The 60,948-nt window shown below is 41.9% G+C and overlaps 4 protein-coding genes across 4 annotated transcripts; 2 read left to right on the top strand and 2 right to left on the bottom strand.

Moving 5' to 3' along the window:
* Nucleotides 1–276: 276 nt before the first annotated feature.
* Nucleotides 277–31,881, top strand: LOC108110933 (protein cappuccino). Its single transcript, XM_017220217.2, is given in 11 exon segments — nucleotides 277–514; nucleotides 10,230–10,593; nucleotides 16,256–17,053; nucleotides 19,678–20,181; nucleotides 25,233–25,405; nucleotides 29,230–30,079; nucleotides 30,140–30,312; nucleotides 30,314–30,440; nucleotides 30,443–31,147; nucleotides 31,208–31,511; nucleotides 31,575–31,881. Coding segments are annotated over 11 exon segments (4,293 nt in total). The 5' UTR covers nucleotides 277–337; the 3' UTR covers nucleotides 31,693–31,881.
* Nucleotides 31,882–32,113: 232 nt separating this feature from the next.
* On the top strand, nucleotides 32,114–32,885 carry LOC108110553 (probable RNA-binding protein EIF1AD). Its single transcript, XM_017219642.2, has 2 exons — nucleotides 32,114–32,401; nucleotides 32,464–32,885. Exons 1-2 carry the CDS (start codon nucleotides 32,233–32,235, stop codon nucleotides 32,778–32,780), a joined length of 486 nt encoding a protein of 161 aa, XP_017075131.1. The 5' UTR covers nucleotides 32,114–32,232; the 3' UTR covers nucleotides 32,781–32,885.
* A 77-nt stretch (nucleotides 32,886–32,962) lies between these two features.
* LOC108110925 (centrosomal protein of 97 kDa) lies at nucleotides 32,963–36,782 on the bottom strand. The gene is made up of 8 exons (XM_017220204.2): nucleotides 36,470–36,782; nucleotides 35,830–35,990; nucleotides 35,309–35,766; nucleotides 34,882–35,240; nucleotides 34,554–34,814; nucleotides 34,324–34,500; nucleotides 33,809–34,235; nucleotides 32,963–33,744 (listed from the first exon to the last, which is right to left on the bottom strand). The coding sequence occupies exons 1-8, from the start codon at nucleotides 36,474–36,476 to the stop codon at nucleotides 33,183–33,185; spliced, it is 2,412 nt and encodes an 803-aa protein (XP_017075693.1). The 5' UTR covers nucleotides 36,477–36,782; the 3' UTR covers nucleotides 32,963–33,182.
* Nucleotides 36,783–36,924: 142 nt separating this feature from the next.
* LOC108110923 (tubulin polyglutamylase ttll-4) lies at nucleotides 36,925–41,953 on the bottom strand. Its single transcript, XM_017220201.2, is given in 9 exon segments — nucleotides 36,925–37,336; nucleotides 37,413–38,421; nucleotides 38,477–38,647; nucleotides 38,712–38,898; nucleotides 38,954–39,050; nucleotides 39,052–39,326; nucleotides 39,388–39,835; nucleotides 40,323–40,963; nucleotides 41,803–41,953. Coding segments are annotated over 8 exon segments (2,961 nt in total). The 5' UTR covers nucleotides 40,938–40,963; nucleotides 41,803–41,953; the 3' UTR covers nucleotides 36,925–37,177.
* Between the last annotated feature and the right edge of the window lie 18,995 nt (nucleotides 41,954–60,948).

Genomic DNA, 60,948 nt, shown 5'->3' with positions numbered 1-60,948 from the left:
TGTCCGTTTTATAGTTTCCACTCAAACTAAATGTAAACTATTAAAAAGCGTTCTGCGGAGAGAAACTGATACAGCAGGAAAATGTTCACGCCAGGCGTTTGTAAAATTTTACTGACATTTTTATTGCGAAACCAAAACCCTAAACTAATTTTAACTGTAAACCTAGCCGTAACGATATACGATATTATACAATGTAAAACAGAATATACGATAATTATAAAATAAATAAAATGAAAACCAAACCAGTCTACACACGTCACTTGCGATAGGCATACAAAATTCTGTCAAAATTTGTGTTTTTTCGTTTTGTTTTTCGTCACAATTTTTTTTGGTCAAAATGTTCAGATGCACCTTGGAGGAGTTCATGGCTCTTCTGGTCATGGCTATCGCGTTATTAGCCCTACTGCACTGGGGCATTCGTGTTGCATTTGAGTCCAAAATATCGGGGACTACGAAAAACGAAATAAAAATGGGAGTAAACATCCGAAGGAGAGAAGGCGTGTCTGCCATGCAGGTAAATTGAAAAATGTTTGCAATTGTTTTTACCATTCGCCCTTTTTTTCGGGGTTGCCCAATTAAGGTGGGAAAACATCTGCTCGAAAGGGGAATGCTCTTACTACAGACTTGAAAATATAACATTTTTTAGCTTTATAAATTATTAATATACACTGCAATATAATGCTAGAAAAGTGCTGTGAACCTGTTTGAACTTAATTTTTAAATTTAAGTTTTTTTCATACCAGCTATATAGAAACCCATTCCAAGAGCAAATATTAACCGAATGAAATCTTAAATTTTATGTTCGAAGCTGTCCCCCTCTTAATTTCATAGAATTCTATTAAATAAATTGCATTTTCTCCTTTAAAGAACCCATTTGGCTTAAATTTATTTTTAATTTTATTTTTTCGCCTGCCTGGCAACTCTGACCAGCAGCGCGGTCCTGTGTGCGTGTGTTGGCGTGTCAGTCTGCGCGTGTGTGTGTGTGAGCTTGCGCTGCTGGCAAACCGCAAAATGGTGACATTGTGCAAATAAAAAACAATTTACGATAAACATCAAATTTCCACAAATTACCTTATATTTTACGTGAGTTGCGAAACAGATTGTAAAACACAAAAACACACAGACCGAGGGAAAAGGGAAAAAGAAAACCGCGATTCGCAGATTTTACACTGCGCTGAGCATTTTTTGTTTTTGCCCATTGTTTGGCAAATGGGGGCTTGGGGGCGTGGCTAAGGGAGTTGAGGCGCCACTTTAAACGTTACTCACGCCTACACTTAAATTTCGAAATTTGCAATTATTTTTATTGCCCGCCATTTTGCTGGCCTCGTCTGATGCTTTTTCAAGTTTTCCCCCAAGGTGCAAAGGGGGTTTTCCAGGGAGAGTCAGGTCGTAGGCCATTTCGAGGGCCCTTCATAAATTTCCACAACACAGAAGGAGAAAAAAATTTTTTATACAAGGAAATAAATATAAACGCTTGTTAGGCCGGTGGCGCTCTATGTTCGCGCATGAAATGCATAATAATATTTCCTTAAGCTGAGAGCATCTTGAACATATGCACTTTTGTATAGAAACTAAAATGATTAAGAGTATTGCGGATCACAAGTAATTCGAAATTTAAATTAGTTTTTACTGCCCATGGAGACCAACCTTATTATCAAATAGAATATACAACGAAGACAGCAAGAACTTTCCATTCGCACCCCTAAGAAACCCTCCTTCACGATTTCCAGGGAAAATAAAAGTGCAGCCATCTTTTGACTTTTTGTCGGTCAGACGAACTTCGCCCCCTTGCCCCATTTCCCATCGCAGTAAAAAGCCTCTCCAGAATCCCCTGGCTGTCCCCCTAATTGATGTCGCCAGGTGTCGTCGCACCCTCATAAACACGGCTCAGCAGCAAAAACAAAGTATCCAGAAAGCCAGTTCAATGGACGCATTCTTGGCCAGAGGGCCAATAATTAGGAGTGTCTTTAAGCCAGGGCTAAAAAATGATAAGCGGGCTGAAAAGTAGACAGCGGACATGGCCAACTCAAATAGACAGAGGGGAAAACTTGGCCTTGGCTATGTTGACTTGCTGGCCAATGTAATTAGAAAGCATTAGGATTAGCCCAACTGTTCACAAGGAGCAGATAACGAAGTGCTGCATAGGGAGAAAAAACTTAGTGAGTTAGGTCAGTTTCAGGTCAAACCCTGTGCCAAAAATAGTTTTTTGGTTGTACCTTTCGATGCACTTAAAGGTAAAATAGGAAGAAATATAGTTAATGATAAAATATTGGTTCCCTTTATACCTGCAAAATTGTTTTCTGTGCAGAAGAAACACAGGAATAAGCCAACTAAAATTGGCCGAAGGCAAAGGAGGGGGCGGGCAGAAGATGTGGTAAACTTTTTGCTGTTTTGGCGTAAACAAAATAAATCAATTTCTCGGTGCGTACAATTGTTGAGATGGTAGATAGGACAGCGTCCATAACGACAGGACCAACAGGATAAATCCAGAGACCGGAGAGTCATGTCAATGGCCCGCGGCTTCCGAGAATGGAAATTTCGGTAGACAGCCCGCATTTTTCCTTAAGTTTCCTTTTCAAATATTCAAAAAAAAATACAGAGCACAGCTGAAAGTGGGATAAAATTTACACGGCGTATGTATGTAGAGCTGCTTATCCCAGGGACCTTGTTGATTGCATTCAGAACTCTGGATGTTTTTATGTTGGTCCTGCCGAAGGCCATCCTTAATGTGTAAGCTGGTCTTGGAAAAACAGAGAATGTGTAGGAAGAATAGTAAATTTAATATGTAAAGGAACCACAGTATGGCAACCCAAATCCAAATGATCTAAAGATATCTGTAATTTGATAAGTTTAAACTATTGAAAAGAAGTCTTGTAAATAATGTTACCCACGTAAAATGTCACAGAATGAAATTTCTAAAACTGCAATCCAATTACACGTATGCATGTCTTGAACAGAAACCTAATTTGAATGGCAGTGAAGAGCGGGTGAAATGTAGTTAACTTTCGGTTGAAGTAGGGTTTTAGCTCCCTTCTATGACGCTTGCTTAACCCTATGCAGCCCCATCCCTTACCATTAATTCTTATTCCCCGGGTTCTTGTCGCTCTTTCTGCTATTCAGCTGATGCTGCTGCCTGGCATTCTCATTGACAAGTTTAATTGATGGGCGTCAGCGTCAGCTTTTGGCTTCCGTCGGACGGAGTTAGGGGAAAGGCCATGGCCAAGACACCTCCCGACAACCCCCGGTACAGTGCACCCTCGATTACCGGAATGGCGACGCGACAAAACCGCAGAATCTAATTTGGCACAAACCACCAAAGCAATTAAAGTTGCAGCACTGCAAGCGGTGCCCGCTGCGAGTGTGCCCGATCTGTCTGTCTCTCTTCCCCAATTGGGTGTGGGTGTGTGTGTTTGAGGGAGGGTGTAAGGGTGTTGCCCTGTGTCGGTACTGTCATTACAAGCTATCCAGGAAAAACTCATTTAAGTAAGCACGCTTTTAAAAGCTTGAATGTCCAGGAAAGGAGGTATTCTAATTTTAAGAGATCTTCAAGAAGAAATTTTAATCAAACCAAATTATAAAGTTATTTTATATCGTTAATATTTAAATATTAACTAAAGGTAACAACATTGCTGGCACAACGATTGTATTATTTACACTCCACCCAACCACCAATTTGGAATTAGTTTTCACAGTTGGAATCAACTCAACACAAATAAAAAATGAGAACTGGACCAACTTGCAATACAAAATGTCCAAAATGTGTTTTCTCTCCAACCAGGATACATTTTCGTAACCTGTCTCTGGCATTTTTGGGCTAACATGTGGTTGTGGTGGCCGGTGGATGGGGCGGCAGGGCTATAATTTAAAATAATTTTCATTTCGACGCAACACGGACAGTTTTTTCTGGTCAAACTTGTGCGATGATTTTCGGAGAGCCCTAAAAGTGGTTTCTGCAAAATTGCGGTTGCATTTCTGCTGATTTTTCGGGGCAAACGCAATTTCAGGTTTGCAAGTCAATTTTGTAGTGTCGAGGGACCAAGTTCCGTTCGCTTATTCAAGGTCTGCTTTAACGGTTTTAAACGAATCACTGGATAACACCCTTGGGCTAACTGGATTGATTAGGCGGGCGTTGATTTTGAAGAGAGTTGCCTTTCCTAAAAGAGAACTAATTGCGTAAGTAAGTCTTTAAGCATAAATTTCAACTTGAAAGGACTTTATCTTAGTACTTACTAAATGTGATTGGTATGGTGACATTTAAGAAGCTTTATTTCAATGCATTACTCATTCGTACGAGAGGTACCTATTCATCCTGCTTATACCCGCAAAACACGGCGTCATTAGGCTCCCAATCCGGCGGGCATTTTGCTTCACCGCCCACGTTTTTGACCCCTTTTAGCCAATTCCGTACAATTTCACGCTATCATCTTTAGGGCAACGGCCACCGGTGCAATCGAGCGCCATCTGCTGTCCGCAAAACCAAAACTGCCGTCGTATCTTCCATTTGCCAAACCCAAAAATCGCTACACAGGAACTTAAAAAGGTCTGAAATTAGGTAATACAAGTTGATTCTAAGACTAAAACTACTTTTTTCTGTTCAATGAACTTTCCTACAACATATTTCTTCAGGTAATGTGAGCATTTGAAAGTGATAAAGCGAATTAACAACTCATTTCTCAGTGCACCCACATCGCAGCAATATCCCAATAGCTGGCGTTTTCTCATTGTCGCATTGCTTTTTATTGACCATAACTGACTTTGTCATTGCATCGAACGGGGTTAAAACGGGGCAAAACTGGGTTCAAAAACTGAGTGAAAAGCAGTCCCAAAAAGTGGGTGGTGGGCGGTTGTTTTAGGTGCCCCTGGAGCGTATTGGATGCTCCGGCCAGATGATGATTGTTGTTGCCATTGTTGCTATTTGTGCTTGGCTCAGGCGTTGCTCATACGCCTTGTTGCGGCGACATTTTGCGCTCTGCCAGAAAGCGCAGTTAGTGCAACATAGTTGTGTTCACTGCACCTGCGTATGGATGACAGGGGCGCACGACATAAGGGATAAAATTTGAATAAGTCAAGTTCTTTGTCTGAACTTCAAGCTCAACGTTTGCTTTTCATAAAATCAGGCTAATTTAAGAAAGCTAAGAGATAAATGGATACTAATGGGTCACAGACTTAGTATTCTATCTCAGACCCCCCTTCAGACACCGCCCTTGAATCATTCCATTTTGTAGTCCGCTTCGCCGGCAGCTTTGCGTTGCCTTTTGGCATTAAACTTGTGCGTCAACGGCACAAGTTGCCGTCAAGTTTAGCTTTGATGATTCTGTTACCTGCAACTCCTGTCTTTGCCGACTTTTTCCGGATCCTTCGGGGTGTATCTTTTGTTGGCGGTGTGTGCGAGTGTATCTGTGTATCCCCAGCGACTGGAAATTTGTCAAACAATGTGTCAAAATGCATTCCCAAGGCCTCGGCACACCGACGATGTCGTGTAAAATTAATTAAAATCCAAGCCAGTCCCAAAACCCCAGATCCAAGTTGCAACATTTCGTGGAGCGAACTTTGCGTGGCACAGTGCCCCCTCTTCCATTACCACTCCCACATCCCTCTCCATTCCCCAGCATGCATTAAGTCCAATTAAATTGGGAAATCTTTCATGAGCTAATTAAAAAGGCTTTGCCGTCGAGCGACTCTCCCTTCGTTAGTCGGGCAAATCGCATCTGAGTCGGCTAATGAGTTACGAAATGCATAAATCTAATCCGATTCCGGGAACGTGACCCTGGCAAAGTATGTCCAGTTGTCCGACTGTCAGTCTGTCCATCCGACCATTTGCCCATCCGTAAGTCCGTTTCTTATCAGAGTGCCCGGCAGCAATAAACGGCTTATCAGCTGAGCAGCAGCAGCTACAACTGCGATATACACTGCACAGAGAAAAAAGCATATCCATTTCGATTTCCTCAGGTGAAACAAGTTTGAAACACATTCCTCCATCTTTTAACTTCTTCCTTTCCTTTGTATAACAACAAGTTGGAATTCTTCATAACAGCTCCTTTGAAATATTATATTAACATAGCATAAATCATATACAACTTTTTTCAGGTGCACCCACTCCAGCAACAACAATCACTCAATTCACACACATGCTCATGACCCACAAAAGCAAATAAGAAATGTGCGAAAAGTCGCAAAAATTAACGCCCCAACAAAACAAAAAAAGAAACAATAAAAACAAAAGTAAAGATAAAGAATAATACGATTTTAATGCCCTAACCGAGAGTGGGTATAAAGTATTCTTTTCGGTGTGGTTTCGGGTATCAACTTTTTAGATATTTCTGTCACAAAGTAAAGTGTTAACTTAAAAATAAAAAACATTTATTATTTCTAAACAGTCCAACAATCAGGGTATTTCCCCCATTACTTCTACAATCGATAAATGCGTATTTTTATCATTTTATTTCCATTGGGAAAACATAAGAAAATCACAATAAAGCTGACCAGCAGGAAAACAAGAAGAACAATCCATTAAACGAGTTCCATTCGGCATGTTACATCATCGTCCGAGAAGTGGAAACTCCTCCTCGTTCAAATTTAAACCCCTCCTTAATCATCCATTCAGGCCGAGCTAAACATTTTATTGTCGCATTTATAAATGAGTAAATAGAATTGTATTTTTATGCATGCAAAGTCCGTTTATTCACACTGCCCAAAGGTTGAGGAGAGAAAGGCGAGTTGAAAATGGGAGAGGTGGGCTTGATAAGCATGTCTACACTCGAAGAAAGTCTTATCTCAAATCGATTTGAATTTCTTTTTCTACTTAGGTTGTCGTTTCTGTTGGTCAATGCACACTTTCATTTACAAATTCTTAGAAATAAGTATAAATCTTAAATAGTATACAGATTTTCTTCAGTGCAGACTACGAATAAAGCGCAACGGCAGAGCCCAGGCTATCGATGCTCAAAGCCCCACACTGAAGCTTGTCCGGAAAAGCTCATAAAATCACAATTGCAATTGCCTGGGGGACCAGTGGCATTTGTGTTTGTGCGGCTCCGCCGTTGAATATCCGTGTGTGAGTACGATTTGTGAGTCCGCTGATTGGGCCCGGACAATGACTCATGCCGAGTGCCCCGATACCGTAACCCCGACATTAAATCCCCGATTCCCGGCAATGCTAATGAGCCATCGGATTCGATTTGCCTGACCGAGATGGGAGCTACTTTTAAAGGGGATCTTCGAGCAACTCGTGACTAATGAAGATCTTCTGATGCGGCTACTAAAAATACATTCTTAAAAGGGAATAGCATTTAGAAATTAGCAAAACAAATTACTCAGAGCTTTATGAATAATTTTTGTATTTCATAATGAAAAAAAATGCAGAGTTATATAGGGAAATATTCCTGATTTTTCACATTATTATTTCATAAAAACCTTTTAATAGTAGATTATGATACATTTATTCTTCTTTTATTATATATTCTTATTTTCTTTTGAAATCAAATCTTCTTATAACTTTGATAAATATCTTACATCTTCAATATCCTTTTAATATGCTCTTTTTGTAGAGTATTTGAAAAGTCCAAAAAGCAACAACCTTTGCCAAAAACCGAAAAGTAATAAACAAAGCATAACACAGGCGCTCAGCTGTTATCAGGCTGCGTTCTCTCTTTCTCTCTCCGGAATACTAAGGGTTTCTCTGCCTTCTCTCTCTCGGGGAGACAGGTTCTCCGATTACGCCAGAGCTCCAGTCAGTGTGCCATCGATTTTTCCCGCTGGTGGCTCGTGTTTCTCGTGGTTTTTGTTGTCCTAGGACCGTGAGTCAGCTGATTTGCACTCGGGTTTTCCTTCGGCGTCCGATTTGTTGTGACACTTCATCTGACAGCTGCAGTTGCATTTCGAGCCCTTCCTGCACTTTGCAATTAAATAGTGAATATAATAGTTATAGTTTGTTGTGCGCGCTGGCCATGAGCCAAAGAAAAGCCAGAAATGCCAGGCGGAAACGGATATTGCCGAATCGCAGAACTAATCAGCGGTATTCCAAGTGAAACCGAAGTGCGGAAATAGGAAAACTCACGAACTTGACGCATTAGCAAGCACACACAGAAAACACAAAAAGGAAAAATCCCCTCAACACAATCAAAATAAAAAAGAACAAGCGAGTGAAAGAGAGAAATTTAAGTTTGCCGCGCCCGTAAAGAGGAAAAAAACGAAGGCAGATTTGTCCAACAAATTGCACCGGAAGAAAGAGAGGGAGAGTCGCTGGCACTGCCCTCCCTTTTCAACTGGTGGGTGTGAGTTTCAGATGCGTAAGCTTTCGCCTTACCTTTGTATATGTATATATGTGTTTTGTGGGCCTTACTTTCGCTTTCATTTCACACAAATTGCACAAAATTGCGCTTTTGACACAATTAAGAAAATGTGTTTCGCGTGGCTTTCCTTTGAAATGGCCTCTTTTCCCTCCCCCGTACCACTTTTCCCCTCATTACACTTCAGGTTTTTATTTTCCTCATAATTGAAAACTGATTTGTGCGAAGGACAGCAAACAGCTGAGAGTTGGGGAGAATAAACTTATTGGAATACCCTAACTCTGTAATACATGTTAGGCAGATTAGAAGAGTTTAAAATGTCCTTCAAAATATGAATGAACTTGTTTATAATTTAATAAGTCCGTAATTTAAATTTAAAATTCATTAAAAAAGGGTGTTAAAACTCCTGTCCTGCTACTTATTATTGCCAAGCAAAAAAGGAACAACAAATAAGGGAAGAAAAGCTGAAAATGAGTCACGTGGGCGGACAACAGCCAACAATTTATTGCTGCCAATTAATTTTGGCGAACAATTTTTAGCACCCCTCCCCCTCACCATCCCCTTCGAGTATTTCAATTAGTCGCCCATTTTCCGAGGCCTAATAAAAACAAGGTGGCTTCTTAAGCCCCGTCCGATAAAAAAATTCCCTAATTTGTTTTTATTGTGATTTATGATAGAGCCGTGAGTTTCAAGAATACTTCTCGCCTCTGCTCTTTAAATTTCTCACATTTTCTCTCTTTGTGATTAATAAAATTTGAAAGTTTGTATGGTAGTGCGAAATATTAAGTCATTGAACTTGATTGATATGATGGCCAAGGTGATTTTATCGGGTGTGAGATAGCCAAACGCGTCAACAAAAACACAAACTTGGGTTCAGTTAAAGATAAGAAAGTGTCGCGGGTGGAAACCAAACAACTTTTAGGGATATAGATAAGGAAATGGGTGAAAGGTAAACAAATGAAAAATAGGTAGTGCCATTTATGGCAGCAAATCACGCCTTTAAACAGGTTTCTTACACCGACTGCTGAATGATATCCAAATATATAAGCAAATATAAGTAAGATACAATTTATAATTGTTAAATAATTCCGCAAACCTTGAATTCGTAAACTTCTGTGAAAATGCAAATGGATTTCAATATAGGTAGCAAACTTACGAGCAGCGGACAGATGTCCAACAAAGGTTGTCCCCCAACCTTTTGTGGAATACCCCAAATCTCTCTTTAATGATCATTGTCGATGGAAAATCCGTCGTCCAAAGTTGCTAAAAAGTAAAAGTTCAATTTGCAGTTGGGAGCAGGACCGGAGGAGAACAACGATTTCTCATTCAGATGCAGCTGCAATTTCGATGGCCTCGGGATCTCGACTATTGACACACAGCAACAGAATCGGCCGCAGAAGAACCCCTACCCTTCTTATTTTCCAGCATCCCCAGCAAATGAACTTGCCTTTAGAAATCAAACAACTAAAGTAGCAACTTTTTGTCAACCATGGCAGACCCCTTCAGCTACCTGGCAACTAATTCATTTCATATTTCTGCAACATTTTCCCAACAAAAAAGTTTTTACCTCTGATAAAAAGACAAAAAATAGTCGGAAATTAGTTGTTCGTTTAAGCGAATAATGAATGCTCTTAAAGGGGTTTATAAAATTAACTAATTAGATTACTGACTGACGGAAGTTCCTCAAGAACTCCTGAGAACCTACACCAACAGCCCAATCACAAGTCGAATTATTTAAGATTTTATTTGCAGTAAACGCAGCTTAAATTATATATTTGGCCACCCAGCTCAGAAATTCCAACTCCCACTTCAGAAAACCTCCACAAATTCATAGAGTAAACCTGGTAAAAATGTAGGAAGAAAAAATGGTTGAAAGCCCGAGGCAAACAATGCGACTGATTGAAAAGTTTTTTAATTGATTTTTGTAAACTTCTTTTGCAGCACGACCACAACAACGGTAGCAACAACATCATCATGGGAAATTCGCAAAATCGGGCGGCGAGCGGCGATGAGAAGTCACCGCCAGGTGGCGCCAGTCTGGTGCGGATGGGAATGCCAGGTGGCGGTAGCGCTGGCGGTGTGGGCGGAGCCCTTGCGGATAGGAGGAACAGCCGAGTTCGCGTCCTCAGCCGTTTGATGGGTCAGAAACGCATTCGCGAGGCATTCCTACACTCGCCAAAAATGGGATCGAGTCTGGAGGTCAATTTGGAGGGCGGCGGCGGAGACGGAAGTGGCGATTGGACCGCAGCGGAAACGGAAGTGGAGCATGGACAAATGGATGCCAGCGCCGAACAAATAGATTTTCGTAAGTCAATTCCAAAGTTTCCCATAGCTATGCACAGAGAAAAATAACTAATCCCAAAATCATTACGCACTTTACTAAAGTATTTTTAAACATAATTATTTCTGTGAAATTCCTAAAATCTTAATTTTAAATGATAACATTTCCTGAAAATCTTATAAATACAAAACCACTTAAGTTTTTTCTCTGTGTAGCCACCACTCTTTGTTGTTGCTATTTATATTGTTGATTCCTTGCTGAGGACTTAACTTTATTTCTTGTTGTAATTCTGGATGTTATTGTTGGTGTGCATCAAATTCAGTTTGTCAGCTTTTTTTCTATTTCTAAAACCCCCTCGCCCCACCCCTTTTCCCTCCTTGCATTTTTCAATATGCCAACTTTATTTTTTACCTCTTTTGTTGCCTTGGATTTCCTCTACTCTTATTTTCAACTTTTTGTGGGGGACTTTTGTTTTAATATACAACTCTACAGCTCCAGAGTACAGTGCGTCTCGGAGCTGTAAGCTCCATTGTCAACTAACTGCAGCTGACAATCGGTTAACAACGAAATTGACAACTTTTTTACTTAATGGGAAACCCAATGCGGCAGCAATTAAATATGTCACAGAAGGGAGGAGGCAATAATTGACATTTAAATGGATAATTTTTGCTATCGTTAGGTATTTAGGAATTGAAAATATAATCCTGCCTATTCTTGGTTAACATATTCAACATAAATATAATATTGCTATTATTTTGATTATAAAATCCTATATCGGAACCTTAACCTATTGAGACAGACTGTCCATCAAACTCTCTTCAACTCGACTTTATTGCAATTTAAGCAGAGTTTAAATAAGAATTTTTGGAAAACTTTTACAACAACAATGGAGAGCGAACAAAAAATAAACTTTTTTATGAAATTTTCTTCACCCTTCCTTACTTTTACCCCCTTTTCATCACTCTTGACTTTTCCGAATTTTGCAGCTTCCTTCTGTTGTTATATTTGTTGTTGTTGTTGTTGTTGTGGCACCTTCGTCTGTTACGAAAAATCCCCTTCTTCCCCCTCTTATATATCATCCATCCCTCATCGAAGCCGAAAACTTTGGGCTCCTTGTAACTTATTGGCATTTCGCCTTGGCAAAATAATATTTTTTACTTAGTGTGCTCCTGTTTTTCTTCCTTTTTTCGGCAAAGTGAAATCAAAAATTTATAGATTTTAGTTATTCATGTGAAATCTTTAAGATGCCCCCTTTAAAAATATTAAGCCAAGCAGAACACACACACACACCGAAACACAAACAGAAGCTCAAAAGCACGTTCGCCATCATAACTCAGCAACTGGGAAACTGAAAAGCGAAAAAATAACAAAAAAAAAGCATCAGAAACACAAAACAGAACCCAAAAACAGGACCGAGGAACTGAGACCCACTTCAAAAACTCACGACTGTCTATTAACAGCCATAAGAAAAACGCGTCGAGTTCAAAAGCTGCAGGCGTCTCGTTCAACCCAGAAAAAAGATTAAAAAGAAAAGCGCCAAAAAAATCACTCAAAGCTGGGAAAATATTTCGATGGTGGGAAAGGGTTTCGACCAACGAAACTGAACTCCTAATGCTCTTGTTAGCGAAGGAAATAGTTTTGAACGGCAGGGGGATGTTTTACTGGCATATGCTTTTCAATTTACAAAATAACTTCTTGGAATTAAAGGGGGTTATTTGCTGATCAATTATTGATAAGTAATGATAATGTAATAAAATCATAATGTTTAGGTAGCTATGATCATGTTATAGCAGTAATTTTTCTAGAGAGAAGTATGCGGACATATAACGATTAGTAATATTAAGACCTTCTGTAATTTGAATGGAATTTCACTTTTTGGTCTTAAAATGCATTAAAGCCGAAATGGTTCTTTCAAACTTTTTTGGTGGACTACTTTTGGGGTTTCGGTTTTTCGCGGGCATTTAGAAAGATGCGAAAAACGCGTTCAAGGCTGAGGCGCATATCAAAAAGCGATTCAGAGTGGAAAAGAGATGCTTCAGAATACCCACTGCCCCGCTAAAAACCACCTCCCCCAGCCAGCGAGTGCAAGAAGCTTTTTGGCATTGCAGCGGGGCAAAGCCTAAAATCAAATCAACGAAAAATCCTAAACGTGCCGCGCCATGGGAAAGTGGGAGGGATTGGCGCACGCGAGAGCCAGGGAGGTTTCCATATCAAAAATTCCCTTTCAGCCAAAAACGATGATATAGATGTTGCTGTAGCTCCCAACACCATGCGCCCTTTCATTCACTCGCACGCACCCAGCTGTTTTGGTGCCTTTTTCAATGCATAAATTCATAATTCATGGCGCCAAGAAAGAGGCTCTTGCAGGGGGTGCAGGGTGGGGCAGAAAGAAACCCCCTACAAATCACATAAGGCTCAAGGAATAAAGTACAGTCAGTCAGTCCGGCTCGACAGCAGTGTGTACCCTGTACCATATTCCATGTAACCCAAAAACCATCAGGAAATTGACTAGTAAATTGACCTAATAAATTGCAGATTTATCTTGAATATTAAATTAGTACAATTAATTTAAATTAAATGATGGTTATTTATAGAAAGCAATCTGTTTGTGAAATAAATACGACGGTTGAGCATTATTTGATGAGGAGCCAAAAACCATGGTTTCCTAGTTTCTCCCACCATTGAAGAGAAAACACATCCACAAGTTGGGCAAACGAAATCAAATACCCCAAAGCAGATGGGAAAGCGCAGGAAAATTCGGGGAAATGGGTGGATTTACCATCCCTTCGCTGAGTTTTGGCTTAGGACTCCTTTTTTTGGGAAACTGCAGCCTTTGGCGGAGTTTAGCAACGTGCTCAATTAAACGCCCACACCCACGCTAATACACACACACACACAGAGTAATACCAACACATGTATGGAGGGGCACATTATGGTGGAAAAGTTTTTTGGCATGGCACGTGGCTGGCCGCTAATATTTATGGCAATTAGTTTTAATAGTTTCGCTTGTACATTTCCATGTAAAGTTGCAAACTCACTCATCTACCATCCCATTTGCCTGACTGTGTGTGTGTGTAGTTTTAACAACTGCTTAATGTTGTTTACAATTTGTTTTTAATATTGCAATAATTGAGCGTTTTAAATACTAAACATTCCAAACCGAAATTCGCTTTGCATACTTTTGGGAGCGCTTGATGATATTTGGTCGGGAATTAAATATAGAATGATTAAGTGCAGGATAAACTGAGTTATTAGTCAAGCTCAAATGCAAATGTAATCAAATGTCATATTAACAAATATTCAAACTATGAAGTCATGTGCAAGTCCACCAAACAGTTTCACAGTTCAGAACATACCAATTTTTTATCTAGCTTCCCCACAGTAGCATTTATGGGATTTGTCAGTTTTCTGAAAATGTCCGAATTATCTATACAAAATTCATCTAAAATGTAAAATAAGATCATAAGATCATCTAGCCCATTGGCTTGCCTCTCAGCAACATTTTCCATCTAGCCAAAAAACATTATAGAATGATACATTCCATTTGAGAGAAGTGTGGCGAGGCATCTACATTCTTCACTTTGAAAAATACTAGATTTTTAAAATGCTGCAGCACAAAAGTATGCAAACTGACTTTATCATTTGTAAAGCGCCCGCGAAGCCTCCAAGATTGAAAAAGCAACTTCAGATACGTGTGGAAAATGAGGATGACTGTAGCTGGAGTCGACTTTGTCAGATCACGGTTCAATCAAAAAATATCCCAGATGCAGAGGAATCCTTGGGAATCCTGCCCGGGGAGGAGCAACAAATTCAGGGAAATTCCACCATTGACCAAGCAACCTCGAAAAAGGCGAATAGCACCGCAACCTCCACCGAAACCCCCACCGAAACCCCGAAAAATCCGGTCAGAAAAAGTCCCTAGCGAGGACCACTGTGCGTTCATTGAGCAGCTTTTTGCAGAAACCACTGAAGCAACACCAACAACTTCAGCTACAGTGGTTGCGGGTAAGCTCAGCCTCGCTAAAAAAAACATGCGATTTTGCCCTCGACGTCGCTGTCTTGCTAATGAGTAGTTTCCATTTCCAAAGTGTTGGGTATGCTGAGTTTGTGGACCTGTATGTCTTAAAGAGTGTGTAAAAGGCAAAACTCACTACATAAAACAATACTTTTTATTTTATTTTGTTCTTAGAGGAGCACTTAGATTAGACTTAAAAATCATAATTGGAAATTCGTTTAGAGAAATGCAAAATAGGAAAATCCTATAATTAAACATTTCCTTAGAGTACTTCCTATAATAATATATAAGAACTATTTCTATCTAATTATATTTATACTATCCATATAATAGGTATCTTGTCGCCGATCATATCTCATATGATCTTTTCCGCGTTTCTGCTCTGCTTTCGTTTCATGTAACTCGAGCTTAAGACCGTCAACAAAAAGTGTATATATGCATATACATTTATATATTTCTCTGGGGGTTCTCTCTGTATGTTCAATCCCGCTCTCTCTCTCTGTCTCTCTCTCGGTCTCTCCCCATTTCTCTCTGTCGCTTTGTTGTGCGGCTTTTGACTTCCCAATGGGTCTTGAATTCCGTTCCCCCTTGGCAAACCAGTTGGTTGTTAGTAACGCTTTGAACTCGGTCGCTTTCAGTCACGAAACTACGATCGTTGGCCGTTGAAAAAGAGCTATAACTGTAGATCGTTCCATGTTGAAATCTCCGCCCAAAGCTGACCAGGAAAATAGATATTACCAAAATAAAAACAAAGTACAGAAGGCCAGATACCAATACGGTGTGGCAAAGTGTGAAAAGTGACAAAAAGTGTCGTACAAATGACAGAATTAGCAATCCACAGGTGTTTATTTGGTGTTCCTTTCCTACTTTTCTTTTATCTTGGAAAAGGGAGTACTTTTCCTTTGTTATCGGTGTCCATCTCTTCAGTTTGGGTTTTGTTTTGCTTTCAATTTGCCTTAATTGCCCATGGACAACAAATTAAACAATTTACTTTTGAAAGAGAGAAGGCAAGTGACGCCAACGCTTGCTTTTCAGGGGTCCCCATCTCTCTTTTCCATAAACCAAACCGAAACCAGTTTTCGAGTTCTGTTTTGTACAATTTTCTTTGTTTACCTTTTGGGGGATTTTCTCGAACCTTTTCCATTTTCATTTTCATTTGGCCCGCAGCAAGCACACACCTTTTTCCCCTCTGTTTTACCTTCCATTTGACCGTTTTCCGTATGGATTTTCATAATTTTGCGGCTTTCCAGTTTTCTGTCTCTCTGAGATAGTTCTCTCTTCTTTTTCTCTTATTTTTACACTCTCTTTCGGCTTCCAGTGGCGCCTTCTGTTTATTTACTTTTCCTTAATTATTATTTCTTACACATGTCGCGTTTTTATGAACGAGCCATCGCCGTCGCGGATTAATGGCATATAAATCACTCGCGGTCTGTTTTATTTAATTCCAAATATTTGAACAACGAGCTCATCGCAGTCATGTGCGGTACTTTGGTGAAAATTATTCGGAAAGTCAAGCTATAACTATTTGATTACCATTTATCATTTTGTTGAGTTCCAAAGACACCATTAAAGATGCTTGGCAACCTCTCCACAATCTATATATTTCTCTATCAAGATTGTCTCTTTCTCTATTTAACCCTAATACTCTATAACTGCTAACCGAAAATGCAGACGACGTGGTCAGTTTGGATTACACCGACTCTTTAGAGTACCACAACTGCAGCAGCGACGACTGTTGCTATGCCTCCAATGATACCCTAACTCAGCACCAGCATCAGGAACTGCAGCAGCGACAGAGGCAACATCATCCTCACAATCATCAAACCCATCAAAAGAATCTCCATTACCCCTACGATCGGAGGTCGTTGTGCACAAGTTGTTCAAGCAATGATTCCCTATTCACAGATCCCGTGGACGAGCTGATCATATCCAAGCAGTATTTAAATGCAGCTAAGACCGATCTAAATCAAAAGTCGAAGCGCGATCGTCCACTGAGCGAAATAAGTGTGACTTCGGTGGACACCCTTTCCCCGAACACCGCGAAGGCAGTCCTCGAACTGCAGAAGCGCTGCCGAGCAGATAAGTTGGCCTGCCTGAGCCTAACTCGAGTCACCTACCTCAGCATAGCCAATGATCCTCAGGGAGTCGAGGAGGTGGACCAGGCTGCATTGCTCAATACCGGTCTTTTGGTAGCGCCAAATAGCCCAGCGGAGAGTTCGCCGGACGAAGAACTCATGGCCCTGCAGTTGGGCAAGAAGCTGGCCCAAGTCTTGGGCAGTGGATCGGGAACCCCTTTGACCCCGGGAAACATGGAATCGGGACCTCGCGTTGATTCACCCCTGGGCAATGGGGAACTCTTCAACGTGTCCAAGGCCAAGAAGGTCGAGCTGCAGAACCTGTCCTCCCGATTTACAGCCGCCGTCAGCCAAACGCCGCCAGGAGCTTCCTCATTAACACCAAATGAAACAGGTAAGAGAAGGTTTAGAGTTAAGAAAATCAGTAATTTCCCAAATACATTTTCATTTGCAACAAATTCAGAAGGGAAAAGCAATGATGTTGCTACTAAGTATACATAAAAATTATCTTACAAATATATTATTTAAAATAATAATTTTCAATTTATGGAAAACTGCGATGAAGTGTAAATAACAAGTTAAACTAATTGCTTTTTATTTAACTTTTATTAAAACTTCTTGTTTATCGTGTGTTTTTCGGCCCGGGGACATCAATTAATTTAATTTCAAACGACCTCCAATCCGAACAAATAAAACCATTTTAGACAAAAGAGAAAATTTTAAAACTGCAGATAAAATATGCAAAATGTTTAAAGCAATTTAAGGATCGCAGATAGAGTTTATTGTTTAGTAAGGTCTGAAATTAAATTAGTACACAGTTTGCATAAAGCAATTACTGATTAACGAATCGAAATGCCATTAATAGTATTACCCACGGCAGAAAGTTTTAAAAACTTGCATGAATAATTTAAAAAGCTTATACCTCTGCCCTTCAAAGTTACCAATCTACCAGTTCTGGCCTTGTTTGTTGAGTCCCTCTTGTAGCCATATGTGTGTGCTCTGGAGAGTGGTCCTTCAGCTCGACTGCCAAAAAAAAAAGTGGGGAATGAGACATGTCTAAAAGGTTGTCCCTTTTTTGTGCAGATTGTTGCTTATTTCGCTCTGCGCCAATTTCAAAGGTAAACACGGGTCGCCCAGAAGTGCTTGTCAAACTGTAGTTTTGAGTATGCCTCCCCTCCTTCGAAATTGAAGTGCCCCTCGTCCTCTTGGAAGGTGACAGCAAAGAAAAGGGGAATAGTCTACGCCCTAGCACTTGTTGAAAACTCATAACAAATTTGTGTTACTTTCGGCTAAGAAGGGGTTATACGAATTCAGTAAGCTTAGTACAGAAATGGTTTAGTTTTTCCACATTCTTATGACAACGTATGGCAAGGACAATGATAGAATGAAACCAGGAAATAAAAAATACCATAATTCGGTAAGACTTTAAAGAGCCAAAATATTTGTGTATAATAGAGAGTGCGAGTAATTACATGAATTTCCCTTACTTATCTTAGAAAACGCCATAGAAAAAGAAAACCACAAGCAAAAAAGGGTGTTGGCCTTGGACCCCAATACAAAGTTTTTTAATTAACTCATGTAGCAAACGTCCCTCCCATTTTCCTCGGTTTTCCCAACCGACACTCTTTGTTTTCAAAACTGATCCGATCAGCGGCGCTTTTGAAAACACAAAAAAGCGCGAGAAAAACGCTGTAAAAAAAAGATTGAACAAAAACAAGCAGGGACCCAAAGTAATTATTGGCACATTTATGCGAGGACTCGTTTTCCTCTGCCCCCACATGATATTTTAAATATATAATTGCTCCCGAAACTGGCAACATCCCTGGCATTGCCATTGCCCCTACCCTTTCCCTGCCCCTCCTCCGAAATCCACCTAATTGCGTTGGCCCAACTCGCCCAGCTCGATAAACAAAAAATAAACAAAAGCAAGCATGGTTGGCTGATTTTTCCGGGCCTCTGGCTGGGGCATATCGTCGTATACCCCAGAAAAATACTACCGACACAAAAAACATTTGTAAAAACTTAAAAATTGCAAACACGTCTTCATTGTTTACAAAATGTTGGCCGGAAACAGGCGCTTCAGGCTCAGCTTCAGCTTCCTTTTCCCCGACTTTGTTGATTCCCCATTGTGGCTCCGCAGGGAAGCGGCCAAAAATACGAAATAAAAAAAAAACGAAAGTTTAAATTTTAATTAAATCATGTTATATAGAATGATGCACGCGGGAGTTATCCGCCAAATCGAAGAGCAGGGAAGAGGGAAAACGGAAAAGGGGGCGGCCTGGGCCACTTGGGCGCACAGTCAATGATGATGGGCTGCGATAAGCGCTCCACAGGGTCTACTCAATCGGAGAGGAGGGACCATAAAATTTGAACGCGAAATCAAGGATCCTGGGGAAGATTTAATGCACTAGAAAAATTATATGTTTATTTTTGGCGCGCCTGCCCCGCACTGTTTTATGGAGCCGCGAACATGAATTTCGATTTAATGAATGTAAATCATTTGAATATTGACATGAAGCTGTTCAGGAAGTTCAGAGGAGGGGCATTATTAAAGAGCAAGAAGCCTAAACTCACCAAAGAAAATGTAGAAAGCCTTTAAGAGAGGTGGTTTGTTTTCAAGGAGGGAGCACTGTAGTTTGCTGACATCCATAAATTCCGACATAATGAGTGTAAATCATTTAAATATTGCTCGTTTTAATATAAAACTGTTTAATATTCCTCTAAAATTTAAATAAAAACGCAAAGCTTTGGATTCAATTGGCAAACCTTTTAGAATTTTCCCCAGTTCGCCCCACCGCCAACAGAAATGATAAATGATTGGCAAATGTTTGCCGAATATTGTAGAATTTAACCAGTAATTATGGGAAGTGACTTATGCGCTGCCAGGAATACATTTATCCTCAATTTTTCACTTATTTAAACAGCAGCAGGAGAGCGCGAGAAATACCGGTGCAGGAATTTCTATACAAATTTATCCAGCTAATGCCATTGCCTCGTCATTCATTCGTTCGTTTGCAGGAGCTTCAGGACTCACAGGACCTTCGGGACATTCAGGACTTTCGGGAGCAGGAGCTACAACATCCTCGTCGTCGCTGGAAACGCAATCAACTGTTATAATTTCGTTTAAATCATCTCAAACACCTGTGCAGTCTCAAACGAATTCTGCAGCCTCCGACAATGTTGAGGATGACACGGCACCCCTGCCACTCCCACCGCCGCCACCCGGCTTCGGCACGCCCACCACGCCCCTTTTGTCGAGCAATGTGCTGAAGAAGGTCGCCAGCTTCACGGTCGAGAAGTCTTCGGCGGGCAATAATAGCTCCAATCCCCCGATTTCCAGCCCCGCCAATGATGAGGCCACCCTCCTGGCCACTCCAGTCTCTTCGGCGCTGCTGATGGCAACCCTGCCGCCCGAAATCGCCGTGGGAGTAGCAGGGGGCGTGGCCGGGGGAGCTGGTTCGCGACGCGGCTCATCTTATGTACCGGAAAAGTTAAGCTTCGCTGCATATGAAAAGTTCGAAGGTAAGTTTGCTCAAATATTCGTGTTTAAATACTCTAAAGTAAAGGGGAGGGTATGCGGAAGGTCTGCTTAAATTGATATAACCTTCCAATTTTCTTGAGATATGTGAGGTTTTTTTCCACGGAAAATATTATAATCTTATTGAAATAGTGCAAATATTAATGTAGTATTCGCCCTTTAGTATGTTATCTTGAAATTAACTCCTATGAAATCGAAATCATCATCTTTTATTCAGTTTGTAGAGAACCTTTTAGAGTATTGGCGCAGTGGTCTTGCCACCTTAAGCTGATCTTTATGCTTCAATCTGCGACTTCAGTGAAGCGATGCCAAAGGCAGGAATATCGAAAAAAAAGGGAAAAGCTGGGGGAACGGGATTTCGGCTGTGGAAATATAAAGGTAACCTCTGCGATTTCTGCGCATTTACTGTTTGCCTTTTGTGTCGTTTCTCGGGAAACATTTAATTTTATTTCCCTTTCCGTTTTCTTCCCTTTCGGTCTTTCATTTTTTCTGCTGGTGCTCCACGTTTGATTGCGTTTGTTGTTTGCTTAAAGTTAACAATTAATTTGCCTGGTTCAGCTCCAGCACACTTTCCTCGCCCTGCTTGCAATTTCCTTCTGGAAATCAGTCAAGAAAAGCAAGCCAAATCAAGTTGAATGATTGCATAATTGGGAAATTTTGTATGTAAATAGAGGAGGGGGTTAAACTTGCCAGGTTAGCATTTTCTCAAGTGTTTGAAGTGCACACTCATACTCGTACACTACATATCGGATATGTATTCCATTCAAGTTCCACCTCCTTCGCGTCCCTGAAATGTGTGGCATACTTTCGGGGGAAGACTTTAAATTCGAGTCCCAAGAGTGGAAAATCTCTGGAATTCTTGGACACGTGAGATGTGTCTGTACCACTCTGTAATTAAACGGTTTAAAGTAACTTTACGAAAATATTTCTAAGTTAATTTTTAGTCTGAACTACTTGAAGATACATATAACCTACTTTAAACTAAAAGTTTTATTGCAAAAGTTTTTAGTATCGAAAGTCTACTGTTAGTATTAATATTCTTTGCTCACATTGTTGTGCGTTCGAAAATTTCGTCTGCAAATTTCCGGCGCTCCATGAAAACTATTTCCAAAAATCCTCCCAACTCGCCCAGAAGTGGAAAGCCCGAAAAGTTCAGCTTCAAACGCATCGCGGACATTTTGGAGGCGCAGTTTTTGACACATGCCACGCCCATCGATGGGCAGCAGGCGTTGTGGGGGCAAAAAGCGCTAATTGGTAAGCTCATCGTTGTCAGCCTTGCCGCTTTTCAGCACCCGGGGATCCTGATCCTCCGCCATCATCATCACCGCCATCATCGCCCGTTGTCGTCTGTTGCAAATTAATGCAAACAAACATTTTAACGCCTCGCTGGGCAAACAAGCGAAGAAGAAGAGAGGCTGCAGCTCAGGGAGGGGGTTTGTTTTCGGGGGAAAAGAGGCAGGGTGTTGAGTGGGGCTGGTCACGCAATTTACTGTACTGGAAAAAACCCAAGGTGGCTGGCACACCCAATAATGATAAATGAAGAGATTATTATGTTTTCTATTCATAAATTTTATTACTTTTGTAAAATGTTTTCTCAAGATTGCCGAACAGATATCATATCTCAAAATCATTCGCCTTCTCTCAAATATATTCATATAGAACTAGTGATATTTCTCTCTGTGTACCTTTCGCATCTCGCGCTTTTGCCGTCGACGTCATTGTCTCTGAAGTGGCCATCAATTCTTCGTGGCTTTTGAGGAAGATGGGATGGACTGGGAAAATTTGGGAAGAACGGTGACGGGAACGGGAGATGGGGGACAACTACAGAAGCTGTTTGTCGCGACTTTTCATCAGGCAACGTCCGGCACCGTTTGCGGACCAAAAATCTGATTTATATGCCCGACAACATCACGTTCGCCTGCTTCGCTTGGATGAAGTGATTCTGGCTGGGATGAGCGCCACCATTTGGATGGGGAAGCCAACTTCAAGGAGCTCTGCCTGCTACCAAGTATAGATGACAATGTTTTTTGGTCAGAGCATAATGAAACAATATTTCGGCAAAGGGAAGTAGCTGCTATAAAGCTGACTTCCTCCTTGCTTTAAATACCCGTTAGTCGCTGGTATATTGAAGACGGAATTACAGGAAGTTATAAATAAACTTTCATTATCTTAGTTGTAATAAGACTTAGCTTGTTTTAGCGCAGTTAAGCACAATCTTTCGATATGGAGTTTCACGTTAATCACGTCAAGTATGTGTGACTAAAATCGTAAATTAAACTTAATCATAAAATCCATTTTCGTAGAGGATGGAACATACTTTAAATTAAACATATATAAATATTTTCCTGGGTAATTTTAAGTCGCTTTAACCACTTTCTTCATTGCTTCATTTTGGGTTCCGCTCTGTGGTTTTCTGGCATCGTTTCGTTCTCATCCGTTTTGTTTGTCGGAATGAAGAGAGCGGACGCCACTCTGCCGTTGATGAATGCAACGCATGCATGCGTGAGGCGCCAAAAACCGCTGCCACCCATCGCAGCACCCACTTCTAAGCCACCTTCGCCCCCAGCACCAGCCTCATCCTACTGAGAGAAAATATTGTGATGAGGAACGGTACACATATTTTGATCTGAGATTCCTTTTATAACAGCATAATGCTATTTTGACTTTTTATACAAACTGTATAGATATTCTTTTTAATTTTACTATAATTGCAAGTAGGCTATATTTTCTCTCTGTATGGTTGTTGCATTCGCCTGGCAAGCAGTTATGCAAATTTGTTGTGCGTCCTCGGTGGCGCAGTTTTCATCAAAACTCAGAGCCCGTTTGCCACAACGCCGCGATGGCGCCGGCAATAAAGGCCAAGCGCAACAACAATAGAAAACAAGGACAGTTGGGGCAGGAGCAACAAAAACGGACTCTACAAAGATACCGCCTGCTGATGAGGCCACCGATGGCCAGCTAAGCTGGCACTTCCTTCCGGTGTTCCGCCCCCAGACCGATGCCATCATCGGTATCAAAATGGCAATCCTTAGCATCAACTTTGCATGAGGCGGGTGCTAATGATCTTGTTGTCCCGATTCTGGTGATAGCGTTAGCGCAGGATAATCGATATCCTGGTAATAGAAAATAAATATTGAAACACACTTTACAGGGCCTTTAAATTGATTGATTTGCCTTACTCAATCTTCACTCAAACCGATTTAATCTATCGCTTTCCACATCATTTCGCAGACACTATCAGTCAGTTTTTCCACTATCTAAAGTCTCACTCAACTTGTTCTTAGGCTATTAAAAGATAAAGCCAATCAAAAACCAAAACAAATTTGCAGAACTTTGGGAAAAGGAAAAAACGTTTGAATCAGTTTAATTTATGTTGAAATTTAACCCCGATGATTAAGGAAATAATGACGTACTTTTTCAGTTCTTTGAGTTAGTAAATTTAGAAAAATGATTCAATGGAGAGCGAAATGAAAACCTATCAAAAATAACCATGACTGATAAAGCATTCGACCTTCTCAGGGCCAAATAATAATGTTCCTCTATTTGACTAGTTTTCTCTCTCTACAACTGCAGTCTTATCAGTACACAGACAGAAATCAATTTAATCAGTAATATCTTCCAGAAAAGTTTATAACACTTTTATGTGACTTTAAATATTTATACGATTAAACCAATTATTTCGACGTAAAGGACTAGAAAAGAAATTATAAATTAGAAATGTCAAATTTTATTATAAATATTTATATTTTCTCTCAGTACCGTAGCTAGCTGAGAGTGCCGCAAATGTCATTTTCAAGGCGTTGATAATGTTGATAAGTTTTGACAACATTTCAATTTTTCGCGGCAATCGAAAGGCACACCAGCGAATTGGCGTAGGCAGTTTTAATTTGTTATTACACAGAGAAAGTCAACTGGGTCTGTCGACCTAGAGGAGAATATATATACTATATATGTATAGTGCCCTGAGCAAACTTTGGTGTTCTCTGCTGGCGAAGCAGCCATCGAAGGAATTGGACTTCGAATTTGCATCTGAAGGGAAAGCCCATCCATTGGCTCTGCAATGGAATTCCCAGGAGGATGTTGCCCAGCTCCGACCACATTATCTCCAGCTAATGTCATTGGCCGCCCGGCGGGCGCAGAAAACTCGATTTTCTAGGGGAAAGTCGGAGAAAGAGGAGGCACCTGATGTTGGAGGAATTAGCCTACGGATCCACAGGATACGCGTTGACCTGCTCGAGATCCCGACCTCTGACCAACAACATCTGCTCCTGCTGCTCCAGCAAACTGATTCCCACTCACACGCTGACAGCCAGCGTAAGTTTGTTTCTTTTCTTGCTGGTTTTGAGTCTGCAAAAAGTTTGTTTCGGTATTTGGTTTGATGAGGAAGTCCTTTTGTTAGAGGAAGAAGCATTTCTTCAAGATCTGTATTTTACCATATTGAAGAAAATATCTATATATATATATTGGATGGCTTAACTCTGATCTTAGCATAAAACATTTCTAATTACCAAAATTGAATCAAAGATCTGTAAACCGTGCTCCCCCCAACTCTGATCACTCTTTTTTAATTAACAGGGGTTTCTTTGGCTATCTTATCGGAGTATTAGTCATGCGACTTTATGACATATAGTCAAAAAGACAAATGGTTAAGTGGACTTATGAATTCATTCACAAGTATTTGTTAACTATAAATGTGGGAACAGCTTTTATAATTGAGCTGTTAAGAGATAAATTAATAATGTAAGAACGATATAATTTTCAGAAGAGTATCTGCTTTGTGTCTCAATCGATAAGGATTATTTCCCGACCAGTTTGTTGTCTGTCTTTCACCCCAGAGAATTATTTATTCCACATTTTTTAGGGTTCTCCACTTGGGAGTTGAATCACCCCAAGCGTCTCCCACCCATAAATCTCTCCGCTTAGTGGCTACAAGTTTTCTTTTACTTTTCGGAAAACGGGAGAGGGAGAACCAGTGAATAAGTGGACCAGCTGTGATCAAAGTTGTTTCATTCAGTTACAAATGTTTTTGTTGCAGGTCAAATGCTGATGAAATGGCTAATCTCAACGATGCAGAGCAACCCGAAGAGTTCCTACAGCGACGCCAACCAGGAATTATTCAATACTCTAGCTCTGCAGTTCTGCAACAATCTCAAATATGTCGGCGTCCTCAAGCAGATCTCCAACGAGCACTTGGATTGCGGATTTAGCGTGAGTTCAATGCACTTTTATTCCCCGGAAATTGGTCATCTCTTTCGGGGGGAGGGGCTCCTAACTGAAGGGTATTAACGGGGCGGAAGTTGCCACGGCTCTGCAGGAAATGATGACAGCGCGTTGGGCGGTGAGCTTGGGCTGGGGAAAGGACGAACCGTCTGAGTGAAGGGTTGGCGAAGGGGCAGCTAAACCAACTTTCAAGTCATTAGCGTTTCAGGAAAAACTATTGATAATGACTGTCGCATCAGCACTGGTCAAAAAGTCGTAATTTTTTTGGTTTCATATTAAATATTGATTAACTGTAAGTTAAAACATCCTTTTTTACTAGAAAACCTTAAATAGTAATTTTGAATATGAAAAACATTCCCAAACAAGTTTAAAATTTGATAATCTGTGACTTTCGACAGCCTAATCGTGTCTAATTTTACCAGTGCTCTGCCGGTCCGGATTTAGCCCGAGGCCTGCTGGGCGCAAGGACCTTCAACTTATGGCCTCTCTGCATAATGTTACTCATACGCAGCGTTGTCCAACGTCCAACGCTCCTGCTCGTCGAAGTTCCTGCGAAAAGTTGTGCAAAACTGAACCGCAAAGTTGTGCCCGGAAATTAGCAATTCCATTGCGAAAAAAAAATAAAATAAAAGGGGAGACCAAGCCTTCGTTGCACTTTCATTTAACCGAGCTACAGCGGTTGTCCATCTAACCCTGGCCCCACCCCTTGCTCCGCTTTCGCCCCCGCCAGCAAGTGTCAGAACTTGTTAAAACTTTACAGTCGGCAGCCGTCAACTATCAAAAGCCAAGTTCTCTTTGCCTGCATTAACAATTTTACGCTTTCGCTGTTGATTTCGTTGTTTTGCTGCATGCGAAATTATGAAACCCAAGCTGGACACTGCAAGAAAATGTTGAGTATAAAATGAAGAGGTCTAAGATTTTGATAAACTACGATATGAGAAAAGGAAACATGACTATTTCTGACTACCAGTGCTAGGTACTTTTGAATACCCTAAGTATCCTGTTAAGTCCAGTATTTTTTGTTGTCAAACTATCTACAACTTTTTCTCCGAGTGCATGAAAGCTGAAACCTCTAATATCAGCCTGCTAAAATGCCAGTTTCCTTTTCATCCACTCGTTCTTTGTCCAACTCTTTGGCCACCATCTGGTGATGGTCATCTTCATCTGCCGGGCCTAATGGACTCCTTAATAGTTGGCTATATCATCGGGTACAGTTTAGCCGGGCATTTACCATTTACCATTTAGCATTTAGCACTGCTCTTGACCAGAAAGCTAAATAAACAAGCAGTTTGGGAAAAAGGCGGAAGGCTTTAATTGGCCTGTAGAAAAAGGCCAAGAAGCTGGCCTCGTTTCCATTTCGGGGGCTGTAAACCGAGACCCAGTTAAGTGTTATTAGACAGGCGACAGCGGGAACAACAGAAATAACGACAACAACAAACAGGGAACAACCAACAAACAACAACCAACAACGTACAACAACCAAAAGCCACCGCAAATAATGAAGCACTAGATATAGCCCTCAAATTAGTTTAGGCCAAAAGTTTTAGCCACATCAGCTTAACCTCAAATCCCAGAGAGGCCCAAACACAAGCGCATATAGCCGAGAAAGGGGCGGTGGCAAGGGATGAGGGCAGCAGACGACACCGTTAAGTGATTTTCTATGTGATGATACTTGAGCTCAAGATTATGATATCACGAATTCCTTCAACTGGCTGCCAAGTATATATATACATACATATTCCTATATATATATCTATGTCTGACGATGTCTCTGAAATTTGTTCGAACTTTTTGGGCAACAGGCCAGTTCACAGGGGAGCGAAAGAGACGGACAGGCTGTGTCAAAGGTTCGTTGTTCGACTTTGACTTTAGTTGGTGTTTTATTCGTACAGTACTTAATCGCTATATGAGGTGAAAGTGAGGAGTTTTTTTTAACAAAAAATACTTACAGAATATAGAGGTGGCTCAGAAAAACAAATAGGTTCTGAAATAGGCAATGACAAGGATTCTTTTTTCCATAGTTTCTACTGTAGTAAGTTTATACACATTCCTGGAGGACTTAGAATATCCCAGGGATTACTGTACCCTTACATCTTATTTTTTATGCCGCAGTCCCTTCTGTTTCTTCGTGTTATTGTTGCTGCAGCTCATTGAAAGTTTGTGCGTTTTTATTACTCGGAGTCGGAGTCGAAAGTTTTCCCTTCCCGGCCCCATCGACTGGCATTATTCTTTGGGTTCCGCCGGAATAAACGAAACTTTGATGCAGAAATGAGCAAACTGGATTTCAATGTGCAATGTAACTGCTAAGTTCGTGTCTATTGGTTTGTCAGTCTGCGTGTGTATGCGTACGCGTGTTCGATTGTTGTTCAACTTAGTATCTTTCATATACATACTCTGTATATATAGGGGAATGTATCAAGTGGCTGATGGGATTAGATTGAATAGAAACCGATGATGTTGTTGTTAATTAAGTGGGAATTGGGAAATAACCGAGTTAGAAAACTGGCCGAAATTGTGTTATAATCACTTATTAAGTGCTGAAACGGAGTGTGTAACAAAATGTTATTTTGTTTAATCCCCTTAAAGCATTTACATGTTAGGCATTTAAAATTAAGTAGGACCTTGAATTGATCCAATATTTATTTTAATATTATATTGATAGACAGCCAAAATGACGAATGGAAATATTCAGTTTTTTTAATCAAATAATTGTTGCCATGGCAATTCGCCAGTTACATTTCCAACCAATTTTCACCCTTTTCCCATTTACCACCATTGCACTTAGCATTTTTCGTTATTTTGCTTACCTTCATGTGGTCTCTTATGGCTACTTTTCTTTTTGGTTTCGGTTTTCTGGGAGCAGTGGGTAGTACTCCAGTTACTTGTGGGTTCCTTGGGTTACTCCGGTCTGCCTGGGCTCTTTAAAATGTGCAAACAACATGCAAATCGCTCGCAAACACTTGTGCACAAATGGTGTAAAGTGCGATAAACTTGACTCTGCCGCACTCCCACCGCCCTCTGTTAGGATAAACCCCCTCACGAGCTATATCCCCCATATACCGTGTGTGTGTGTGTTCAGCTACGAAATCAGCCATCAGGACAGGCTGTTGCACTTGATTTGCATTTGTCAAGTTCCCAGATCTTTGACTGATTAGCGCTCACTCCTGAATGTGTGGGTGTGTATGCATGACTATCCCAGCACCACTTGTTAACGGCATAATTAAATCCCAATTTTAATTGCATTTGTCATAGTTAAGATACTAGTTTAGGGGTCATCTATGCAGAAGACTTTAAAGCATTCTTTCTGGCAAGAATCAATATGACTTTGATGAAAACTCAAACTTATTTTTATCTAAGCATTTACTTTTAGAAGAGAAAAAGTTAAGCAGATTGTTTCTTGTCTCCATTTTCCTTTAAGACCTGACAACGAGAAAATACAATTCCCACAGTGGGACTGAAAAGTCAACGGCGACATGCACCATCAAAATCAAAGAGTTTTGCATGCTGGGAAGATACAAGAGCATTGCAGAAAATAAAGTGAACTTAGGAAAACTTAGGTGCTTTTAAGCTTTCTCGCTTGTCGCACACTGGAGACTACTTGCCGTCTCTTTCCCTACACTTCTTACTGTCCTTTTCCTTTATTTTTGTCCCACTCGACTGGCAATTAGAAGTTATTGGATGTATATAAAGGGAATAGTCACAATGGTGTGTTTACATAATTGGTTTTAAAAATTGAAAGAAGAGATGCCTCTTGATATATGACTTAGAATTCATTTCCAAAACTAGTTTGACTTTATTTTTGTAACCCTCAGCCCTATGAGATGTACCAATGGACGCACACGGAGCAGCCGACGACTTCGCTGCCTTTGACCCCCGGAAAACTGGATAAGGTGGCGGCTTGGCCATTTTCCAGCACACCATCAGGAACTCGAGCCCTGGACTCGGCTTCCTTGGGATGCCTGGGAGCAGGTGCAATTGGAGGATCACTGGCAACGATTGCCACTGGGTCCACTGCAACGTCGGATAATCAGAAAACCCTGCAGCAGATCCTCAAGAAGCGTCTCCTCAACTGCTCAACCTTAGCCGAAGTTCATGCGGTTGTAAATGAGCTGCTGAGCAGTGTGGACGAACCACCGCGTCGTCCTTCGAAGAGATGTGTGAATCTCACGGACCTGTTAAATGCCAGTGAGGCAACAGTTTATGAATACAACAAATCGGGAGTGGAGGGTGGCTTAAGGAGCTTCGCGGATGCGGAAACTCAAACGGAAAATGAGAAGATGGATTGCGAGGGAGCATGCAAATGCGGTCAATCCTTGAAGGAAATTTCCGATGAGGAACACTCAAAGCAAAATGAGGAAAATAAGGAAAAGGCACCTGCCCTTGCTCCACCTCCCCCTCCGCCTCCTCCACCGCCACCCGCCTTTGGAGCACCTCCACCACCTCCTCTTCCACCCCTAGCTAAAACTGGGGCACCACCACCTCCGCCACCTCCTCCTCCTGTCAGTGGTGCTGGTCCACCTCCTCCTCCACCCGCTCCCGTCGATGGAGGCGGTGCAATACCTCCTCCTCCGCCACCCATGAATGCGTCCGCCTCAAAGACGCCGATCTCACCCGCCCCACTTCCTGATCCCGCCGAAGGCAATTGGTTCCATCGCACAAATAGTAAGTTCCCAATTAACTTATGATTAATTTTTTAATAATTTCATATCAACTTTATTCCAGCGATGCGAAAAAGCGCCGTTAACCCGCCGAAGCCGATGCGCCCTTTATATTGGACGCGGATCGTCACGAGTGCCCCGCCTGCGCCTCGCCCCCCATCGGTGGCTAATTCCACGGACAGTACTGAAAACAGCGGAAGTTCCCCGGACGAACCTCCGGCTGCAAACGGCGGAGAAGTCCCCGCCCGCTGCACCACCTACAAAGGAAATTTGGACGGAAATCGAGGAGACCCCGCTGGATAATATCGATGAGTTTACGGAGCTGTTTTCCCGCCAAGCAATGGCTCCCGTTAGCAAGCCCAAGGAACTAAAGTCAAGCGAGCCAAGTCCATCAAAGTCCTTGACCCGGAGAGATCCCGAAATGTGGGCATTATCTGGAGGAGTCTGCATGTGCCGTCCAGCGAAATCGAGCATGCTATATACCATATAGACACATCGGTAGTCAGCTTGGAGGCCCTACAGCACATGAGCAACATCCAGGCGACGGAGGATGAGTTGCAGAGGATCAAAGAGGCAGCAGGCGGGGATATTCCCCTCGATCATCCCGAGCAATTTCTCCTGGATATCTCTTTGATATCCATGGCCAGCGAGAGAATCTCCTGTATTGTCTTCCAAGCGGAGTTCGAAGAGTCCGTAACTTTGTTGGTTCGAAAGCTGGAAACTCTATCCCAGCTTTCGCAGCAACTGATCGAAAGCGAGGATCTGAAGCTGGTCTTCTCCATAATTCTTACCCTGGGAAACTATATGAACGGCGGAAATCGACAGCGGGGACAAGCCGATGGCTTCAATCTGGATATTTTGGGAAAGCTCAAGGATGTCAAGTCAAAGGAATCGCACACCACCCTGCTCCATTTCATAGTTCGCACCTATATCGCGCATCGGAGAAAGGAGGGAGTGCATCCTCTGGAGATCCGACTGCCTATTCCAGAACCAGCGGATGTAGAAAGAGCTGCCCAAATGGATTTCGAGGAGGTGCAGCAGCAGATCTTTGATCTCAATAAGAAGTTTTTGGGTGAGTCTACAGATTTTATTTCTTTATGAATATTTTAAATATAAATTTATTTCCTTTTAGGTTGTAAGAGAACCACCGCCAAAGTTTTGTCTGCTTCCCGCCCGGAAATCATGGAGCCGTTCAAGTCTAAAATGGAGGAGTTCATGGAGGGAGCGGACAAGTCGATGGCCAAGCTCCACCAATCTCTCGAGGAGTGTCGCGAGTTGTTCTTGGAGACAATGAGGTTTTATCACTTTTCGCCCAAGGCCTGCACCCTGACCTTGGCCCAGTGTACACCCGATCAGTTTTTCGAGTACTGGACTAACTTCACCAATGACTTCAAGGATATTTGGAAGAAGGAGATTACCAGTCTCTTGAATGAACTGTAAGGAAATCTAAATTAAATACACTAGTATAACATGGTTAATGGTTTATCTTGTATTTCCAGGATGAAGAAATCGAAGCAGGCCCAAATTGAGTCCCGTCGCAACGTATCCACCAAGGTGGAAAAGTCCGGACGGATTTCTCTGAAGGAGCGCATGCTGTTGAGGCGCAGCAAAAACTAGTTAGTTAGCTATAAACAACACCCCTATAATATATTTTTTATTTCTAGTTGCTTTTTATTACACTATTGCTAAGCAAATTCTCGTTACATGGATTCATTCTCCACTAATTGTTAGGTTACACAATTGTATAAAAACTTTAAACGCAGGCGTGGCTCTAAAAATAAAATGTCCTTGCTATTGTGATCATAATTTTACTGGTCTGATCTGCTTTTTCTCTATAATTTACTGAAGAATAATTTTTGCTTGTGATTATATGGGTGTGCTTATAAAAAATAAAATATATTAAATGATTATAGAAATAATTCGCATTCAAATTTATTGCCTTCAATCTACCATCGATACTATCGAAAGTGCCAATCCACTGACAGTTCTAGCAAACAGCTGATAATTAAAAAAGCATGATGTGATATCGATTACACGATACACCTGCGTTCGCTATCTGGCAACGCCAAGCAGCTGATTGTACACAAAACAAATCAACAAAATCTAAAAATTTCTCAAATTTGCGATTTTGAAATTGCATAGCTTAAACCACACAAAATGCACCGATCCCATCCGAGTATTAGTCGCCGCAAGCACTTGATGAAGGAGATGATGGAGGACGACTACGCTTTGCCTACGGAAAACCAGCAAATTGTGCGGGTGGTCAGCAGCCGGGGAAACAATCTCCACGAGGTGGAAACTGCGAAGATCGAAGAAAACTTTCTTGGTAAGTGTAAAAAAATATGACTGGTTATTAATAGAATATTAAAATACTCAAAACCTTTTCAGTTTCGATGCCCAACAAATTCCGTAAGAGCATGTGGGTGAAAAGGGGCGACTTCCTTTTAATCGAACCGATTGAAGAGGGCGACAAAGTCAAAGCTGAAATTTGCAAAATACTTACCCCTGAGCATATCAAGGAATACACAAAAGCTGGAGTTTGGCCAGATAAATTTACCAAAAAACCTTCCCAGGAGGAATCATCCAACCAAAATCACGATGATTCCGACTTCGAAGATGACCTCCTGCCCAACACCAATCGTCCTGTAAATCAAGAATCCTCCTGTGACGAGGAAGATGAGGAAACATCCAGCGACGAAGACTGAAATTCCCATAAAAAGTACAAAAATTCAACCATGTAGTTAAGATTTTTTTAAAATTTTGTCCTGCGTTTAACAAGAAATAATTAAAAACTGTTATTGCTGATGTCATTGGAAGATATTTTTAAAAGTTAGAAATGGGTAGGAAAGAAGTAAATAATAATTTCCCAAAATCAGAAGATTAACGGTTGTGTTTTACAAAAATTTGTATTTACTTTTTTCATTAATCTCCCTCACTACATATCAATAATGTAACAAAAAATCGTGTTTGTGGCCTGCTGCTACTTTTAAGTTGTAACCGATCTAGAAATTTTTGCAAAAGCTACACAAAAGCCTACGGGAGGAATTAATAAGCGCTGAGACCCATCCTTAAAGCGTTTATACTCCTCATTTATTAACTGGGATTTTTCATGCATCTTGTTCAAGATGAGCCAAGTCCTCGGTTTCCTTAAGATCGACATCGTTCAGCTCATCGATTTTGGGGCAAGCCAACGTTTCGTGCTTGGATTCCAGGGCCAATGTCGAGGGTCTGGTTTTGGTAAAGGGAAAATTGGTGAGGTCCTCGATTTGGGGTGTGTGTACGGCTATCAAGTCCGTTTGAGTGGAGCTACAATCAATTATCTCGGCCTGTTTTTTAATAGCGTCCTGTGGCAGATTACACACCATAGTGAGGCAATTGACGATGGTTCCAATCGAGCTCTGTAGCATTTGCACCTGGTCGGTGAGCATGGTGCATCTTTTGGCCAAATCATTGACCACGGCGGCAGAATTCTGATCGAGGCTCAAATGGCCAGAGCCTCCTCCGTTAGAATCCTCGCCCTGTTCCGTAGCCGCAGGTATACCCTTCGGATCCACCTCCATGGTGGACACCTTTTTCCATAGCGCATTGATAGCCTGCATCTGCAGCTGCTGGATCTTGCGCTCGTTCTCGAGTTGAGCCTTGGTCAATAGCATGTCCTTGCCGAGTTGTCTGGAGGATAAGGAATTAATTTCGTTTTAAAATTGTGATTAGATTATGATTCAGAAAAACCTACTCAATATACTCCTGAGTGCGTCGTCGCTGCAAGCGCTCGGCTATATCCTTATTGGTCTTCTTGCGTGTGTGATATCCTCTCCACATTTTTTGTATGGTAACTGCCGAGGATTCCGTCACGTGCTCGATCAACCGATCCCCACAGTTCAGACTGTTGTCTACCTGCTGCTTTAGTTGTTCTTGTTGCATCTGTTGCTGCTTTTGGGCAGCCATCTTCCTGATTGCCTTTAGTTTCTCGGTGTTGATCTGCTCGCCATCGTCATCGGTGCTAAAGCCACCGGCATCCACCATTACTGCCGACGTCTGCAACTTTTCCTGCTGCTGCTGCACTTTATCGCATTTGGTGGCCATCCTCCGCGGACTGCTAGTTGGACTCTGGTTCCTCTTTAGCTGCGGGCTTCGCACTCTCGGTAAGTTCAGTTTGTTGTCTGTACAGTAAAAAAAAACGTCTATGAGTAAGAGTGTGACGTGAAGTTTTTGTGTATTGTGAAGTCTAAACTTTCTACTACTGGCCACCTTTGTTCTTGTTGCCCTTGGATTTGTGCAGTTGCGAGTTCAGAGCGGTAACCGTAACCCTTTGAGCTACGGCGGCGGGACAAACATCCGGACTCATTAGGGTCTCCGGAACAGGGACCATCTTCGAGGCTGCCGCCAAGGGACCGCCAGAAGGAGTTTGACTGATGAATGTTTGATCTGGAAAACAGTGGGTTTTAGGACGGATTACAATATAATTTAAGGTAACTTACCATTGTAAGGATTTGGTGTTATATTTCTTGGAGTGGACTCCGTGGAATTGTATGTCTTGGTGGTCACACTGCTGGACATTCCGCTGCCAGCTAGCGAGAAGCCGTCGCCATCGTTCTTGATATTTTCAATCAGCGAAATGCTCATCTGCAGCGAATGATTCGCAGATCCGTTGTCGCTGACGACGCTGTTGTTGCTGCTGTTCCCATGATAACTATTCGCCATAGATTCCGGTGATCCCTGGCGCCCGCTCAAACGGGAGACTAAAAGTTTAAAATGTGGTTTTAAATCTGATTTTATAGAAATATAAATGCAAATGTAATAGCTCACATCTAGGCGACTGAATGCGACTTGTGGGCTTCTTGCGATGGGATGAGGGCGAAGTGCTGGCAGAACTATTTGCATTATCCATAATCTCCTCCTGCAGCTGCCGCTGATGGTGTTGCGCCTTACTAAGAATCAAGCGCAGTTTCCTATCGTTTTCGTTCTCAAGGGCTTTTCCCACCAGCGGGCACATCGAACTGAGATATTTCGCCAAGCCCTGCTGTTCACCCACTCTAAATTGGCGACCACGTCCTTGGCTGTAAAGCCACTCCGCCTTTAGACTTTCGATGGGATCTACCACATAGCCGTCGATGTACTTTAGACTCATGCACCAATTCAAAACGAAGGGTCGGTAGTCAAAGCCACTATAAATTTTAAGCCACAGAATAAGTATATATAACTAAATTGCCAGAAAGACCTTAGAAATACTCACTCCAAGCTGTTGGTCATGATCACACAGGGATTATCCGCAATGGAGATGCTAAGCAGACTACTCAGATGTGACAGCGTGCAGATCTCGTTGAGATCGTTGATGCTGTTCTTGGCCAGCGTCAGGGTTTCCAGAGAGGTGGGCAAATACTTATCGCACTGCCTGAGGTGCGTCAAGCGATTTCCGTGCAAGTAGAGCTCCTTAAGATTGCGCAAAAAGGACATATCCGAAATGCTGCCAATGCTGTTGTCGGCCAGATTCAGGGACTCCAGATTAACATTCATGTTTAGGTGCTCGATGGTCTTGACGTTATTCCCTTCCAGGTTTAATACGCGAAGATGGATGCACTCTTTAAGACCTTCGATGGAGAGTATGCCATTGAAGGAGAGGTTCAGTTCACGGAGGCAGTGCAGTCTGCAGACGCCATACATCCGCAGCAATTGATTCCTGGCCAAGGAGAGCTATAAGAGGAGAATTTTTTATTATTTAAGAGATAAGATTTGGGATGACTTTCGGGTAGTCACAGTTTCAATCTTATGGTACGAGTCTATGTTGTCGATCTTTTGCAGTTCGTTCTCATCCAGGATGAGCTGCCGTATGCTGTGCGCATCGTCCTGCTTGGGCACCTTCTTCAGCTTCTTCTTGGACAAGTCCAGGATGTGTTTTTCTTCCCCACTTTCGTCACCTGTTAGGAATATTAAAAATATATCGTCACTAAGCTTTTCATAAAAAGGCATTTACTAATCGAACCCATTAAAGTAAATGTCATGCAATTACTTTAAAATTATATAATAGTCTTAATTTGTAATAAATTAGCTTTTAATGTAATTTTTCTTAGAAAAACAAAAATGTATATCGCTAATTTCCATATTGCAAAACTTCTAATTGGAAAATTATCACATAATCGAAGTTCCACATTATACATTGTTACAAAATTGATGACTTCATCGGGGGCAGGAATTTTCAGGAGGCGGGAGGAGAGGTTAAGGCGCAGGTGCGTCCTTTTCAGCCAGGACCTTTAACACACCACAGCCCCTTAACCCAAGGTATCCCACTCCCCAAAAGTAGACTGCAAATTCCCATACAGTCCCTACAAAATTCTTGCTTTAAAAACGTAAACATAAAATGAAATCAAGCCCCCTTTATACGGAAATCGATTCTTACCACTCATTTTCCTGATTAGCAGGCCGAATTCCAGTACTTCTTACCACACTTTTTTATTGTATTCAAGATATCTGGTATTTAGCGAAAAATCAATGGGAGACTTCTTTTTTTCGCTGTTATATTGCCAATTCCTGAGTTTTCCTGTGCAAGTATTTCGATCCTATTCCCTTGGTAGACTTCCAATTTTATAACTCAGTCCACGCCATGGTCTTAAATTTAGTTTTTAGTTCAGCGCTATGAATTTTTGTTTATTATTATTTTACTATATCTATCGATACTACAAGGCGTGATGTCGTTATCGGCATCTTGATTGTTTTAAGGTAATCGCGCTATTTACTATCGATTACGCCTCGCATCATCTATCGTTTGTGACAAAAGCGCGCATATTCAAAATATATATTATAATGAATTTAATTAGGTAATGTTATGTTATTATGTTACAAACAAACCATATATTTACATTTATCACACCACGAAATAATGTATGTTGTTTATTCACTTTATAATTTTTCTATGTTCCGTAAATAATAAGTAATAATGACAGCACGATCCAGGGTATTCAGTAGAGACAATTCCAAAGCAAATTTGAACGGGATGTGGGCGTAGTGTAGTACCAGAAACGGAATTGAATGCGGAAATGACTTTCTTATGATGATTTCGATATGCGGTGGCGGTTGACGATTCTCTCGAAGGGGATCAGTTGTGGTTTCAGGACTTAACCTCGATGGAGGCATCCGGACTCGGTACCACCAACTCGCTGCTGTCCACGGCGGTGGGCTTAAGCATGGCCAGCGTGGTGGCACCGTCCAGCACCTCATCCTTTCGCACGTGCAGCATATCGATCTCGGTAAGTGCAACATTTGGTTCCTACATAAGAAATATGACTTGAAAATGGGCTACAGAAGCGGTACGTAAAAGGAAATGTATTAAATTGATCGTTCACCTTCTCCATGGCGGCATCCGAGACCTGCAGATGGTATTTGTCCCGACAATAGCGTGACAGCAGGGCAATGCCCATTTCCCTGTTCTTGGCGAACTTCGTCTCCCAGGCGTCTAGCAGGCGATTGTAGTAGCGGGCATTCTCGACATATCGCAAATATATATGGGTACCGGATGTGGGGAAGATCCGTTCCAGCGGATGGCATCTAGCCAGCTCATCTTCGGCAACGATTAGGCAACGCACATCGTCCGGCAGCAGGTTGTCTAGAATGGTGTCTACGTACTCCTCTCGGAACTCGATGCTCCGGTTGGTGTACTGGTTATGCTTGCGCACTTCCTCCGCCGTCAGGCAGGTGGTGAAGATGCGCTTGTCATGGCACAGGGGACCGGCCAGATTCAGCTCTTCCAGGATCTCCGTCTGCTGGCGTTCATTCAGCTTTGGAGGCACCTGGTAGAGAGCCGTATTTAACACGGCCTGAATGAGCGGACCCTTTACGTGCAGATCCAAGGGTAGTTCTGAGTGCAGCGAGGGCGATATATTGATTTCCAGCAACCAGGGCACCAAGTTCTCATCCAACAGCACATCAAAGCCAAACAGCTCAAAGCAATTGTAGCGGAAGTTCACATTCTGGCGGTACATGCGATTCAATCCTGACTCCCCGCTTACGATACCTTTGATCACCAGATTCCGCAGAGTAGCCCACAAGCGCTTGGTGTTCACGCCACGATTCTCCAGGCATGACCACAGTGATTGAAGGGTCCACTTGTGACCCTGGCAAGCATTGAAGTCCTCATTCTTCGCGTAGTTCTGCGAGAACTTATTGATGCTGTAGTTGGTCAGGTGCATGCAGCGCTCGTCGAGATTGCTTAACTCCGAGCTGTACTTTACGGACGCAAACCGCGCCAGTCCATCCTTGTACATATAGATTCGGAGTGGATTTATTGAGGTCAACACCACATACAGACGCATATCAAACTTGTTGTCGTTGATCAGCAGCGGCCGTTCAATATATCTGAAATGGTATGCCTTAAGGATGGGTTACGAATGGGCGGGATGTGCGAACTCACTTTTGAACAACCAACGGACGGTCTTTGGGAAATTGGCTCCATTTGTTCACAATTCGAATGCCTGTTCCTCGGGCACTCGCTGGCGGCTTTACAATCCACTTCGTCAGCTTAGACGCATTTTTGGGCCACACCTGGCGCAGACTTTCCAAGTCATCAGGCATTATGTAGGATCTGTTGGGAAATATAAATTTAAATAATTTAATTTAGTTGTAGTTAGTAGCATTGAAGTGCTCACTTTTGCATAAAGCCGAACTCCTTCTTGCCGAATTTCTTCATATTGTTGTAGATGCTGCGCCACATGGTGTCTTTTCGTCCGATTCGGAACGATCCAGGGATATGGTTGTACTTCTGGTGCGATCGAATGGTCCTAAAGCCGGGGCTCTTCATGTGCTTCTCCCAAACTGCCATCCAGTCGGTGGTGTCTGCAGGAGGATTTATTATTGAAGGCGATACAGAATCAGGACTAGCAGGACTCACTCTTGATGATACGGAAGCCTGAGTTGAGTACCACTCGCTTGACAATCTTTGGCATCACAGGACTTAGTTTCCATTTCAGGACTCGATGCAAGGCTGCCTGGCATCGGGGGTCCCTTGTCAGCGTGCGAGGTGAAGTTCAGGTACGGCGGAACGTGAGGGAAGAGGCTGGGCGAAAGGATAGCCCCTGGACGGAAGTAGACCGAAGCTTCTGAATCAGTGGTGGCCACCGATTCCTTCGACTGAGTCTTCTCCGGCAGCAGGCGAGTGTGCTTGCTCTGACGCGTCTCCGTGTTGTCCTCTTCCAGGAAGAACGGCGTGCCCACGTACTCCTCCTCCGAGTCCGAATCGTCGTAGTTGTTGATGTCATCAATGGCTGAAAAGTTATTGAAGCTTACGGAATCAAATTCGAATAATCTGGTCGTATAATTTCTTACCTGCGCAGGGATCGTCTTCGTGCTTCCGGTCGTGGTCATGTCCGATTCCCTTGTTCAGGGAGACTCCCACATACGGTGGACTGTGGTCTCCGGCGGAAATCCGCTGGTGGTGGAACTGGTGCTGGGTGTTCTGGGGCGGATGGGCGTATAGTGAGGCGTAGAGGCTCGTCTCCAAGGCGCTGGCAGCCGACTTTGTTAGCCCGTTTTGAGTGAGCAGTCTGCTCTTCTCCTCCTGCTGCTGGGCACTCAGCATGCTGCTGCCATGGAACGAGTTCACCACGATCTTGCTGGTCTGAGATGGCTTCAGGGTCTGGGTACTCGGGCAGGACATACTTGAAGAGGGAAGGTCGACCTGGTTGGGCGGACTGAGACTGGAGCGCTTGCCTCCATTGCCAAAGCCAGGTGAGTTTTTGGAGAGCACTTCCTCCCTTGCGCGCTTCAAAAGCATCTGGTTGGTTAGTGGAGAGGAAGCGGAAGCGCATAACATGGAACGTGAAGGGAAGAGACGGGACAACAAATTATGACATGCAGGTTAACAGAGCCCAGAAAGTGTAAATTCAGGAAAATTGAGATATGCAATTTGAGATGTCTGTTTCCTTTTGGAAATATTAAGGATATCATTGATGGAATGAATCAGTTCAAGAATCCTGACAGTATTATTTGTCATTAATTACTGTTTCAGTTTAACTTCGAAACTTATGACAAAAATGAACTAAAAGTTTAGTATAATTATGAAAGTAAAAAACGAGAATGGGTTGTAGAAATAATAAAAACATTTAGTGAAATATTTACAGATATATATAAATTATTCAAAGAGATTTGGAGATTTTGTATCATCATTAATACTCAAACTCAAAAACAACATAAAAGTACACAAAGTGGTTACCTCTAAGGGTTACATAGATCTTAACAAATAAGTTGTGTTTCCTGCTTACCTGGACTTTCTTGTACGGCTCCGATTGGAGCACACTATTGGCCACAAAGGGCGCTGCGCTTGAAGCCGTAACAGCGACCTTGGGTGGGGAGTTATTAGGCGGGGAACCTCGAATGACGATGCGCTGACCGGCAACCTTGGAGGCTCCTCCGCCAAGACCGACGGTTACTTTCTCGGGTGTCAGGCGTTTTCTTGGCGATGGCGGTGATCTTTGTTTATGGCCAGGCGGCGAAGAACGAGCGGAGGCGGAAAGGGAAATCGAAGCAGATGCAGCACCAGAAATTGATCCTCCACCGGCTGAGCTGCGATGCTGCGGAGTGGTGGGCTGGACAACCCGGCCCTGATTTCGATTCGGAGCAGAAAGATGCGGCTGTAGGTGGTGGGCAGCGGCGGGCATATGGTTGTGGTGTGCCAACTTCTTGCACATGACCATCTTGTCCTTGTACAGCTCCACCTCCTCCAGCCAAGACTCATGGAAGTCGAGGATCTCAATGCCCTTGCCGCTGCGCTGGTGTCCCTGATTGTGATGATTGTGCTGTCCTGTCAGACTGTGGTTCTCCTTGGCCGCAGTTCCCGATCGGGCCGACGTCGTCCTCTTCTCGGTTATCTGAGCCATATTGAATTCACAGTTAATTTGGATTCCTGCAAGAGGAAGAGGAGGCTGTGATCTTTGCAGAATACGTAACTTTTTAACCTTTTTTTACTTTAATATTTGTTTCTTGGCACTTATGTTTGTATTTTAAAAGGTTTTAAGATCCTTAATATTTAAAGTTTTTAAACAAATAAAAAAAGTGTACTAAAAAAAACGTTTTTTACAAGATTATTATTTTCCCTTATTTATAATTTGCTCTTTAAAACTTTTTATAATAGTTTTAAAATATTTCTCACTATTTGAATTTAATTTAGATTTACTAAGTGCAGTTTGCATTACTTCACTTCACTACTCCTGATCCGAATTCCCCGAGAATCGGGACCACTATTTGGGTCTCGTGATGGTCGGATTTCGAAAGTGGGTTTTCTGAATGGGTTCAAGGTGGTTGTTTTTTATTTTTCTTTTTTTTTTAAGTAGTGCAGGTTATTACTTCACCACTCGCCCGGTTCTAGTGTGCGCGGCGGCGTGTCAATGGCTGGCTATTTTCGAAAACTCATGGCACGGCACCAAGATCATCCAAGGAAAATAGAAAATCAAAAAAGAAGCGAAAAAAAGAAAATCTTACAGACGGGGCACACTTCGTTCATCGATTGCCAATTGATCAATAACAAAGAAATGCGTGCCAAAAAAAGAGGAACAGACGAAAATAAACAAGACTTTCGCCTTCAATGGATGCGCACCGAATTTAAAATTTTAAAAGGCGCGAAAGTGTTAATATCGTTATCGCTATGGTTGTTGTGTTCTACAGCCGGCTTTTTTCGACGTGTGTGCGTGTGAATCAGCGGCTTGGACACGTGCGTGTGTATGAGTGTGTGCAACTAGGACTCACCTTAATATTTTTTTTTTCATGCGCACAACAGATTTTGTTTAATTATACTAACAAACCGAGAATTTATAGACAGCTATCTACTCGAGAACTGGATTCCAAATTTGTTTCATTTATATTTATATATTTGACTCGAGATTTTTGTTTGTGTTTTAAATAGGGATGTGAAAAATGTATAACAATAAATCGATATTATTGAAACTGATAAATAGATATATATTGTCATTTCTGTTAGCCAACGTTTATCAGTATCGATATTTAAATTTCTTTAATTTTAATACATTTTTTCCATATAACCAAATTTATAATACTCAATTTATTAAATAAAAGAGAGTTTTTTTTATATGCAGCACATGTTTTAAACAGTTAGGCATTTAAAAACTCTCGACAGGGTGGCAACGTTGTTAATGCAGTTATGCGATAACCTGCATCGATAGTTCAGCCAGTGCTGCCCATGTCTTGGCGGGGAATTACAAAACATTTAAAATCAAATAATTGTATAATTGTTTACTTTTAAAAAAAAGTGTAAAAATACGAATTTGAAATATAAACAAATTGAGTCATTTATTTCATTCATTCCTTTTGTACCTTAAAGTCAAATAAACGTAACAAAGAGTATATTACAAGAACATTAAATTGCAAGCTATTTAAAGTATGTAAATAATTCTTATTTCTTAATTCTTATTTATTTAAATTTAATATTTTAATGATGTTTGTTAAACATATTCATCCACAGAAATAAACTGACTTAAACTGATAAAAGAAGAATTAAAGAGTGATTAATTAATAGGCAATAAAATGCATTTAAGAAGTGCATGTTCGGAACCCGGCGATTAACTGGTCATCAAACAGTTTGACATAAATCAGGCATCTGGTCAGCGGTTCGTCTACCTAAGCTAAAAAGTAAGATCGAACAAAGAAGGTAGACCTACATGAGCGGAACGAATGCTGTGATCAAATGCCGCAGTTGGCCAATGATGAAGCCATCAACGTTTCAGTTTATACACCTCTTTCCAGCGGCCTTTATTGATTTTGATGGCTGCGCCGCAGTTCGAAGTGATTTATCGCAGATCCTGCGGCAAATGGAGAAGGAACACACAGAGACCCAGCATCCACAAGATACGAATCCGAATTCGTCGATAAGTTGTGGTGGCCTTTAAACGGCCCTCGAGGCAGCATCATCACCATCATCGTTACCGCCTACAAGCCGTCAACACCCTACGGTCAGCGAACGACCGAAGGAAACTGAAACTGCACTGGAGAAAAAGATTTTATGATGTGCCAGGAGTTGAAGAAGGATTGGTTTTCAACGTAATTAATAATAATTTATAATATTCAGAATACAAAATTGAAAGTTAAAAGGAGATAACCCAGTTAATTAATGTTGAAATTAATATCATACCAACAAATAATTTGATTTATTCAAAAAAACAGTAATATTTTTTGTTCAGTGCTTAAAAGGAATGGGATACCAGTCTTGAGAAAGATGCCTGCACTGCGCCGATGATGAACTTATCTACATCTCGGGACACTAACGTGTTTGTTGTTTGAGCCTGTGTTTTGTCATTGGTCGGTCTTCGTTTTCAGGACCCGATACAGTGGCACTTGCGATGGTCCGATCAGATCAGAGATATGGCCCAGATGCACTTGTGTGGGCCATTTCCAAAGAGCCCTAAACAAGTAGCTTACACAGAAAAAAAACAAATACTTCCACCTAATAGACGACTAAATATGTTTAAGATGGAAACCAAGTAGTTGTAAGTGGAATCAAGAAACATGACTTACGATCAGGAGATTAGGATTAATTTTCTGTTTAAGCTGAAAAGTGATATGGTTAAATTTTTGAAATATTGTAGATTATCTTAAGAAGTAACATTATGGCAGAATATCCTAGGGAATAGGGAATACAAACAGAAGAAATAAGAACTAATTAACTAACTTAGAATATTTTCAGTTTCTATATCAGCATTTCCTTCTACTTCTCAGTCAGAGCAGCAGATATTTGTTATGGCGATAAGCACGCCGCTTGTTTATAAAATATTATTAATTATTTAATCAAGGCGTGGCTGGCTGCTGGAGTTTAGGATTACATAATCACCCACACTCGCAAGGGAAAGTATCGAGTTTCAGGAGTAAATGCAATTAATTTGCTCCTTGCACAATGCACACAATGCCGGAGTAGATTTCTGGCCCCTCTCGACAAGGAATACAACTAATTTGGCCCTATTCAGGGAACTGCGAGACATGTGTGTGCTTTGGAGACCCTAATCCTTTCACTAGATGTTTGCTTTCGGCACCTTTTGGTAAATATGAGATGGCTTGAAAAGGATTTGTGATCTGCTCGCCGTGATTAGAGCTCAGCTTACACGAAGAGCCAAAGGTGTGTGCGGAGATGGAATCGCAGAAATCGAGACGATTCTATAGCGTAAGGCACATATGGTTTCAGGATCTAATCTTGCATGAGGGAAGAAGGTGGAGGGGCATATGTTGCGCAATGGAAAAGGGTTTGCAGATCACTTTTCCAAGGGCGAGCCCAGAAAAGTGGGGAGTAGCACTAATAGAATGGAGTTCAAACTCTGCTGATTGGGTTTGAAAAGATATGCGAAGGTAGGGAAAAGCCGATCTATTGTCAGATCATTATTTCGATTCCCTTACGCCATTCCAAATCATTTTTCACACTCTGTTGAGATCACATAATTATATAACACTAATGGTTGTTCTATTAAATATAATATATAACATGCTTAAATCTCTTGAGAACAATTTTGTACTCCTGTGAAAATATTTTCTTTTTGAACATATGGAAACATCTTTTTGTTAACTTCATTTAATGGCCAAATCCAAATCCAGCCATTTCGATAGTATAATAAAGATAGACCATACTCGGAATCCAATTCGTGAACCCTGAAAGTTTCCACTGCCATTTAAGCCCCTCCGATCCGAGTTTTCAACTGCGGGCAGCCAAAATGGATGCCGTCTTTGATATTTCTGTTAATCGCCGGCTAAGTCGACGATTAATTTTACTGCTTATTTTGTTTTCACCCATTCGTAATAAAAATGCCATAAGCCCGCTCCGCGGCGAAAATAAAATGGAAAATTTATTGTCTATATGGGATTTCAGCCCGGCCATCAGCCATCAGCCATCAGCGACAACCTTTGGCTTCTGCAAAAACGCAAAAAGCCCGCTGAGGAAGATGCGAAATTTGCCGCCGCTCCTCTGACAGTTCTCTGTCTTCTTTCGATTTTTTCCTTAAACTCCGGTTTCTCCCGTTTGACGTTGATAATTTAGCAAAAGGGAGCGAAAGATTCAATATTTTGACAGCGCTGTGTGTTGAGTTATAGAACAGAATTAATTTGCCATTGAATGCGGGCAGATAGAACGTTAAGTGGGGGAGAACTTAGTGGAAGAAGAATCCCAAAAAAACATGAGCTTAAACGGTTAATGAGAAAAAACGTGTGCTTAGAAATGAATAAATACTAAGTTGAAGATATTCTGAAACTAAAAGAATATAGAGGAAAGCTGTTACGCAAACAATTTCACAACAAGCTCAGAGCTTTGATAAATTTCGTATTTTGTTAATATTTAAATTGCCCTGTAATAGTTGTGAAAAGGCTGCTGCCACGACAACCAGGAACTCCTCCTTTGTCCTGGCTGTGATTTAAATGGTTGGCTGCACAAATTATTTAACAAACCAAAGCACCTGATAGCAGGACACCCCCAAAGTTCATCCTTCTGACCAGGACAATGCGAACGGGGACAGGTGTCCCTGCAGGTTCGTCCTTCGCCGCTTGGTGACGCTCTATTACACGCACATTCACACGCACAATTGGGCACTTAACAATTTTGAAAACTTTACTTAAATTACATAGCCTTGCACACCCGAACATCCCCAAAAAGGACTCCTCCGCCCAGGACACTACCCCAAGTTTCCGTAGCCGTTTGTTCGTTTCCCGAGCAATTTGAGTTTAATTTCAGGTTGGAAAACCATGAATTATAAAGTGGGGTAGCTTCTTTAACGCATGACACTCATCCTTTGGGAGGGGAACAGGAGCAGGAAAAGGAAAGCTATAATTACCGACCATCAATATGCACTCGCCGCTGGCCGGAACTCGATTTGTTTTCCACAAAGTTGGCTTTCATTGACGCATGTTTGTACACAAAATTCGATTCGATTTCCGCCGGTTTTATAGCTCGGCAAGCAGGCCTATCATTTAAGTGCCATGAAATGATTTTATTTCCCTGCCGGCGAATGGCTATAATTATCATAAATATTTGCCGCAAAATTGACAAAGTTCTGCAGATGGCAGGAAAAAATTACTCGAAATTAGAGCAGCTAGTAATGGGTAGAGAAGTTGGTATTCCTTTTTAAACTCTAATGTAATATATTTAATAGTTTTCAGCATATTTCGAGTAATGTATCGACTACCGTTTTTATTAAGCCGCATTTTTGAGAGAGATGTCTCTCAACTTTTACGACTGCTCGCAACTTAAAAATCTATGTCAGAGAAGTCTCAGCGATCAGCACCTCGCAGATCACTCCGAGAAATGCCTTCAGTTCCAATTCCAAACTTATCCGAACAAAATTAGTTAGTGACTATAAATAGTCACAACCAGATGCTGATGGAGATACGAAAGCGAGTTCATAACTCGGACAGGTTCTTCCGAAGACAAAGTGGCCGATAAGGCTGGCCATACGAATGCATAATTGAACTGTAGATGGTAAAAATATTTATTGTCTTATCACATCGTATAACTCGCCATGTCACAACCTGGCCAATAGCAACAAATTACCACGAGATTGGGGGACTGGAAAGGGGCATCCCGTCGGTGCACATGCTGTTTGGGATTTGGAATCTACCGCTAGGAGAGCACCTAACTGCCAATGAATCGGGATCTGGGAAAACTTGGCAAGCCGAGAACCGAACTTCGCAATTTCGGTTTCTGCAATTTGTGCATAAAAATAATATTCATCGTTATCGTTATTAAGTTATGTTGCCTTGTGCTAATGCCCAGAAGAGGAAAGCCGATCTTACACAGGAAATAAAAACTTCACAAGCTTAAAAACTTCAAATTAATCAAATTAAAAATATATATTTTAAAAATTAGAGTGAGATGTAGACACCGTTGGCTGTTCCGAATGACAAGTCAAAAACAGTTAGAGTTATCACCCTTTGTTTTCAGTGTGATTCACCAGACGAGCTCCTCTGCTCCCCTCCTTGGAATCAGCACTCTCCAGCCGAACAGTCCGCCTGGCAGTTGCCAACAGTTGGCCAACTAAATGCGCTAATCCGCGTGTTGTCAACTTCATTAGCCGATAAACACGCCGACACATTAAATTGGCAGTAGGCCGAGGACCCGGGGGGATTATGGATGCGAAAATGCGAAAGACCAAGCCGAGGGGGCAGGCCAGTCCGAGTCCAGACCGAGCAGAACCCAAGAGCGAGGCTGATTTCTGCGGCTTCCATTTGAAGTTGCCAACGAAAAATTGCTGCCACTTGAATTTTTAATGCCCATAAAGTATGCAGCGGAGGCTGGCGGCCAGCGGCTGGCGGAGCGAGGATGCACTGCAGCCAGTTGGAGAATCGGAATCGGGGAATCGAAGGAACTCCCGAAGAAAGTTCACATAAAATACGATGGCTTAGCTTTTGTCTGGCTCCCCTTTTTTCTCTTTTTTCCCTCCAGATTTTTCAGGTCCGTCGTCAGGTGTGTAATTCGATATCTTTGCTCTTTAATCCCCAGCCATTCGTTTGTGCGCGCGATTTATGTAGTACATTTGTACTTTTGCCTTGGAGATGCGCAGAGGTGGGCAGGAGGAGGTCTCCATCCGGCCGCAGGACAACAAGGATGCGCCACTAAACAATAATTATGACAACAATAAAAGCAAGAAGGCCTTTAATTTACTCCCGCTCCAAAGCTAAAACAAAGGCACAAACTTAAATTGCTAACTGGGAGTGGAACTCCGGGCTCTGGGGCTGGAGATTAGGGGGCAATTACTGCTTCACACGACCGACTGAAGCCGGAGATGTTTTGACAAAAGGCGACCAGGTCGGCGGATTGGTAGAGCCCAAATAAGCGCCGGTATAGAATGTCTCTACGAGGAATTGAGTTTTAGATGTACTTTGGAAAAGTTCCGTAGAAGAAGGAGGATTGGGGCAACCACGTGGCGGGGATCAAGTGTTGTGTTTTTTGGATCTTAGCTATAACTTAATTTAGAAATATCATTAAAGTTACCTTAAATTGCATATCATAGAAAGTTTGAAAGGAGTCCCTAATGTTTCAGAACAACTGGAAAACCGTTTGAAAGGCACTGGATTACCAACATTCCATTACCGATTTACCCGAATTACAAACGCTTAACGCTTACCATTATTCGATTTTACCCCCCACTTGGTAAACACGCGCTAACTGAGCCCCTTCCCATGGGCTAGTTTACAGACCATTACAAGACCCAACTCCGAGACCATAACAAAGCTCAGTGGGCCCAATGTGCTCCGTGCTCAATGCCCAATTGAAGACATAATTACTACTTAAAAGCGGCATTAACGCTATCACTTACACATGTCACATGCTCGTCGGGGCATTACGGAAGACAATAAAAATAAAAACCAGCACGGGGGGTGGTGGGCCTCCTTTCCACTGTGCCACATCATCTTCGGGCCCAAATAACAGCCTCATCATGATCTTGACTGGGCACAAAACGCGGTCCAGCTGTGGCTCGCTCTTTTGTATGGTACTGGAATCTCGCCGAGATGGAGATCTCCGATATTATGGGACCTGGGAGCCGGGGGTCGTCTCTTCATCATCATCATCTCATCGATCACTTGAAGAAATATTGTCTATAAGATAATAATTTATTACAATATATATTGAAACCTTCAGTTACGATCCTCCAGATGCTTTAACTTGCTATTATATACTTTAATAATATATTTAGCAAGCACATACTAGTATTTTTCTCAACGTGTACCTTACAACAAACAGGCCAAGATGAAGTTCCCGGCATTGAAGCAGGCAAAAAGAAAATTAAACCTTCGGTGGCTCCGTCTCTGAGGCAGCGGCATATTGATTAATGGATCAAAGTCTTTTGACACGAGCTATTTTGGTAAGAAATCCTTTGTTGATCTTAACACAGCCACAAACATACGCGCTCGTGATATTTAAACTTTTTCTCCTCGCTGGTTATTCAATAAATTTTCAATTTTGACTGATTGTGAGTGGAATAAGGTCGTTCGTCAGTCGTCAGTCGTCGGTCCTCCTCGAAGTCGGTCGGCGCGTTATGATGTATGTTTATAAGATGGGAGGGTGTGGGATTACGGACGGCGGGCTATGGTCTATGGACTTCGATTTACGGGGGTGCAAAAGGTGCGGGTTGTTGCGCTTTTGGTTGTTGTAACGCGAGTGCTGTTGCTCTTGTGTTTTGTGTTATTATTATGATTGTTGTTATTGTATTATTGAATTGTTTGGGCCAAAGCACTTGGGAGCCATATAGCCATGGTTACAGTGGAATTGGGATTGGAATGGAAAAACCTCTTTGGGGAATCAAATGACTTAACCTTTCTGTAGAGTTCCTTGAGGTGGACCTAAGGGTAAGATTTAGATTTTTCTAAAGTATATAATATGCTAAGATTTCTTATAGAGATTCTCTTATGACTATCACAATAAAGAGTAATAATTTTAAGGCGTATAATCCGCACTTGCCCCACTGTACCGCATACCATTACCATTACGCGCACTTGCGTTGTTTCCCCGCTCTTGGTTGGTTGTATTTGTTTACAAATCGTGATTCGGATTCAAGTAGTAGCGTCAATACGAAATGTTTCTCCATGGAACTCTGACTGAGGTTCCATTGTGCATCCGCGAGATACTCGCTGGGGCTGTGCTGGTGTGTGTATCTGTGAGCGTTTTGTGTTTGTGATGATCGTCAAGGCAGCCATGAAGATGGATTTCTTTCTTTCTTTCTTGGGGTTTCTTCTCTCCACAAACATTTTTTCTTTTGGGCCAGCAACAAAGCCGAAGAAGTTGTTTTGTTGTGGCAAGTATTGTTGTTGTGATCAAAGCGGCTTGGCGCGTCTCACATATGAGTTGTTCTTTTTTTTCCCTTACAACAGGCGGCATTTTGGGGGAAGTCAGTTGTTTTTTCTGCATTAAATTGTAATTACTCACGCGTCGCATACAGAGAAAAATCTATACAAAAATTTTAGTATTGAAAACAAGTTACTTAACTCATTTGATAAAGGCTGAGTTTCTTCCAGTGCAACATTGGTTGGTATCAGTTGGAGCAGCTCCATTCCCAAAAACTCTAGCCACGAGTCGAAAACATCGTCATCGACAGCTGCTGACCGTTAGGATCGGACACCTTTTGTTGGGAAAAGCGTGCCGATCTCTGTGGAATTGGATGAGTGAGTGGTCGGTAGCCTAAACAATTGATTACGCCGAATGCGGTTACCAGATGACTTTACCCATTTACCAATTTTCCAATCTAACCACGAGCCCCCCGCCTGGAGGAGTACCAGGGGGATGCCCAATTCCCCATGGGTCCCATACAAAGTCATTGCAGTTACGAGGAATCCTACTGTCCCGCTGTCCGGTGATTGATTACAGGATCTGATCAGCAGGCCTCTGGTCTGTCAACACGATTTGGCCAAACAAAAAACAAGAAGGCAGAATCGAGCTGGACAGACGTCAAACTGACCCACAATTGCAGCCAAGAAGGAGAGTCAACTGGAGTTAGGCTCAAGGGTAGGATCGGAGAAAAGGAAACGTCTGAAAAGGAACTGCTGTCAGCTGGATATGTCCTGGGTCCTGTTGTAAAAATTGCAGCTACTGCGGAAGCAAAAACCAGAGGGCCTGTCCTCGTAAATGGCACCAGAAATGCCCACAGTTTGCACTCAATCTGTAAATCTGTGTATCTGTCAGGATCCTTGTTATTTCTGTCTGTCTACGAGTGTGTGTGATAATCCTGGCAAGAGCCTTTGCCCTCATGCAAATTGCATTGGCACTTGGAGAAATTTTCACTAGAAGATAAGACTGGCTAGAAATTAAGTAAAATTGAATGAATTTCGGCCTTTGATGGAAAATAGGAATACGAGTATTTTAAAACACGTCGTAAGGATGAAATAACGACTTTCTATTCGAACTAAAAGACAAAACTAAATATCCCTACAATGTTCTGCTTGATTTTCGAAAAATTTGAATTTTTGCCCAAATATTGAATATTTTGTGATTTAGCGAAAAATGGTCAAAAAAAATCTTTTTCAGGCTTGAATGTAGTTTTATTAGAAACTAAATTACAGGCTCAAGGAGGTATAACAATCCGTTCTACAACCTTTTTTGCTTTGTTATGCGAAAAATACTGATATTTAGGGGAAATACAGGGTGGACCAAATTTTGCATATTTGCATTTTGTAGATTTTTATCTAATTTTGCGGAAAGTGGCCAAAAATTTGCATTTTAAACTGTGAATGCAGTTTCGTTAAGAATCGAAATACAATCTCAACAAGGTTTGACATTCCATATTCGGACCATTTTTGGTTTTGCAATGAAAGAAATCCTCTTCAAGGGGGGAATATATATATTCTCCCAGTGTATGAAATTCACCCATAAATACAGTAGGATTAAACCGAACAATTCGAGGGCCAAAAACTAAACTGTCAACAAATAAAATACAAATCGTCAATAATAACCGTCTATTGTCAGGCAGAAATAAAGAGGCTTAGAAATATGGCCGAGGGCTGGGGCAGTGGCGATCATCCTCATCAGGAAGGGAGTCCACTCAACCCAACAAGACTCGCAAAAAAGAAGAAACCCACAAAATGAGCCACGAAAAGGTTTTCGCATGAAGGCAGTCAAATCATCTCGCCCGGAATGTGTAGAGCATGGCATAAATGTCACTTCGCATATGAGTTTGCCCACGAGATGACGACGGCGTAGCGTGAAGCCAAATGGTAATGGTGATGGTAATGGTAATGCCAACAAACGGACCCGGGATCACATCTACACTGTGAAAAAAAAAAATCAAAGGAGAAATAGTATAAGACTTGGGAGTCATAACAGTAAGTGGTATCTTACTATAAAGTACCTTATTTTCTCTCTCTGTATTAACAATCATGAGTTGGAGCTTGAGTTCCTTGGCAGTCGGTACCGAAAACGATACATCATCGAAAGCAACAGGACTCGAGAGTTGGGAAAACGCCACAGCCAGGGCATTTTCAGCTCAACTGCGACTGACTGTGCGCCTTTTGTGGCAAGTCAACATGATCTCATCTGTCATAGATCGATCGACCTGTTCCAACAATGCCAGCAAAAACAACAGTCAACTCAGATCAGCAGTGGCACTCGCAGGAGGGATCCCTGTACCCGTTGCCTCACTGTACTGTACTACCTGTCCCCTAGCAGCGGGTGATCGGGCTGACGGAGGTGAAGACGAGACAGCCGGCCAACGGAATTCCACCAAAATACAATTCAAATTTGTTGTCGGAGATTAAAACACATTTGTTAATTTGAATAGGTTTCAACATCGTTGCACAAACTGTGTCCCTGCCCCCGGCCCCCTGCCCCGAAATATACATATGCCCGTATATATACACCCTCGATCCGACGATCTTTATCTGAGGAGGTGTTGCTGTTTACGTTGCCATTAGATGTGGGATTAGAGCTTGATTGGCTTGCCATTTGTGACAGCTTTGTCGTTTTGGGGATTGTCAACGGTTCCGAAAGGATAATGTTTTAAGTTGCACGGAAAACAAAACTTTTAACTTAAAAATATGTCTAATTAATGTAAAACTATTAATAATAGCAAATATGTAGAGGGTGCAGTTTAAAGGCACTCCAGGAAAACTCAACAGGAGAAGTCGAACTCTGATATTTGTTTGACTTTATTTTCAGTGCATTAAATCTTACTCCCTCTCAGCTGGAGATGGCGATTCCTTGGAAAATCATCTGGGAACCATAAAATGGACTACAAAACATCCATTCAAACTAGCCCAGCCAGAAAATCTGTTTAGCGCTTATCCAAATACCTTTTCCTAACTGTAACAGCGAACTGCGAGGTTTTAATACGTTTTTAAAAGCTTTCCACTAATTGCAACTCACGCCCAGACAGAGTCACGCAGTAGCCAAAAAGGAACTAAGCCAAATAAAAACTAAACAAAAATAAATGGAAAACATTTTGATATCAATTTAATTGAGCTCATTTGCATGTGGGGAAACGAGGAGGAATGGGAATGCCAGGCCGGGCCAATAGAATTAAGATATGGCCGAGAGAAGATTGCCGCGTTGTTGGCCATGACAATAATGCCAATCTACGACTTACGGCCAGAAAGACAGCTCCGAGATGCAGATGCCGGGGTTCTGGGGCCTCAACCTCAAAAACCTTTTGCCGTTCGCCGCCGCAGCGATCGTCACATAATTCTGACTCACATAAGCCAGATATGTTGACAACGGCCAAAGAAAAGGGCACAAATGATTACACACTGGAGGCTGTAGTCGAGAGATGGGGCATTAAGCCGGGTTATTTCTCCACCGACATTTGTCCCATTATCACCACGGACAGCAGCGGCTTCCAACTGCTTTTGAATGCCCCATCCCCCTGGATATATATATATATATATATACGAGAGTATATGACTGTGTCTAGTCAAACAAATAACAACAACTAATAAGTTGCATAGCAATCAAAGCTGATCAATGCCGACAAAAGGCAGCCGACTGACGGCATCCCACGTTTGGGCCAAGTGAGAAAAGCAGCCAAAAAGATACAACAAGCGGGGAAAAAGCCTGTAAAATATCGGAAATTATTATTTAAATTTACAGCGACAGACAACTGGCAGAGACAGCCGGGAATCGATAAGGTAGTCTTGAATGAAGAGGACCACGAATTCCTATACTCTCTTTAAGTATTTGAATGGATATATAAAGTAGTCGAAAATAGCACATACTTAAGGTGTTTTTAAAAGTTGAAGTTGATTTAAATTTCAAAAATATGAATCGATCATTATACATACTAATGAGAAAGTGAAATATCTTATGCTAAAGTAGAGAGTTTTTTGGGAAAATCTAAAGTAGAAATCAAAGATTTAAGGATTAAAAATATTCAAAAAGTATTGCTAAGGAATCTTATATATTTTGTTGATTTTTTATATTATTTTTAGATAAAGTCAGCCAACTTTTAGTTAGGGTATTCCCCCTGCTTAAGGTTCAGCCAACAGTCAACTCTATTCAATATGAAATAATGGGAGCTACTACTATTCTGAGTCAACCTCAGCTCCAACCCGCGACTCATTAATGTGTATCTCAATTATTGAACACTATAAATATTTGGGCTACCTGTCGATATGGCCTGGCCAACAGCCACAGCAACAACAACAACAACAAAGAAGAAGCACCGATCGAGGCTACTTCAGAGATCCCCAATCCCAGGGGGACTTCAACCCCATCCCAGATCCCATCCCAATAGGCATCACCATCATCATCATCACATAGTCGTATTTAAATAAACGTGTCCCAGGCCCGGCGCGGCATTGGCTTGATTTTTCTTTTGATTTCGGAAAAGTTGCTGTATTTTATAATAAGCCTGCCGTGTATTTCTCATAATCATAAATATTTTTGTACCCCTTAGCAGATGGGCCCAACAGACCAGGTCTTTCAGGCGGAGTCAGTGCCTCACTTTTGTTGTCGCTGATCGCTGCTGGCTGCTGGCCCTACTCTCTTTTTATGTCCAAAAAGGTTTGAGATTTTTATTATTATTATTAGTATTAGGGCTGCATGTGCATTCTGCCCAAATTATATTGCTCTGAACGGAATCATAATGATAATGCTGATGTGTTGATGAGGTGCCGTTTGGTCTTCGATCTTTTGCGGGGCATAAGTAATGTGGAGCGTGGTTTGGCCCGATGACAGGCCCAAGCAGGGCTTATAACTGCTGGCCATAAAGGGTTTATTGAGGGATTTTGATTGGGAAAATATTAGGTGAGAGTTTCTAAATATAACAGGCAGGGCCTATGTAAGTTTTTTGGGATCAATTTGATGTCTTTGCGGTATAGTTCTACTCCTCAAATGTTGTTCTATTTAAGTTAAGTCTTTCCTTACTGTTGATTAGCTACCTTTTAGTTTACAAACACTTTGAAATATCCCCACTAATTACTAGCATCAATACTCCTTGCAATGCCTTAACTAAAACTTTGGCCACAGAGCTGGAAGCCCATTCCCCCGAGCGTTCTGGTCACCACCCCCTTGAGGTCACCAACGGTAATTGTAACTGTAACAGCAACAGCAACTGTAACCGTAGCCACGTAACTATAACTGGCGTCGAGTGAGCTTGAATTGCCATAATGACGAATGCTCAGCTATTCATATGTCTGGCTCTCCAGATTTCCCTTTCCCCCTGCGAGCAGTGTGTAACGTAAGGATATCGCCCAAGGGGGCAAAAGGAGCACATCATTAGCCAAGTTAGTAACCAAGGAGCACACTTGAGGTCGAAGCCTGAAGACCGAGAACTGCGGACTCGAGCAGCGAGCGTTTTGCGGGCTCATGTGTCAAATTGAGTGTCAACTGGCAATTTGGGCACTGCACTCAGGACTTCGCCCCCGAAGCGCTGGCACAGAAGTCAAGTGTCATGTTTATCATAAGCCTATTAGGGCAGCTTTCTGGCCTCTTTTCTTGGTCCGAATGATAAGCCGAATTCCTCTTTCCAGGGAAGCTATAAAAAATGTAACAGCCAGCGAAGTTTTCACATATTTTTATGGCATTTACAATCACAAAGTCAGACAGTGCACTGGGAGAAATAGAGTAACTGAATAACTTTTGATATTTAAATCAGTTTAGTTTAAAACTTAGTAAGTATCATCTGTATATTAAGTAAAAGTTGGTCCTAAGAACCTTTATCTTGTGATCTAAATTTAACCATTTTCTCTGAGTGCCTGAGCGAACCCCTTTCTGGCCGGGTGACACAGCTGCTCGCTTTTTGGGTAAAGTCAAGCAGAGGTCCTGTCCACTCTCTCTGTCCCGCTCTGTGTTGCCATCTCCCTCACAGTAGTCTGGCATACATATATCACATTTCAAAGCCTACTAATTTAACAATATTCTCATTAATGCGAACACGGCAGAGGGGCGGGAATCGTCATCGATTGGGACTAGTAATCCGCATTTTGTTACAATTTACTGCCGCAGCCACTCGCTCTCTCTCTCTCTCTCTCTCTTTCTAAGGCTGTCCATCCGTCTCTTTCGCTCTGTTTGTTGTAGCGATTTTCAACAGATATCGCCGAATGAAACAACATAATCAGGGAATCGGAATGGGAATGGGAATCCGAGTCTGAGTCCGAGTGCGAGTCCAAATGCGAATCCGAGATCGGAGGGTTGTTTGCCTGGAAATTAGAAAATCGTTACAAATTTTCTTTTATTGTTATTTTGCACATTTGTCTGCTGTTTTCCTGCTGGGCTTGTTTGAACAAGTTTGCGTATAAATATTATATATGTATTTGCCCATCAGCTTATCTCTGATCGTAACTCGATACATTTTTACATATTACCCAAGGATGGCGGAGAACTGAGGGAAAACAAGAGCTGGCCATGTCGGAAGGCTGGCGAACAACAACACCCTACTCCCCGGGGTATTATGTTTTATAATCCGCCTGATTCATACTCGTATATACCCTTTGTCAACTTTCCAAGGGAAGCGAAGAACTATGGCCATTGCGAAAATGTGGTCAGTGAGCTTGATTGTTGTAGGCAAAAGTATGCAAATTGCCAAGGGACATATCAAGATCTTCTGACTTGATAGGAAAATATATAAGATGTTATAGTATAACACTTTGAAAGGCCTTTCAAATGTTTAAAATGATTTATTTTGTATTGGAATATCCGAAAAATAAACACAGGAACACTCTCCTTACTCACTAGGGTTCATTCTCCTCTTCATTCCAAAAGTAAATATTTAAAGTTTGGAAAATATTTCCTAAGGATTGCCTTTATGGCAGGACCCCGACTAAGGAATAGACTCTTTAAAGCTAATACAATAGTCAATCTAAAGCCAGAAATAATGGTTTCACTTTACCTCTCTGATTAGTCACTACAAAGTAATATGATTTATGATCGTGGGCTATGTTTCCCGTGCCCCAACAGTAGCTTCGTGGCCCTTTGGGGGAACCTTCTGCTTAGCCACTTCCCTGGTCCAAAAAGCGGCTACAATGTTGCACATGCGAAGCTTGTTTTTGTGTACGCTATCCGCATTTGAAAATTTTCAATTAAAATTGAACGTGATTGAAAATGATGAAAGTGCGAAGTGGCAAAAACCAATTTCTCAGCACAGTGCGCGATAATTGCAAGCAACTACGGGCGGATCCTGCGACTGGTCGACTTGCCCCCGACTGTTGTGGGATGCGCTGCCAAATGCTGGTGCCGCATAATACAAAACTTTATTTATGGCAAAGCAGTGGCAGGCAACGAGCTGCCTGTATCCGTATCTCAATGCACTTGGGAATAATCGATGAAGATATCAAGGCAAAGATAGATTAAGATATTAAAACAAGAGTTAAGTATTTCCTTTGCTATATCATAGAATATATGGTCACCATATATAGTTTGATTTATGAGTTCCTAATATAGTTTGAGTACTAGTCCCAGTTTTTCTCAGTGCATCTTTTCTTGTATCTTCATTTGGCTGCAGCACAATTTTCCGCGCAACAAATGAGAGTGTAAATTTGCGTGTAAACACTCGGGTCACCCGCTGACATGCGATAGAGGAACTAAGGAGCTGAGGCTCTGCGATCTGGGATCTGGGAGCTAAGAGCTGGGAGCAATCCGCCGCTGGACTGGACAGGTAAACTAGACTGCCGTTTCCACCGTCGGTAGTCCAAGTGGCCATCGCCATCGCCGTCGCCATAGCAGTAGAAGTCGCGGGCGCATGCGCATGCTCACACAGCGCATAAATTTATCGAATCGAATATAAATTATATGCAAGCCAATATCAGCCGAGAGCAGCTCCTTCCCAGCCGCAGTCCACTTTCAGGGGCCCAGAGTTGCGGAGAGTTTTGCCAGTGATAAAAAGGAACTCAGCGTGTCGCCGCGGATGCGTTGATCATTCATTATTTAAGGATTGAAAAGTTAATTAACATTTTTGCCCAGCCAAAAGCTCGGCGACTGCTCTCCCCTTTTCGCGGCTGCGATTTACGAGAAGCGGTTTTAAGCCGCTTTTTAGCCAAGTTTTTTGCCAGATCTTTTCCCGCATTTATTTGTGGCTTTTTGTGCGAACAAAATCATGACCAAAGCCTGGGCTAGTGGAAAATGGTTATTGATATTCGCTGAGGGTCAGAGAATGTCTCAATTTGTGAATGTTTCGGTTCTAACTGGAAGATTAAAGGTTTTTATAATGATTACCTTTATATTTTCCACCAAGTTTTTCAAATATTCTTGTCTTAGTTTTCCCTCTCTTGTCACTACCTGAAAGTTTTCTCAGAAAACTTCTGTAGAGCTGTTGTAGAACTCCTTGGGAACCTGTTCGAGAAGCCAACTCAACGGCTTTGAAAGCTAATCAAGTGCCACTCCTTTTGGCCTCGACTGTTTCATGTTCCATGGGAAAATCCCCACAGCTACGCAGTGGATAAATCAAAGACATTCCCAAGCTACCAACTCGAATCAAATGCTTAAACAGGCGGCAAAAATTTTCCACCCAACTTTCGATCTCTTTTTTTGTGGACCCAGGATGGGCAATTAAATAAATGTCTTAATCTGCGTTTATGGCAAACACCCCGGAACTACAGTAAACACCCCGAGCAGCGACGAACAGCCCATTTCCATTGGGCGAACATAAGGCCACTTGGCTGCAACAGAAGTCAATAGAGCGTAATACAAATCCGTGTAATACTCGAAGGAGCAGGGGATGAATGTGCAGCAGGACATATGGACTGGGACTCGCATATGCCTCGGATTCGAATCCTCTGGGGTTGCCTTTTCGGTTAGATTAAGACCTCAGCCGATGGCCCGAGGCCCAGGCCTCTGGTTTCCATTTCAATTTATGTTTCTCCCTGATTTTATTCCCTGTAATGTCGTAGCGAATCACAACAGCAACAACAGTCATAAAAAACAAAAAAAAGCGTCTGCTTAACAGTTACAAAGCCGAACTAATGCCGCGAACCCTCGTTCTGAACCCTCTCCCCCTGTTTAGGGTGCGAAATCCCAAATATTATTTTATTTATTCGAATCTCAATGCTGCCCAGCAACTGAAACAAAAACATTGAGACAAGGTTTGAAGGAAACTTTAAAGCCAGGAGAGAGGGAGAGAGAGAGAGGGGGAACAGGTACGAAAGAGAACGAGCCAGCGAATCAAATTCAACTCAAGTGGAAAACGCAAAGCCCGAAGGTAGGGCATTCAGTCGAGTTGAGAAGCTTGCAAATTGTCGCTCTCGATTGTAGGCAATCGAAGATGCCACATTGGAGCAAAGACAAATGAGTCAGTGGATGAACTTAACTTAAACTTAAAGGAATATACATCTATTCATGTCTAAATCCTCCTTGTGGATAATTAAATGTATTTCAGTGACAAAACATTCCCCATGATGGACTCTTTTTAAGGCAATTTCCTTGAATGTTTACATCGAAAACTTCCTGAAAACATTCATTATTTATTAATTATTAATTCAACTATTTTCAAAGTGTACTTTTTACTAGCTTATGCTCGTTGACCCTCCTGACTCTGCCAGCCAAAATCGATTCCATCATCACCCAAAACCCAATGGGCCTTTCCCAGAGAACTCTAAAGTGGAAACAGAAAAGCATAAATAAATAAAATAAAATAAAATAAAAAAATGCATGCTGATGAGCATGATTGTGCGGAACTTATCGCCACCGAAAGGGCCCAGGACATACGGAAACAATAATCCATAAATGTAAACATCACGTCGACATGGCACAGTCACAGTCATAACCGAAAGCCCAGAAGACCAGTTTGCCAGGACGGGGAGGAACACTGGTTCGGGGGTAACGAAAGCGTAGCTGATTTTGTTGTATTATAAACACAAATAAATAAAGGACGAGACGGCTGTTGGGCAGGATGTGCGATCGCGAATGAGGCAAACGAGGCAGAAACACGGATTCGTCCTTCATCGTTCACCGTTCATCCTTCATCCTGCGGCTGCGGCGGCTGGCTGGCAACAATGGCTGCGATGACAGCCCAGCCTAAATGCCGGGCAGGCAGGGAAGTATGTGCATACGTATAAAGGGTGCCCAGGATATCCAGGACACACAGGATACCCTCACACACAGACGCGTAATTAGGAATGGCATTCTCCATTTCATTTAACCCGCGCGCGCAACTCTGATTTTCAGGGTGCTCCGACTCGGATCCAATGGAAACCACCACCTTTGTGCCACCCTGGCCACAGTTGCCATTGTTCGCCCGAATGTTAAGACGTGCTAAATATGGGAGTGTCCTTGTCATTTATATGTCGCAATGTCGCCCGCTCTAGATCTCACTTTCTACACGGTAAAAAATATTCCTTAATAATGAAAACCACAGTAAATGCCAACCCCAATGGACTTTTTTATCAACTTAAGACATTCTTATGTTATGTTATACAACTCAAACTAAAGGGAAGAAATCATCAGAGAGAGTTTATTGATATAAGCTAAAGAATCATAGAATGATAAACATTCACTCTACTTTTTCTCTCACTGCATCCCACCCCATCAGCCATCCCGTCGCATCCTTGTCATGGGAATAAATATGGCCATAAATGAAATTAATACATTACGCATTGCAGTCCTCCTCCTTGCCGAACCTCCGGCTCCTTTTGCTCGTTCACACATTGTCCTGACTCATGAATATTTAAACGTTATGGCATTTGATTTATGGAGTTATGGAGTTCTCCCCGCTCCTAACTCTGTTATTCGGGAAACAAATTTCACATCTATCTGGCGAAGCGCCGCCTGAATCGAGAAAACAATAAAACATTTTAGGCGTTGCCCAAACGAACTGAAACCATTTTGATCTTGGACATCCTTCTTCAAGGGGAAGGTGGGGCAAGGAAACTTGGAAGTGGAACGCGCGCGCGAAATGCACAAATAAGACATGGAAATCTGGCAAGTTTTTGTGTTTTGCCGCTGCCGATGCCGTGTTCATTGGCCACAAAGCCTCAGAGATTCAGATTAAGATTCGT

The sequence above is a fragment of the Drosophila eugracilis genome, unplaced genomic scaffold (genome assembly GCF_018153835.1).
Source record: "Drosophila eugracilis isolate 14026-0451.02 unplaced genomic scaffold, ASM1815383v1 contig_2152, whole genome shotgun sequence".
Taxonomy (NCBI): domain Eukaryota; kingdom Metazoa; phylum Arthropoda; class Insecta; order Diptera; family Drosophilidae; genus Drosophila; species Drosophila eugracilis.
Note: the sequence above shows the minus strand (reverse complement) of the source record. Positions and strands in the feature narration are given on the sequence as shown.

Excerpts from the sequence above, each read along its gene's own strand:
- LOC108110553 (XM_017219642.2), top strand. The coding sequence starts at position 32,233 with ATGCACCGATCCCATCCGAGTATTAGTCGCCGCAAGCACTTGATGAAG. Across the intron at positions 32,402-32,463 it reads GATCGAAGAAAACTTTCTTG|TTTCGATGCCCAACAAATTC; the intron begins GTAAGTGTAAAA and ends AAACCTTTTCAG.
- LOC108110925 (XM_017220204.2), bottom strand. Across the intron at positions 34,815-34,881 it reads TCGCATTCAGTCGCCTAGAT|TCTCCCGTTTGAGCGGGCGC; the intron begins GTGAGCTATTAC and ends TTAAACTTTTAG. Across the intron at positions 33,745-33,808 it reads CGCACTCAGGAGTATATTGA|ACAACTCGGCAAGGACATGC; the intron begins GTAGGTTTTTCT and ends CTTATCCTCCAG.